At 43.6% G+C, this 72,089-nt stretch overlaps 1 protein-coding gene, 1 long non-coding RNA gene and 1 pseudogene across 4 annotated transcripts; all 3 read right to left on the minus strand.

The window, feature by feature from the left end:
• Positions 1–18,183: 18,183 nt before the first annotated feature.
• LOC147359535 (uncharacterized) lies at positions 18,184–20,731 on the minus strand. The gene is made up of 2 exons (XR_015140874.1): positions 20,519–20,731; positions 18,184–18,880 (listed from the first exon to the last, which is right to left on the minus strand). It is a non-coding gene; the product is annotated as an uncharacterized LOC147359535 (long non-coding RNA).
• A 2,407-nt stretch (positions 20,732–23,138) lies between these two features.
• Positions 23,139–43,020, minus strand: UBE2V2 (ubiquitin conjugating enzyme E2 V2). Of its 3 annotated transcripts, none has more exons than XM_086337005.1 (4): positions 42,978–43,020; positions 29,603–29,751; positions 25,176–25,301; positions 23,139–24,020 (listed from the first exon to the last, which is right to left on the minus strand). In XM_086337005.1, exons 1-4 carry the CDS (start codon positions 42,991–42,993, stop codon positions 23,874–23,876), a joined length of 438 nt encoding a protein of 145 aa, XP_086193131.1. In that variant the 5' UTR covers positions 42,994–43,020; the 3' UTR covers positions 23,139–23,873. The 3 variants fall into 3 exon arrangements, with proteins under 3 accessions (XP_086193131.1, XP_086193132.1, XP_086193130.1); XM_086337006.1 differs by having other exon boundaries at positions 42,881–43,020; XM_086337004.1 differs by lacking the exon at positions 42,978–43,020 and adding an exon at positions 31,626–33,806.
• A 16,066-nt stretch (positions 43,021–59,086) lies between these two features.
• Positions 59,087–67,586, minus strand: LOC147359537 (nucleolar RNA helicase 2 pseudogene; annotated as a pseudogene).
• Positions 67,587–72,089: the final 4,503 nt, after the last annotated feature.

Genomic DNA, 72,089 nt, shown 5'->3' on the forward strand with positions numbered 1-72,089 from the left:
ACATCTGTACTTGACTACTGAAAAAAACTGCAGCTTTAACTGTATGGAACATTGTTGGCAAAGTGATGTCTCTGCTTTTTAATATGCTGTCTAGGTTTGTCATAGCTTTACTTCCAAAGAGAAAGCGTCTCCTAATTTCATGGCTGCAGTCACCATCTACAGTGATTTTGGAGCCCCCCAAAATAAAATTTCTCACTGCTTCTACTTTTTCCCCATATATTTGTCATGAAGTAATTGAAGGCAGGAGGAGAAGGGAATGACAGAGGATGAAATGGTTGGATGGCATCACCGACTCAATAGACATGAGTTTGAGCAAGCTCCAGGAGTTGGTGAAGGATAGAGAAGCCTGGCGTGCTGCAGTCCATGAGGTTGCAAAAAGTCAGACACGACTGAGTGACTGAACTGAACTGAATGGGACCAGATGCCACAATCTTAGTTTTTGAATGCTGATGATGACAGAGCACAAATGATCAACCCGTGTAACATCACAAAGGGTGGAAGCCCCTGACAGGAGCCTCAAACTCCCTGGGATGAGGGGTGCCCTACGAACTTCAGGGGTTATTCAGCTTTAGTGGAGGGAGCAGGGAGTGCAGACACACAGCCTATTAAGTCATGGGCCCCCCAGGCAGGCAAACTGCAGGGAGTGGCGGGCCCCCTCAAGCCCACCTGGGGTCCTTCCCTCTCCTCGCCCCTCCCCCACATCAGCACATCCCACCCGCCACCTCCTCTCACCTCCTGACACCAACCTAGGGGTTCCCTCAGAACTGCAGCCCCTCCCTGCAGCAGTAAGAGTCCAACCATCCCTTCAGGCCTCCAAAGGCTCCCCCGCAGGCACCAAGACACTGACGCCCGTGGGCAGCTGGCCTGGTCCTGCCACACCGGGAGCCCCCAGCTCCAGCCCCTACCCCAGCCCGGGCCCATGGGACTGCACACTCAGTCCCCAGCACTGTGACCATGGAGGACTTGCCTGTTCACAGCCCTAGGGGCCCCACAGTCAAGGTCAGAGCCACATTCAGACCTGCTGTTGGCTCCCCATAGTGGTGTGCGGATGGGAGAGGGAGCCAGGGTCTCACTCACGAGAACACTGATCAGGAACTTGGTCCACTACTTGCAGCATGGGGATGAGAGTTGTCACCTAGCAACTGTTCCACAAGCATCTTTGGAGGAACGAACATGGCCTGAGAGCATGGCCTGTCCAGAAGCCACGGTGTTTGTGTGAGCGGGAGGAGTAACAAGCAACAGAGAGCACAGGGGGATGAAAGGTAGAAGCCCAGTGGGGTGACACGTGTTTTTCATTCTGAAACCAGTAAAAAGCTACCAATAGAGCTTCATCCACTGCTGCAAATGGCAACAAATGGTTCCCAAGACACCAGAGTAAAGGCAGAGGAAGGGTTAGAAGACTGTTCCACCATCCAGGCCAAGAACGTGGCCCAAACCAAGAGGGTGGCTTTGGGATTGGACAGCACAGACTAGGGTGGTTTGTGAGCCATTAGTGATGAAAACTCGGCTAGGGTTCATCTTCCACTGGATGCCACGTGCAGAAGGGACAAGCCCAGGATGAATTAAAGGTTTCTGAACGGACAGAGGGGCAGGGAGCTGAGAAGGAAATCCTGGTCCAGGTTTGGGGAAAATGAGTCTGATTCTGAAAATGCTGAATCTGACATCACACACCCACGTGACGGCGGCTGGTCGCAGTTGGAGGCCCAGGCTTGGCGCTCGGAACAGTTTGAGCTGGAAGCACGGCACGTAGGTTGGATTTAAGCCACGAGAGTGGATGGGCTCGTGCAGGACAGCTGTAGAGAACACGGAAAGTAAGGGAAGTCTGAACACAAATCCTAATGAAAACTACACCGAGGGTGCAGGTAGGGAGCCACAGGAACAGGAAAGCGGCGGAGAGAGAAAGACTAGGGTGTGGGGTCTCATGGGCATCTGGAGAAGGGTTCCAGGGGACAGAGGCAGACGGCAGTCCAGGGACTTGGAAGTCACAGTCCAGTGACTGGGCAGTCGTCTAGAATCCTAGCAACATGACTTCAGGGGATGGTGGAAGCGGGGGAAGGAGGGTGGAAGAGGAGAGGAGACTGCACAGCATCCTTGAGCCAGCCTTCCAGCCTCCAAGTGTGTTCCCATCCACCAGTATAGGAAGTACTGCTGATTGGAGAGTGCTGGCACCACTGCCCTAAAAGCCACCAGAAAGGTGACTTAACCTTGCCACATTGACACAGCCATCTTTACTATGAAGTCACTTCATTTGGGAGGATGCAACTTTTTAAATTTCTAAACTTTTTTATTTATATTTCTGGTCATACCACAAGGGGATCTTAGTTCCCCAACCAGGGACTGAACATGGGCCCTGGCAGTGAAAGTGCCGAGTCCTAATCTCTGGACTGCCAGGGAATTCCCAGGACACAACTTTAAAAAAAGACTGATCACGATATAAAAATAGGAACCACAGAAGTGCGTGTGTGAGGTGTCAGTGGAGAATATGCCATGGAGAACTTTTTGTGTTTGTGTCTATATTTTGCAAAGCCCCACAATATTTCATAAGCTACATACTTGCGCTAGAAAACGCTCACTGTTCTCTAACAGACATGAAGGTGGATTCCAGGATTCGCTATGCAGCACTGCAGGGGATATTTAATTTTTATTCATCTTGTGTCCATATGCAAGTATTCATGCAAGTTGTATGCCAAATATGGAATGGCTGGGTCAAAAATGTGCATTTAAAATTTTTTTGGATTCTGCCAAATTGTGACGGGTATTGCCAAAAGCCATCACGATGACCACAACAATATGCACCTCAGGACCTGACCCCACCAACCCCAGGACAATTTCTATCTACTTAGCTTCCACAGGGCTAACCAGTGAAATATGGCATCATGCTGAGTTTTTAATTTGCAGTCCCCTAATTATTAGGGACATCAAGCAGAAAGGAGAAAGGGGGCATTTCAAGAGAACAGCTCCTCCTTCCAGGGACTGCCAGGGAAGGTAGAAGACTAGCCAAATCCTGGTGCTCTGGGGGTGATGCGGCTTCCATTACTTCTTCAAAGGAAAAGATACACTTTATCCTGAATACTGCTTTCATATACCTCACCAGTGTGTGTGGCTCACCTCTGGTGACCGTTCCAAGGCAACTGCCACTCAGCCCAATTCCCACTTATGGCCAGCAGCCCAGACGTGCGTCCACATCTCACGGACACAGTGACACAGTCACACTTCTGATTGTTTTCACTGTAATTTTTAATTCCTCACAGGCCTGGGCCATGTGTGAGGCCTGTGTGTGTGTACCAGACCGTCTTCCAAGGACCTGCCACCAATCAGACAACAGACACGAATCCGAACAAACGACCCCCCTCCTCCAGACCTCTGACACAGTGCAGCTTCCAAAACAGCCACAGGCACGGACAGCTCAGATCTCTGTTGAGCCGGAAGAGGTAGGGACACTGAGTTTCAGAGTCCAACACTGCCCCCCCACCCCCCGCCAGCCTGAGAAACTCTCTGCAGGAGGGTCGTCAGTCTCCTCACTTCGGGGTCCACTGAGCCACGTACCAGCAGAGTGCATGGGTGAGGCCTGTCACAGGCACAGGTTCGGGGAGCAGGTGGATGCTGGGGCCAGGCCAGGCAGGTCAGGGATTCTGCCCCCATGGCTGCAGACACTGCCCTCACGCGGGCACGCTAGGTGGCCTCTGGTATGTCATTACCTTCCCAAATGGGCAGTTTCCTTTCCTGAGAATTTGGGATAATGACCGTTTTGGGAGACTCAGAACACCATGGGAATGATTGCAAATTCCAGGCAAATATTACTTGTGACTATTTCATTGCTGCAGTGAACATCCGCAGAGGTATAATCTACACACAGAGATGATGCTGTCAATGCTGCAGCCCTGCCCTGAAAGGGGTGATGCCCTGAATGTCCGTCCCAGGAGTGAGGGTGGCCAGGTCTTGCTCCCATGACTCCACCTGCCCCAAGGGTATGAGTAAGGGCTCAGGGATGAAGGGACAGCTTTGTGAAGAGACGAAGTGAAGAAAATGAGAAGTTGTGACCAGACACATAACAGCAATAGGCCATTTCCTTGGGGTCTGGAGCCAAGGGGAGGGCGCAGTGACCAGGTCACCAGGGTCTTAGGGAGAGTGACACAGGCATCTTTAGGCTTGGCCAGCCAGCAGGGAGCAGGGATACACACCCTGAGCTTGCACCTCTGCTCTCCAACATCCCACTGGTCCTCCCATCGACTGAACCCCCAGAGATGAGAAGGAAGCAAACCTGGGGCCTGCAGTCGACAGCAATCAGGAGTCCATTCCCAGAGCGTGGCAGGAACACTAAAAACACAGTGACCTGGACACTCAGAAAAAAGGAGATGTCATTCATAAATAGACATCAGTCAGTTCAGTTCAGTTCAGTCGCTCAGTCATGTCCAACTCTTTGCAACCCCATGAATCACAGCACGCCAGGCCTCCCTGTCCATCACCAAATTCTGGAGTTCACTCAGACTCACGTCCAGCAAGTCAGTGATGCCATCCAGCCATCTCATCCTCTGTCGTCCCCTTCTCCTCCTGCCCCCAATCCCTCCCAGCATCAGAGTCTTTTCCAATGAGTCAACTCTGCATGAGGTGGCCAAAGGACTGGAGTTTCAGCTTTAGCATCATTCCTTCCAAGGAAATCCCAGGGCTGATCTCCTTCAGAATGGACTGGTTGGATCTCCTTGCAGTCCAAGGGACTCTCAAGAGTCTTCTCCAACACCACAGTTCAAAAGCATCAATTCTTCGGCACTCAGCCTTCTTCACAGTCCAACTCTCACATCCATACATGACCACTGGAAAAACCATAGCCTTGACTAGATGAACCTTTGTTGGCAAAGTAATGTCTCTGCTTTTCAATATGCTATCTAGGTTGGACATAACTTTCCTTCCAAAGAGTCAGCATCTTTTAATTTCATGGCTGCAGTCACCATCTGCAGTGATTTTGGAGCCCCCCAAAATAAAGTCTGAAACTGCTTCCACTGTTTCCCCATCTATTTCCCATAAAGTGATGGGACCTGATGCCATGATCTTTGTTTTCCGAATGTTGAGCTTTAAGCCAACTTTTTCACTCTCCACTTTCACTTTCATCAAGAGGCTTTTTGGTTCCTCTTCACTTTCTGCCATAAGGGTGGTGTCATCTGCATATCTGAGGTTATTGATACTTCTCCCAGCAATCTTGATTCCAGCTTGTGCTTCTTCCAGTCCAGTGTTTCTCATGATGTACTCTGGATATGTTAAATAAGCAGGGTGACAATATACAGCCTTGACGTACTCCTTTTCCTATTTGGAACCAGTCTGTTGTTCCATGTCCAGTTCTAACTGTTGCTTCCTGACCTGCATACAGATTTATCAAGAGGCAGGTCAGGTGGTCTGGTATTCCCATCTCTTGAAGAATTTTCCACAGTTTATTGTGATCCACACAAAGGCTTTGGCATAGTCAATAAAGCAGAAATAGATGTTTTTCTGGAACTCTCTTGCTTTTTCCAAGATCCAGCAGATGTTGGCAATTTGATCTCTGGTTCCTCTGCCTTTTCTAAAACCAGCTTGAACATCAGGAAGTTCACGGTTCACATATTGCTGAAGCCTGGCTTGGAAAATTTACAGCTCCAAATCCCAGGGGCTTTTGGTAATGGCCATGCATCTGTCTAGGGATGAACCAGTGCAGGGTCCTCCACACCATCATCCCTGAGGCCAGCAGACCCTGATCACCAGTAGGGCCCAGGTGGAGGCAGTCGGGTGGCCCTGGGTCATGGCCTATCAGAGTCACCCTGTAGTTTCTGAAGTCGAGAAGACAGGACACTTAACTTAGCAGACACGCACACTGCTGAGATCCCTCTGTGCTTCCTTCATGGTTATATTCAGATTAACAGCGACGCCTCCACCCCTGCAGAGCTGAGGTCACATTCAGCGAGGAGACGCCCACACTGCAGGGGAGACAGCAGCACCTGCCTGCATCCGAGGCATCTGGGTCCCTGTGGACAGGGATCCTTCCCTGGGGAACAGCGTCCTCCGTTCTTTATGAGGGTGGGTACTGCCCCCTGCTGATGACTCAGAGTTGGGGGAGGACAACTGCCTGGTGCAGGCAGAGCAGGCATCTCCCTCACACCCTCCCTCATCTGTCCCCTCCCTGCTGGTGGGGGAAGGGGACAGGCAGGCAGACCCCCACAGCCATGTCCAGCCCGATGCCACCCACTCATCACTGAGGCCGCGCCCATCACAGATTGGACCTTGGTCCCCGAAGAGCTCAGGATCACCAGGGAGACCCCTGAGCACAGACGTGTCAGGGACCTAGGCTCCTCAAAGGGGACAGGAGGCCAGGGGAAACCCTCCTAGAAGTCACGGCCACATACAGGGCCCCTCTGCTTGGTGCCGATGCTAGGAGTGAAGACTGCCCCTCACAGAGAAGCTGGTCACCGGGGACAGAGTGCCCTCCCTAACATGGCCGTGCGAATGCACGTGTGTCGACCTCATGAGGCTCAGAGCGATGCCACCCATGGCCCCTTCCAGAACAGGGTGCCCCCTTACAGACTGACACAGAAAGTCGAATAACACACATTAGGTTTTCAAATACACGTGTGGTGTTTAAAAGTAGGAAACATAGTAAGAAAGGATCTTCTCCAAGTCTCTAAGGAGCCTATGCTGCTTTCGTCTAAGTATAGAGAAACCATGTCCTAATATTTAATGGGGCTTCCCAGGTGGTTCAGTTGGTAAAGAACCCACCTGCTAATGCGGGACACTCAAGAGACGGGGGTTCAGTCCCTTGGTTGGGAAGACTCCTTGGAGGAAGAAATGGCAACCTGCTCCAGTGTCCTTGCCTGGAGAATCCCATGGACAGAGGAGCCTGGTGGGCTACAGTCCATGGGGTCGCAGAGTCGGACACAACTGAAAGAATAGAAGTGGATTTGTTAAAATGAGTCTGATTTTTGGGTTAAAATTAAGATTTCAGAATATGATTTAAATCACTACAAATTCTTTCCTTGGGAGAATACTTAAAAAAAAACTTATTTCTTGAGATCCCCTTAGGCCATGAAATTAATACATTCAACAATGCTTGTTCTGCATTTAATTATCCACATCCTCCTTATTCCCACACCCAGAAGTATTCTCTTCACTTCATCCCTATTGGGAAGAAACTTCTTGGCAGGCAACCTGAACGAATAGCATCTAGGGAAGCAGCTCAGACCCGTGGGTCACAGGAGCCTCAAGAACACCCTGCAGAGGCGGCGGCCTGAGTCATGACACGGCACTTCCTCTGGGTCCTGGGCTCAGCTGCTTGGGCTCAGTCAAACCTCCGGTCACGTACTAGGCAGGGGGCCACTGTCACCGCCACTCTTCCGGAGCATCAGCTGGGCCTGGACCCAACTCAGGCCTCCCTCCCACCTGGGGCCGCACCGACGCACAACCCCCAAGCTGGAGACATGGCAGGAAATGCCCAGGGGCCTCGGCCCACCCCTCACTCAGGCGCCACAGCACCGTCTGCATACACAGCAGCCCCAGGAACACCTGTTGAATGCCTGTGCCTCAGGGGCTCGGCATGGTACTGGCGACTCCTCCGCCTCAGTCTCCCAAGCCCTGCAGTGACCGCTCAGGTGATTTTCAACAACAGGTAACACTAGTCTCATAGAATGAGTGCGAAGTGTTCTCTCCTCTTTTTTTGGAAGTGTGTCTGAATTCTCCTTAAATGTTGGGTGCAATCCATCAGTGAAACCTTCTGAGCCTGGGCTTTCCTTCATGGGAAGTTGTTTTTATTACTAATTCAGTCTCTCTCTTGTTCTAAGCCTGTTCAGACTTTCTCTTGGTCTGTAACTGATAGTTCACAGCTTTCTAGGAATTGGTCTCAGTTAGCTAATGCATCCCCTGGATCCCCTCTCAGCCCTTTTACTGGGGGCAGCGGGGGGTCTGAGAAGATTCCCCCAGGAGTATGGACACAGCGTCCCCATACAACATGGAGAAAGACCCCAGCCTGGAAAGGTTCTCTATGCAGCCGATCAGCTGCGGGAAACGGCCAGGCCTGCGGGATAGGCCCCGGAGGGCCGGACCAAGCTCTGAGCCCGGCTGGGCAGGCGCCCCTGGCTGAGGGGCGGGAGGAGCCAGGCGCAATCCCTCCATTCTGACCCTCTCAGTTGCAGGGCCCCCTCGCCCAGGCAGCTGCACCTGTTTGTTGCCCAGCTAGGTCCCACCCCTTACCTGGAGCTCTTCTTACCTGAGGGCCTGGGCTCTGGGGACACAGTGCGCCTCCATTGGCTCGGGCCGTTGGGAGTTCCCCTGGACATGCGCACACACACCTGTGCGCTCCATACGTCCCAGCACCCACGTCCAGGATGCTAAGGCCACGACGGGCACGGCAGGGACAGTCAGTGGCTCTGGGAACATTCAGCCTCCAGCTCTGCCACAAGGCTCAGACCCAGAGAAGCCCCCGGTGCACTGAAGGGCCAGAGGACAGAAGGAGCCAGGCACCCCACAACGAAGCCCCTCAGAACCAGGCCTGTCCTATTTGCAACTTATTCTTCACCCGTATTTCTCCTCCAGTAAATTTAGATTTCAAATTAGATTGTAAACATTTGGAGAGAAGCAGAGGCCACACTTCCACCCACACTGCAACTAGCAGACTGAAATACTCACCTGGTGGTGGGACTTAAGTAAATTCTTAATTGCGTGAAGTCGTTGGAGGCTTTCTCAAAAAGCCTTTTCTACTGCGAAACATCACAAACACAGCCAGCATCACAGCTGAGCGAATTATCCCCTCAGTTCTCAGGACCCTCTTGACAAAACAACAGGATCCATGCTCTAGTTTTACCACAAAAGTCTAAACAGTATAGCTCAGGTTCAGTTACACACACACACTTTCCCATTATAGGTTATTAAAAGATACTGAATAGTGGGGCTGAGTCCCTTAGCTGTTCACCTCCAACTACCACAACATTGTTAATTGGCTCTCCTCCAATACAAAATATAAAGTTTAACATTTGAAAGATAACTGAATATATTTCCCTGGGCTATACAGTAAATCCTTTTAATCTATTGTATATATTGTACTGTGTATGCATTAATCTCAAACTAATTTATCCCTCTCCCGCCTTCCCTTTTGGTAACCAATATGTTTTCTGCATGAGTCTGTTTGGTAAATAAATTCATTTGTATTTTTTTTTTTTAGATTCCACATAGAAGTGGTATCATGCCTTCTCTTATTGCACTTAGTACGATAATCTCTAGGTTCCTCCATGTTGCTGCAAATGGCAATAATTATTTTTTTAAGACTCAGTTATATTCTATTTATATGGCACATCTTCTTCATCCATTCATCTGTCAACAGACACATTGCTTCCATGTCTTGGCTAAAGAGTGCTGCTATGAACATTGGCCATTTTTGTCTTTTCCAGAATGTATGCCCAGGAGTGAGACTGCTGGATCAGATGGTCATTCTATTTTTGGCTTAAGGAAACTTCATGAAGTTTTCCATAGTGGCTGTACAACTTACATTCCCACAAACAGTGCAGGAAGGTTCCCTTTTCTCCACATCCAGCCTTTATTATTTCTAGACTTTTTGATGGTGGCCAGTTTTTTCCTTTTCTTAATGGTATCTTGGTTCTATCATACATTTCTTATTTATTGATCTTTAGTATTATCTTTATTTCCTCCTACTTTCCTTAAGTTTAATTTTGCTTTCTCTGACCTCTTGAGAGGAATGTTTAGATAATCAACTTTTAGCCTTTCACAATTTTAAATATGTATGTTTTGTGTTTATACACTGTCTTCTACACAATATTTTTGCTTCACCTCACAGGTTTTAGCATGTAGATTTTTGTCATCACTCAATTTAAGACATTTCCAGTTTCCACTGTGACTTTTCCACTGACCCACTGGTTACCGACACAACAGAATCCCTAGTGTCTCATCTCATCACTTTCTGGTCTTCATTTTAATTTCCTCAATGCTCGGAGAGCACACTCAGTGGCAAAGATGTGCTTCCAAGGAGTGTTCACTCTGCAGTTGGCGGGTTTATTTTTCTACACTCGCCCTTTAGTTCAAGTCTGCTAATCACATTCAGGTCTTCCGTAAACTTAATGGTCTGTGCTGTATCTTACACAGAGAGACATATGTTAGTGTGCAAGTGTGGTTTTCTTAAAGATGTCTGATTTCCTATCAATTTTTCCCGTGCCTATTTCAAGACTATGTTTCGTGGGTATGAACATAGGATGCAGATGTTTCCTAGTGACCAGGCTGCTTTATCTTCAGCAAGTTGTCTTTGTCTAGTGTTTGTATTGTTACCTTCCTCCATCCTTTTATTTTCAATCTTTCTGTATCCTTATTTTTTAACAGCTTTGAGGTAGAATACAATTAAACAGCAAGTTTAAACTGCACAATTTGATAAATTTCGTGTTTATGTAAATAAAACCACCCCCACAATCAAGACAATATTATCCATTATCCCCAAGTTCTTTCACACTCATTTATGACTTCTCCCCTCCCAACGTCCTGTTACGAGGCAACCATCAAGCTGTAGACGTGATGGATTAGTACATTTTCTAGAACCTCATAAAATAAAGTCACATAGTACGAACTCTTTGTCATCTTTCACTTAATTATTTTGAAATTTCATTTTATTGCTGAATAGCATTCCATTTATGGATATATCACACAGTTTATCCATTCACTTGATGATAGACATTTGATTATTACATGATAGGTTCTGACTACTGCAAATATTCTGAGTATTCATTTCTTTGCATGGACATATGCTTGTCACTGTCTTTTGAGGGCATACCTGGGGATGGAAATGCTATGTCAGATAGTAGATGTTACTTTCAGAAGTCATACCATTTTACAGACCCATCAGCAACATATGAGAACTCATTTACCTACACCTGCCCCAACATTTGGTATGGTCAAACCTTTTTAATTCAGACATTCATAGGTGTGTAATGTTATCTCATTATAGCTTCTATTTGCATTTCCCTAATGATGAATGATATTAACCATCTTCTTATGTGCTTGCCACCTGTATACTTTTGTTACTCAAGTGTCTGTTCAGTTTGTGCCCATTTTTTTATTGGGTTGTTTTCTATTGGGGAGTTTTGAGAGTTCTATATGTTTTCTTATACCAGTGTATCAGTTTTCAATTTGTCATCAAAACAACCAACCACAAACTTAAGTGCTTTAAACAAATGTATTACCTTTTAGTTCTGCAGGTTAGAAGGCTGAAATGTCTCACTGTTTGGCTAAGATGAAGTTGTGGTTCCCTGCAGGCTTGAAGTGTGTGTCCTCTTCCTTTCTCCAACTTCTAGAGGCTGCTCGCCCTCCTTGCCTTGGGGCCCAGCTCCATACTCACAGCCAGCTTTGCCTGTCACACCACCCTGACCCTGACCCTCGTCCACAGTCAAATGTCCCTGTGATCACCCCGGACTCACATAGACAGCCTCTTCTCAAGGTCAGCTGATGAGCAACCTTGATCCTGTCTGCAACCTGACCCCCTTCTGCCTTGTGATGTAACATTTTCACAGATTTGCAGGATGGGGACATAGATGTCTTCGGGAGACAATTACATGTGTGAGTCACAATATTTTCTTCCAGTCATGGCTGGTAGTTTTCTTCTCTAACAGAGTCTTTCAAAGAACACAAGTTACTCATTTTAGTGAAGTTCAGGTTCTGAACTTTTGTTCTGCAAATCCTGCTTGCTGTGGTTTGTTATCTAAGAAATCTTTGCCGAGTTGCCCCCAAAGTTAACATTTTTCTATTTTTTTCCTCTAGAAGTTTGAGGAAAATGTAAACACTTTACATTTCTATGATCCATTCTGAATTAACTTTTTTATGTGGTGTGAGGTATGGCTTTAGTTTTGCATAGTGATCCCAATGGTTCCAGAATCATTTGTGGAAAAAGATTATGGGAAGTGACAAAGGGTTCCGCTGGTCAGCAATGAGCGTGGCAGGAGCGCAGCTGGGAGGTCACAGACACAGGGGTCGGAGAGGCAAGCAGATGGTCCTCTGGGAGTTGGCACATAGCATGAAGACCACTGATCACATGTCAATGCCCATTAAGAACATCACCTGAACATCCAAGCAGACAGAACAGTCAGCTGGCCTGCTATCACGACCTTGGTGTGGGCAATGGGTACGTGAAAAGAGTGTCCGTGGTGGTGGGTGGGGGCCACAGGTGGGCTTCTGCTCAGCAAGGCCTGTCTCCAGCTGCAACACCACCTAGATGGTCAGTCAGACACTTTGGGGCAAGGATGAGTCCACGGGACCTGGTCCACCTTGCGGAAGGTTGGCTTCCTCCTCCACGATCCCCATGCTCCCCTGCCAAAGCCACCTGAGATGTCCCACCAGCCAACTCAGAGCTGGAGGGGAGGGGAGCAGCTCCTGGTGCCCGACTAGTACTAGTGCTCCTTCAGACTCAAAACAGAAGCACACCTGAGCACTCTCAGGACCCGGAGCTGGCCTCTCACTAGTCTTTCAGGAGCAACCTGTTTCTCACACATACTCGCTTCACCCAGTTGGGCTCCCTTCACTGATTCCTACCACGCAACATGACAATCGCAGTTCAACGTGTCTGCACATTGTCACATCTGCCAAGTTCTCGATACCAAACAAGTCTGCTGCCTGCACATTTTCAGCATTTATTTAACTAAACCCACAGCATAACAAATAAACAAATGCCCTATTTCGCTGAGAAACCTGCCTCCTCTGGTCAAGTACACGAATTTTTGCTCCCAGACGGCCTAGATGGCCTCCATGCGTGTGAAGAGCAGAGCGGCATTCCTGAAAAGTGACGCATGAGGATGGGTTGTGTCAAGCTGCTTTCTCACTGCGGGCCTTGCATCTTCTCCAGTCAGCGTGGTCCTGCCAGCCACTGTAATCTCCACCAGGACAGAGGAAACAAGATTTCTGTAAGTAGTCCTTCATCCTGAGCGCTGCCAGTTCACACCACTGCCCACTGAGGTTATAGTTTTTCTGGAAACCATCCAGGCTGTCACCCAACGCAAAGGAATATAAAGCACTGTCTTCTTCAGGCTTTCTCGCTGTCTGGCCACTTCCAATGCCAGAACCCTATTAGCTCTGGTTTCAGTGACAACCTCACACAGTCCTCTGCATCCTGCTATCCAAGTGGCCGCCTCTTCTGGGCCTCCTGACTTGGGCACAAGGGGACACACAGATGGGGCTGTGGAGGACCGCTCACCAGTGCCTGGTTGCAGCCTCAGACTGTGCAAACCTGACTGCCTCCCTGCTGAGGAACTGCTGGGGTGGCCAAGGACGCAGATCCGCTCCTCTCTGTGATTTGGGAAAACCCACACCTTCACACAATACTAACAGACCCACAAAGAACATTTATCCCTACCACTGCTGATGTCACCTGCCAAGTTTCAGCCCTCCTGGACTTCAATCTCACTTGTACGACAAGGATCTCAAAAAAATTGCTTCCTTAAAGTTATTGCTTACTCTAATAAACTCTTTTTTTCCTCTCCTCTAATTTTAGGACATTTTTATGTACAGAGAATATCTGTGTACTCCCGCCCCCTGCTGCTTCTCCTATTACTAGCATCAAGCCTTAGTTACTGTGGTACCTTTGCCACAACTGACGAAACAACCCTAATTATTACTAACTCAAGTTCATAATTACTATGAGGGCTCACTCTCCATGCTGTACACTCTATGGGCTGGGACATGTCTCCACCATTACGAACAGTGTCACTGTCCTAAGATCTCCACCAGTCATCCCTCTTCCTCCCCATCCCTCCCCGAAACCTGGGCAACCACATTATCTTTTCATTGTTTGTCTTTACCAGAAAGTCACATAATTGGGATCATACAAAATACAGCCTTTTCAGATTGACTGGACTTCTAGAACAACTTGTTCTCCACAGTTTATTAGCTCCAAGTTCATGCAAAGTTAGCACACACTGCTCGGAGAAGGCAATGGCACCCCACTCCAGTACTCTTGCCTGGAAAATCCCATGGACAGAGGAGCCTGGTAGGCTGCAGTCCATAGGGTCGCTAGGAGTCGGGCACGACTGAGCGACTTCACTTTCACTTTTCACTTTCATGCATTGGAGAAGGAAATGGCAACCCACTCCAGTGTTCTTGCCTGGAGAATCCCAGGGACAGGGGAGCCTAGTGGGCTGCCGTCTATGGGGTCGCACAGAGTCAGACACGACTGAAGCGACTTAGCAGCAGCAGCACACACTGCTGGAAAGCACAGTGACTGAAGAAACACAATCCCATGGACCAGTTGTACAACACAGAGCATTTCAAGACTATACTCTCTTGGATTAAAACATAAACACAAACTAAGCCTTTTATCCAATTCATAATGAATGTTACTGCTAGAAATATCTAGATCTCCAAAACAAAAAAAGTTCTTAATTAAGGAAAGGACGAAAAAATGAGCTAGGAAATGAATTAGAAATTATGACTGCAAAAGATAGCAGAAAAGCAATTAGGTTAAAAAAAAGAAGAAACGAAAGACATTCAGAGTGGAAAATAAGGATGACTATCTTTATTTGCAGATGATACAAACCTACATACAGAAAACCATTAAAAATTTACACCAAAAGCCTACCCACACTAGTAAGTTCAGTAAGATGGCAAACACAGGACCCCAGGCAAAGTGGGTACAAAGAGGATATACCTCAGCTGGTGAAGGCCACAAAGTGCAAGCCCACAGCTAACACCTCACTCCGCGGTGAAAAGCTGAATCATCTCCTCCAGGACAGTAAGACAAGGCTGTCTACTTCTACCACTTTGATTCAACATAGCACTGACAGTTCTAGCCAAAACAATAAGGCAAGAAAAAGAAGGGGAAGGGATGCAAGTGAGAAAGGAGGACGCACAACCGTACCTGTGGACAACGTGCTATTACGCTCAGGAAACCTTAAAGATCCCACCAAAAACACGTGTGAACTCATCAACAAATTCAGTAAAGTTGCAGGATGCAAAATCAATATATAGAAATCAGCTTCATTTCTATACACAAATAATTAACTCTCAAAAAAATTAAGATAATTTTCATTGAAAATTACATCAAAAACTAAAATACCTAGGAATAAATTTAAACAACATGAAAGAATTGTACATTTGAAAATGTACAGGACCCAGAATAACCAAAACAATCTTGAAAAAGAACATAATTGGAGGACTCCTAGTTCTTGATCCCAAAACTAACTATAAAACTATACTAACTACCTGTGCTTCTGGCATTAAGGCTAGATACATAAATCAATGGAACAGAATTGAGAGTCCAAAAATAAACCCATACAGACATATGGTCAAATGATTTTCAACAAAGGTGAACCATTCAATAAATGGTGCTAAAAATGAATGGGTATGTACATGCAAAAGAATGAATTTAGACCCCTCTCTCACACCATATGCAAAAATTAACTCAAAACAGACCAAAAGCCTAAATGTAAAAGCTACAAGTATAAATTCTTAGAAAACATAGATGTAAATTTCTGTTACTGTATCGGTTAGAACACAACATTACAGATAAATGGTAGACAGGTAAAGAAGAGAGAGACAGACAGGCATAGAGATAGATTTATTTTAAGGAACTGGCCTAAGTGACTGTGGGGACAGGCTGGCAATTCAGGCAGCACTCGACACTACAATCCTGAAGCAGAACTTCTCCTGCAGGAAAACTGTTTTTGCTTGAGGCCTTCAGGAGACCAGAGGTGGGGTTCATCACGTTGTTAAGGACAACATGCTCTACAAAACATCTCCAAAGGACCCAGATTAGTGTTTGATTTAGTCACTGGTTACTACAACTTAGCAAAGTTGACACAAAACTAACCATCACAATGACTTTGGACTAGGCAATAATTTCTTAGACACAGTATTAAAATGACAAATGACCAAAGGAAAAATAGAAAAATTATACTGCATGAAAATTTCAGAATCTGCACATCAAAGAAATAGTATCAAAAACAGTGAAAAGATAGCCTAGAGAACAGGAAAAATATCTGCAAACCATGGATCTAATTAGCTCTAATATCCAGACTATCTAAGATATCCTGCGTGCATGCTAGTTTGCTTCAGTCGTGTCCAACTCTTTGTGACCCCATGGACTGTAGCCCACCAGGCTGCTCTTCCACAGGAGTCTCCAGGCAAGAATACTGGAGTGGGCTGCCATGTCCTCCTCCGGGGGATCTTCCTGACCCAGGGATCAAACCTGTGTCTGTCTTCCTGCATTGGCAGGTGGGTTCTTTACCACTAGCACCACCTGGGTATCCAGAATATCAAAGACCTCTTACAGTTCAACAATAAAATAACAAATAAGCCAGTTTTTCGTATAGACAAAGGACATGAGTAGACATTCTCTAAGGAAAATATGCAAAAAAAAAAAAAAAAAAGAAAATATGCAAATAGCCAGTGATCTTGTACAAAGACATTCAGCATCATTAGTGACTAGGAAAACCTGCAACGAAAACTACTTTACACCTACTAGGATGGTGAGAATCAAAGACAGTAACAGTGTCGGTGCGGAAGTGGAGATGTATGGCTTAGCCGCTTTAGAAGACAGCCAAGCAGTTCCCCAAATGCCTGAACATGGGGTTACCTTATGACTCAGCAATTCCACCTCTAGGTATCCACCCAAGAGAAATGAAAACAGGTCCTCACAAACATTTGTACACACGTCTGTAACAGCGTAACTTATCACAGCCAAAATACATAAATAGCCCAATATCCATCATTTTGGAGTGTTCTACAATTAGACAGTGGTGATGTTTGCAGTCTTGTGGATATGGTAAGTCACTGAGCTGAACAGTTTAAAAAGTGAATTTTATGATATGTAATTTACATCTCGACTTTGCAAGAAACAGGAATAATAAATATGACCCAACCTCCTCTCCCGGCTCTCCTGGCCTTGGGCCTGCACTTCCAGGTGGGGTGGAGCCCCGTGCAGTGGGGCTTCAGCTCCAGGGAGCCCCCTCCCCAGATGGGGGATCCTGGATCCCCCTGAGGATCCGACTGAGATGTCGGTCACTAACCCTCCAGTAAGGAGCCTACTAGGCAGCATTTTACACCAAGTTAGCTCAAATGGCTTAGTCCCTTTTGTCCAGGGCTTCCTCTATACGCCCTGAGCAAAAAGGATGGTCCAGCCTCTGCAGGCCTGCTCTAAGTTCCAGGTCAGGGTCTGTGCTTCTGGTGGGCCAGAGAGGTGTGTGTCCCCACGGCGTGAGATGAATGCATGGATGAACCACACCAACTCCCCTCCAGGTCCACTTGTAACTTGTATTGGTCAGAACAATAATGACAACAATCATAAATGCACTAATAATGGACATGACATGGGAGGGCAGGAGTGGTGTGCCCCCAGGGGTGGACCCACCAGGGTGACTATACCCAGGGGGTTGAGGGAGGGGTGCCAGGCATGCCAGGTCTCCCTGGCACCCAGAACACCATCTGTCAGTCTTCAACCATGAGCAGAAATTAACTTCAGAAAGCATGAGTGGTTTAATGAAGCCTATAGAACCTCATATAACCTCTTGGAAAGTCAGCCTACCCCTTACACACGAGGACAGACCTGATGTAAATGCATATCTTAACATGATTTAAGTGAACGTTCTTAGATTAAGTAACATTTTTTAATACTACCATTTATTGATAAATCATTCTGCATCTGATTGTGATTAAGAGCATTTCTACTATTTCATGAAACCATAACTCTACAGGGTAAGCATAACCTCCTCTCAGGAGAAACTGAAGGACACAGGGCTAACTGGCCCAAAGCCATGGGGAAAACTGCCCTAGGACTTGCACCAGCTCAGCTTAGAACCTCATGGTTGACAGCGCTAGGGCTAGGGTTAGGGCTAGGGCTAGCCTAGGGCTGTCAGTGAGGAGCTCCAGGGGAGGCCCACAGGCCTCATCACTCACTCCATCACCAGGGCTGACTATAACTGGCAGAGGCCTGTAACATCCATAGCACCGTCTACCTTTATGTCTTCACCAGGACTCAACACAGGGAGGGCTGGAAAACACACCCCAGCCTGTCTGCTGAACAAAACTCAGTAAAATCTGCATCACATAAAAAGTAACCTAGTTTCTGGCAGATATGTCAATAATTTTTAATCTAAATAAATAATTCCAACATTTCTTTGTAGCCAAGTACATTGGTTTCAAAAATGTATTTCTAATAATCTTAAATATCTCAAATAAGAAAACACATTTTGATTTATAGTTTCAAAAAATATACGTTGGAGATTTTTTAATTCAAATAATATTAAATTATTGGAATACATTTATAAATATTATTAAAATCTTATTACTATGATGGGCGACTTAGAACTCTCAGAAGCAAATAAAGCAAAAACATCACACACAAGGATTCAGCTCAGGGGAGGGCCTGTGCTTCTGGTGGGCCAGTGAGGTGTGTGCCCCCACGTAAGAGACGAATACATGCCCTCCCATGTTGTGTGTCAAACAGGACAAGAGTGACAGGGAGAAGACCTGCAGACCAAGGTGGCAGCGAAGGTGCGAGAGGACCCAGGTAATGAGGGGAAGGGGTAAACAAAGGGCACAGGCAAGAAGGAGCCACGCACAGCAGATGGTGTGAGCTGCCGCTCACAGTGTTAGTCGCTCAGTCGTGTCTGACTCTTTGGGACCCCATGGACAGCCTGCCAGGCTCCTCCGTCCATGGGATCTCCCAGGCAAAAATACTGGAGTGGGTTGCCATTTCCTTCTCCAGGGATCAAACCCCGGTCTCCTGCATTGCAGGTGGATTCTTTACCATCGGAGCCACCAAGGAAGCCCCATCACGAGTCTTCTTTAAGTCTGTGCTGAGAGATGACGTGCAGAGAGCACATCCAGGATGATCCGAGGAGCAGCTGAGAGAACGGATCCACCTTACATGACGGAGCACAGGAACGGGCTGACGAGAGGGAGACACAGAGACCACAGGTGAGGGGGACTACCAGAGAGCCACTGATGACAGACTCACAGAGGGAGGGGCCATGTTCACCTGCAGTTTGCTTTCTAAACCAATAAACGCATTCAGCACCTCGCAGCACTAAGCATGGGGAATCGCAGCACTTAGCTCTAATATACAAGGGATTAAACCGTTATCACCCAGATTTAAAACAATGTTACTAATAGATCAACTTATCGACCATCACCAATCACAGATTATGTTTATGTCTACAGAGGGCCATGAACACAGCAGAGTGAGTGTCACGGTCATTCTTGAGAACCAGGGTTTAAAACAACTATGGTCTCAAAGTGGAAGCCAAAAAGTCAGGAGTTCTAGTTCTCTGGTAAAGAACAGCACAGAGGGGGACTTAATGCAGAAGTGTGTGTGTATCAAATGAAGGTCAGACAACAGAAAAAAGGTTTTTTTGTACCAGTATGGCAAGAGAAAAAAAGATAAAGAGAAACAAAAAAAAACTAAGGTCTAGCAGCACATAGTATAGACATGACAACAACAGAAAGCCAAGGAGAGACAACAATATTTACATTTCAAGTAGAGATTAATTCAATAAAACATTTTCAGTATTAAAGTCTTTTACATTTTAATTACTCTGTAACTTTTATCATTTTATTGGGCTTTATAATTTTATAGGACTAAGAAGTATATACATTTGCATTAACACAGTTTTATGCATTAAACAATATTTTAACAAAAATAATTCAAGACAATATTGAGTCCAAAAGAATTATTTTTTTCCTTAAGGAAGTCCACACGTTACTCAAGGTAAAGAAACCCAGGCAATTAGATACTGCACTTTTCTTGTGAACTCAATTTTTTCACTTGGGTATTCAGATGATTTTTTCAATTATAGCAGTAAAAAGATAATCTATGTTAGTGGATATAATCTGAACGTCTGTCAATCACTACTTATCTGGGCAACCTGGCTTAAGAAGCAGTCAGACATTTCTCTTTATCAATTATCAACTGTGGAGAGAATCTACTCTTCTCTCATGTTAAGGACAAACTACACAGGCCATAAGACTCCGCCCTGTGTAATACAGCGTTCACAATGACCAGGTTTGTTGACTGAAAGACAGTGAGTCTTCAGACCCAAAAACATGACCGTAAGTACTGTACCAACTTTACATTCTAATGCAGGTGTCATGTCAAAACCTCACTTTACGTTAGATGGTTAATCTTCAGATTACTTGGTAAAGTTATCTACTGTTAAGTGCCTGTTAAAAAAAAAAAAACTATTAGATACAGGAAAACTATCCACTTAGTAGTTAGCAGTGTTTCCCCATAACTTCTGAACAATATTTAATTACTCAAGTGCAGTGAACAAACAACGCAAAGTTTCACTCTCAACGTATCCAACAGTCAGCTTCTTTACTGCCCACAGGTTTCTGACTTCAGCTGGCTCCTCAGTGTCAATAATTAGCCCTCCTTTGAAGGTGGAATATTAACTTCACTTTATAATGTTTTGGCTGCCAAAATCTCAGACGTCAGCAGCTGTTCTTATGGAACAAAGACAAGATGAAGGGATTCACAGGAAGTCTACATCTGGAGCAGAGGGGTCAGTGCCCAGTCCTGACACACTACCTGGTCAGTCACCACTGGAGGGAGGACAATTCCTGGACTCTAAGAAGTGAAATCCATCTGGCTTTAATCACCGACTTCACAAATGAACTTGAAGATAAAATCTTGTACAGATCTTCAGACTGCATGTGAAAATGAGATGGAGCAGATCTTTAGGGAATCTTTAGTGAGACTGTCCTATTAAAGATGTAAACTCCAAAAAAAAAAAAAAAAAGATGTAAACTCCATGGGCAATCTCTTCAGATCCAGTGATTTTTTTTTTTTTAATGACATACTCACTCCATGAGTTCCTCAAACTCCCTTACTTCACAGGATGATGATTTTGACTTGTCATTTATTTTCTGTCATCAAATACCTTCAATACTTTTGTCTTCAGAAAATACTTGTAGTGTACCTTTTCTTTTCTGTTCTCTTACTATACTTATAAAATAACCAACATTTTCAGTATGACCCATAACAACATTTCCATCTATAGTTTAATAACCTCAGAGGCATATTAATTTAGCATAAAAGACATTCTATTTCCATATACTTCCTGCTTTTCAATAAAAACAGTACTGGAAAGGAATTAACTGCTAATGCTACCAATCCTGTAACATACTGTATCCACTGCTTTTCATGTTTCTATTTTTATATACAAAATATATACACTTCCCAAAATCTCAGGAGCTGGACTCTTTTTGTGACTATAACCAAAAGCCAACCAAGTTGTTACTGGAAAATCATACTGGTACTTCATAGTTTTCTGGTAGAAAAGTGAAATCAGTACCTTTTAGATCCTTCCCAGCAATTAATTATACTATAATGCTACACATATGCATCTAAAAAATATAAAAGGAAATCTGGGGGGAAAAAACCTGTTAAGTAACTCGCCAATCCTGTAACTCATGACACCAGACTGTAGCACACATACTTCTGATATGAGAGCATGGCCGTGTGCCCATCAGAAAGAACACAACTTTGACCAAAGCCAACAATTCACAAGGCTCCTTCCAGAGCCGCCCGCTCCACCACGCCCACGTCACCACACACCACATCTAGAATGGAAAACACATTGATATTTTCCAACTGTGTCCTCTAAAATTTCAAAACAACTGAATTTCATGTGTATTTATCAATAACAATATATACTTAGTGGAAACTATTTAAGTCAATGAATCAGTATTAAGTAATCCAGACTATAAACTATATGCAAGTCAAACCAATTCTCCACACACTTACTCAAATTTGAAGTGTAAATTCCTTTAAAGAGATTTAAAATAATTTTTTTCTATTTTATACTCAAAAGATCAAACACCACTGACTACCTGTAACAAAAGTTTATGTTCCAAAATCCTGAAAAGTCACACATAAACCTGCAACAACAAATGCCTTTAAAGTACTAGAAAAAATATTTTTTAAATAAGGGATTCTGAAAATTAGTAATTAAAACCATTCAAGAATAACACTGACCTAACAGGACAAACACTTTACTTTTGCAATTTTTATTAATATATGATCATCCCCGAGGGTCTTACCTGCTAGCCTTTCAAAGGCAATGCACACCTTGGGGGGGAAGAGGAGGGGAGGCCTTCACAACACTGGATGTGGGGAAATGAGAGAAGACAAGAGGTCAAGGTGCCCAGGTGATCAGCCCACTTATGTGGAAACAACAAACAGCATTCAGGTGGTTATTGGCGACCACGTGGGATAGGACACACTCTCCCTATGAAAGGGGCCACTACACACCAATCCAGACCATCAGGAACCACCACTCTCACACAGGATGTCAGTGGGATTCCACTTAATCGCAACCAGTTAAAATTTTTAAAGAATGTATGCCAAGGTAACAGTCCATTTCAAACCCATTTTAACAAAGTACACACGCACTAGTACGTATGTATACATTCTCTACGTGTCACTTTAAACATCTTTGCTATTTCAAGTCATACTGAGATTAGTAAATTTAGATACAGTGCTGCTAACTTTAATGTATTCTGGCCAAGAAAAGGTAGCTCAGAGTTTTAACTCTGAATGCACTTGATAAAAACACGCCAGTGGTTGTTTGAGAAATAAGTTCTTATTACACGACCACCTGTCTATTTTCTTCAGAAAACACAACTCTTAAGAAGGAAGGATTTTCAACAAAGTAGTACACCCAAGTGCTAGGAGATGAAAAACAGCGACCCAAAGCCTCAAGTCACTGTGGTCAAAGCAGAGCAAAAGCGAACTTTCAATTCAGAATTACACAGCTGCCAGAGTTAAGGGTAAGTGGACAAAATTAATCCCAGTCAGTACTAAGAGCACTGGGAGCAGATACTATGAAGAAAACGAGAATGTATATTTGGATAATCTGTAATCTAAATTTTATAAAAACTGCTAGAACTCAGACATCTCTTTTAATAATATTTCTAGTGAAATCAAGTTGAAAACATAATACCTGGGATTATTCTTCCTAACAAGAAATTAAAGCCTAATAGGAAATCTGTACTCTGAAATACTCTGCAAATTCCAATTTGCAAGAAGTATACCATACGGGATAAATAATGAGAGATGTGTATAGATGAACAGCTACAAGAATTCCAATTTTTGCAATCTCAGCAAGTTACTGTACACACACATCAATATAACAGAAATGGCACCGTTTCTGAAGACACATTCCACATTTTATTTACAATTTAAGACTAACTTTAATCTCCAAATCACATATCCATACACCTAATTCCTTTTTGATTTCATTTAAACGTAAATGCATGGTCTGTCCAACAAAGACTGTAAACAAATATTTACCACATCTGTTACATGGAACACACAGGAACAGCTTGTAACAGAAATTCATCCACCTCCCCCACAACATTTTTTATTATAAATACAGGTATCAAAACAATCCTGAACATATTTTTGATACTACTAGTAGTCAGCACCCATACCGCTTCAAAAATGAACACACTTTGTGACAATATTCATTGTACCTGCTACTTTAGACAATTTCAACTGAAGCTCTTTCTCTAAGCAAGATGATGGAGCACACCACTCGAGTTTCCTTCTCGGCTTTCTCGTCAGAAACACACCTGCCTGCACAGCCAGCCGACACTTCTTGCTGTGCTCTCACCTGCAAACCTGAGCTCCAGTGAGGACTCCAGGTGCGTGCTTAAGTGGTGGTGCCTTAACAAGAAAAGACTGCTGAATTTTCTTCCTGTTACCTGAAAACATAATGGGTGTACATATATTAAATATATTCTTACAAACGTCCAGGTCATGTTTACCAGCTGGAATTATCTTACTTTAATGTGTGGGTATTTTGCATTGTGATATTTAATCAAGACATTAACATGAGTAGAAGGTTGCTGATTTAAGACAAGTTTGAGATCCACTAAAATTAATTGTTGTATGTTTGTCCTTCTGGTGGCTGTGGAAGCTTCATATTTTCTTTGGACATCATTAGACGTCTTAGCTCTTGAAGTACAACTTTAATGCTATATGAATTTTGCCATTTTGCTAACACTGGTATGCTTCGTGCATCCACCTGAAAGGAGGGGAAAAAGTACAATTAACTGCGAAGTTTAAAGTACTTGGGCACCAATTTACTAGATGTAGTTTAATAAGAAGGGCTTTCAAAATCCAGTCGGCACTATTTTCACAAAAGCAAACATTATAAAACCACAGGTCCACACAATACTTAGGGCCACAATCCAAGGCCTGAGCAGTTACTCACACCAGGGATCAGCAGACAGCGGTAACCCTGACTTCTGCTTTCAGATCCCACTCCAGCGTGCTCTTTGCACTGTGCTGAACTCATCTTCCACTGGGGGAGATGGACAGGCTGGGGCTACAGCCCCTTCGAAGCCTCAGCCACAGGTACCTGCCGTCGCCTGGCCTATCTGGCAGCTCCCTGGAAACTTGCCCACTGAGGACCACCTATTCCCTGACCACCTCCTCTCCACCCTGGTACCTGTCAAAAATAACCAGTGTCCAATGTGTAACACCAGAGACACAGACTACTATGTAGGAAATAGAGGCACCACGGATGTGTGGTACAGCACAGGGAAAGATAATCATGATTTTGCAATAACTTTAAATGGAGTATAACTTATAAAACTACTGAATCACTATATTGTACATATGAAATAAATATAATATTGTAAATCAACTATACTTCAATAAAAAATACAATTTTTTAAAAATTAAAGAAAAAACTGTTTTAATAGTTCTACTGCCTGAAGCGGCAAGAGGGCAAGCAGGAAGGGGACCAAAGATGCCACAGGAAATGCTGGGAAAGGAGATGTCCAGTGAGGCTACAAAGTCCCATACACACCCGAGGGTCCAGGAGACACACACGTGTGCAAGGCTGCACACAGGCTTCAAAGCCTGAGAAAGCAATAAACTCTCACCTATGGCTGACCCTGATCAACATACAGACATTTTGATTATGCACCATAACCAAGCAGAATTTATCCAGGAAGTGCAAGGTTGGCTCAACATACAAAAATCAATGTAACACCCCATATTAACAGACACAAAACAGCTTCTGACAAAATCCAACACCTTTCATAATAAAAATACTCAACTAATTAGGATTATCAACCCAATAAACAGCTTCCACTTGCTTCTCTGTTTTTTAATGTTCTCCTGACTATAAACTTATAAGTTGTGTAAAAATAAAATAACTACTTTAACTTACCATTCCACTGGAATTATTTATTCCATTCATATTAATTTTGGTTACAAATCTAACTGATGGAGGAGCTTCTGGGTATTTAGGTCCACATTCTACTTTCAGGCTATATATTCTGTTTTCATAATTTGTCTGGAAGGCAGAAATAATAACAACAATTTTCAAGTGCTAATAAATCGGAAAAGCACAAGATAAATGTACTTAATATTGCCACGTGTGTGACTAAGAATTTACTTTTCAACAAATTTATTTGATCTATATGCTTAGCAAAAATACAGTTAGTATGCAATTAAAACAAGAAAATAAAACAAATGAAAGTGACAAATTTAATACCTGTTGATTCTTGTATAAATCTGTAAAAAAAGAAGCTGACCATCTATGGATCTCAGTCACCCCAACGGATCCACCGCTTTCTCTCTCATAGTAAGAGATCTCCCAGTGGAGGTGGATCTCGGGTGTTAATAACCATGGTTTAAAAGGTATACAACAATCTTGTACATATATTAATAAATGTTTCATTATTTTTAAAAAGTAAACAGCTATATAAAACTCATCTAAGTTTAACAGCAAGCATATATTAACAGTATGCCCAGGACCCAGAAAGGCTTAAAAAGAACTAAAAAGGTCAAGGAGACACCTGTCTGTTGCTCTCCACTCACACGCATACCAGCCTCTCTAGAACTTGCAGTAAAAGTATAATAATTAGATAACCAACAAGGACCCCACTGTACAGCACAGCGAACTATACTCAGTATTTTGTGATAATCTTTAAGGGAAAATAATCTGAAATAAAAATAGACACATATGTAGATAAAACTGAATCACTCTGCTGTACACCTGAAACTAAGACAACACTGTAAATCAACTACAAGAAAAAGAAAACAAAAAAAGGCCCTGAAAAATCTCATACTCTTAAAAATACTCAAAGTACATGGAAACAATCAGAATTCTCATACTTTGCTAGGAATAGGGAATGGTATAACTACTGTGGAAAAAATACGGCATTTTTTCCTATGCATTTCACTAGACACATTCAACTCTCCTTCCCTAACTCCCCTGCTGCTGCTGCTGCTAAGTCGCTTCAGTCGTGTCCGACTCTGTGCAACCCCACAGACAGCAGCCCACCAGGCTCCCCCGTCCCTGGGATTCTCCAGGCAAGAACACTGGAGTGGGTTGCCATTTCCTTCTCTGATGCATCAAAGTAAAAAGTGAAAGTGAAGCTCAGTCGTGTCCAACTCTTAGCGACCCCACGAACTGCAGCCTACCAGGCTCCTCTGTCCATGGGATTTTCCAGGCAAGAGTACTGGAGTGGGGTACCATTGCCTTCTCCTCCTAACTCCCCTACTACGCAGCAATTCCAACCCTAGGCATTTTTGATCCAAGAGAAATGGAAACAAACCTATGTTCACAAGATGACGTATAATCACAGCAGCTTTATTTGCAATAACCAGAGAGAACCATGATCAGGGGAAGTGACAAGCACACTGTGGCATATCCCCACCATAATAAAAAGAAACAAACCACTACGCAGCGCACGGATGAAACAACGTAGGTGAACCTGAGGCGCACCCAGTCAAAAGGAGCAGGCCTCTCGGTACATACGCTACACGATTCCACTTACACCAAGTTCTCTGACGGGCAAAATACTCTAGGGCGTCAGAAGTAGTGACCGGGTCAGCTCTGGGGTGGAGGAGGGGCAAGGGACTCTCTAGGGTGATAGAAACAGTCTGTATCTCGACACAGGTGCAGGTAACAAGATACACCTTTTGAAAGTCATGGTAAGACCTATGCAAATTATAAAAGTTTTTCAGTTAAAAACAAACAAACAAACTCTAAACTAGCCTACAATGCTTAAAATTAAATATCCTAACTTTTGATACCCTGGATTAATTTCATCATCACTGGATTTTAAATTAAGAGCCAAGCCTTTCTGTTACCTAACAAAAGAGTAAAGAAGAGAATAGTAAGTAAAAGGAACTACTATTCAAGAACTATATACTAGAGTCAGATACTCTCCTATTGCCTAATTATTAATTCATTTAATTCTCAAAACTTCTAAAGTGATATGGTACTTCACTTACATAAAAGTAAACTTTGAAAAATTACTAAATCTCTAATGCTAAAAATTTAACAAACATGGAAAAACAAAACTGCTAATTATATAAATCCAAATAAATACTGGAATAATATAAAGCAACCAGGGATCTTAATAACATAAAAAAACAAGCAACAACTAACCAAGTAATAGAATGTTAAGGTAGCAATTTTCACATTACCCTAAAGCTGGGACAAAACTGTTCTAAATCTGGTACCCTACAAAGAAAAAACAACCAAGATGAGATGCCAACTCCTGCAAATTTAATTAAAAGGCAGCTGAACGAATGCTGGAACCACAAGCCCTCATCCAGCCCCCCAGCTCAGCAAGGGGGCTGAAGCCTGGCTGGAGGACAGGGTCCACTCAGGCTGCGCCCTCCTGCACCACAAGAGGGGGAGGAGCTCCAAGTCGACCACCACAGAAAGCGGCAGGAGGCACACCTGTCTCTGAAACCCTGCCAGCTGGCCCACCCCCATGTTACCCTACAACAGCCAGGCCCCCAGTGGGCACAGCCGGACACAGGGGCTTCCTGTGGCTCAATGACACCAGGGAACAGCCAGTGTGGGGGTCCTGTGGATGACCGGAACTGGGAGAGAGATATCTGCAAACTAGGTTATGGGGCTGAGGGTCTTACTTTACATAAACTCCAACACTCTTCAAGTTCCCTCAGAGGAACAAATGGGATAAAACTCAAATCTAAGTAATTTCAGGACTTCCTGGTGGCTCAGTGGTAAAGAATCTGCCTGCCAATGCAGAAGACGTGGGTTTGAGCCCTGATACGGGAAGATCCCACATGCCGCGGAGCAATTAAGTTCGCGTGCCGCAACTATTGAGCCTACGCGCTGCAACCACTGAGTCCTAGAGCTGTGCTCCACAAGAGAAGCCACTGCAATGGGAAGCCCGAGCACCAGAGCTAGAAAGTAGCCACCACTCACCACAACCAGAAAAGCCGATGCAGCTGTGAAGATGCAGCACAGCCAAAAATAAATAATTAAAAAAGAAAAAATCTAAGTAATTCTGAAAGCATACTCCACTCAGTTCAGACTGTCCAATCTTCAAGTCATTCATTAAGTAAGAATGCTCAAAAGTTATAAGCACTTACTTTTACCAAACAGACCATGGTGATACTGTTCACAGGTAGTGAAAAAATCAAGGTTTTCATTACAAAAACTGAGTTACAAAACGACAAGAATTTTAACCATCAGCATTTTATTTCCTTCCTTACATGTCTAATGGAAAAATCAGAGCAGTGGAGGAAGAGAGAACTTGTTAGTTTAGGAGAGTGCATGAATTCTACAAAGGAATACTAGAAAACGGTAAACAAACATTTGTCTGAAGTTATCAACGCTAATTACCTGACCATTTTTCTTTTATAAAAATAAAAAAATCTAAATTCTACCCAACAGCAAAATAGTTGAAATAGTCCCATTACAGGTAGCAAACAGTACACAAAACCAAAGACTAAAAAGAAACTTAAAATTTGTGTTCTTTCTAACAAAGTCAAAGGTCATACAAAACCTATTTAAAAGACTTGCTGCAGGGGCATGCAGCAAATGCGGCCTTTGAGTGAGGAATGCAAGGTACAAAAAAATTTCCCAATCTAAAATAGATTTTGAGTAAAAATAAAAAGTCACGAACTTGAGAAAGACCTAAAATTAAAACAATAGGTCTGTGGCCAACACTAGGAAACATGCAAGAATCAGCCTTTCTGACATACTTTATAGGTGAAGACATTGAAGCCAGAACATTTCCAAGGCCAATCAACCGTCACTGGCCAACAGCAATGTGCAGTCAACACAAACCAGTTTGGGAACCCTGTTGATACACACTGGCGGTTAGCAGCATGTTACCTCACGGCACGCTGTTCGCTCTTCCCAAATACCCCTCCGCTCCACGCCTCACCTTTTCCACTCTCTACCTGGAATGCTGTCCATCCCCATCTCACCTTCTGAAATCCTACCAGCCAGTCCTTTAGGCACTCCAAAGGCAACTTCCTCCACTGTCCAGCCTTCCTCAATTATTCCAGCTAGAAGAGACATATTCCACAGTCCCACAGTGGGCTCGCTCTGCCACATTCAGTCTGTCGTCTGCATTCATGCCTTCTCCTCTACTGAATCGCAAACACTTTGACAGCAATGATCACACCAGTCTTCCCGCCCTCCAACTCCTCCAGAAAATCCAGCATCAACAAATGTACAAAAAATAAGTAAAAAGTCACGAACTGTTTCACTTAAAGTTATCTTAACTATTTACTTTAATATTAATAACATAAAATAAAATGCATACTTGAAAGTTACAGTAAATATTCATAGGAAATAAATGTAATGTATGCACTGACCCGTGGTGGCCCAATGATCATGCCTGTCCACCTTGTGAGTGTCATGTCTTCATCATCTTCCAGGCCCCAGCTGACCGTACCGTCGCCCACTCCTTTCTGTCCTTCTTCAAGTTCTTCCAACAAACGAAAATTACGAGGAACTTTAACACCTATACAAAAGGAAGCCAATGTAAGTAGCTCATAATTATAAGGGCTACACACAATCAAATTCAGCTTTTCCCAAATTAACCGTTAAAAATTATTTACCAAAAAGACAAAATTCTCTAAAAAGTCTTCTGCCCCAGGAAATGCTCAATCTAATAATAATAACTCTTCAAAATGAAAAAGCTACAGACAGCATTGTTCCAAACATAACAGCAGCACAGAACATGTATAACAACACCTAACCAGTTTTACAGTGATGTACATCAATCATAGGGGAATCATTACAAGTGATTATTTTCCCATAATTGAGATTTCTGCCAAGAACAATGTATCAGGTAAACAGGCATGACCAGAAAGTCCATAAAAGTGTCACTGCATTAGCACATATTCTCCAGTGATCTGTAAAAAAGAGAACTACGTTCCATTTGTAAAAATGCACTAAAAGGCACTACTTTCTAGAATGCTGACCCCACCCTTGGTCCTCAACCAGTCTGCTGGCTGCCTAATAACCACAGCATCCTGCCTCCACTGTGAGCAGGTCCGCTGCTGGAGAGCCAGTCTCCTGGTGGGTAATTCCCTATGACATATCCGTCCCACCCTGGCCCAACCCAGCAACACTTTCATAGCCCTTCTCACACGTCCACTTCTGAACCCTTTAGACCTCATCACTCTATTTCTCAAATCTTAATAAAAAATCTTCCCCTCTGCCCAGAACCCCAGCCTTTCACAGTCCCCACCCCCTCATTCTCACTGAACCTAGTTTTGCCACCATCACCATCCTGACCTCCAACCCCTGGAACCAGCAGGGCTGGTGATACAGCATGTGACTTGATCACAGCCTCTCTCAGGATCACTGGCCTGGCCTCTCCAGAGGATGGACCCTGTGGTCTTGCGAGCTCTCAACAGCATCCAGCCTGAAAACTCCCCAGCCCCACTGTGCAAGTTCTGAGAAAAACCAAGACCCCTCCGCTGGCTCTGGAGCACTGCCTCCCTCCCTCCCTTCCCACTCTCAGAAGCAAGCACACACAATTACGAGACAGGAAAAAAACAGTGACATCTCTTTTAAGGCAACTGTCATTCTGCATAACTTATCTCTCCTGCCGAAACTAAAACATCTCTTTCAGGGTTTCCCTCGTTGCTCAGTGGTAAAGAATCCTCCTGCCAATGCAAGAGACACGGGTTCAATCCCTGGTCCAGGAAGATCCCACATGCCGCAGAGCAACTAAAACATCTCTTTCAGTTACTGATTCATAGTAGTCCTTCTGGACAAATAATGAAAAGCCAATAAATATTGTAACTTAGAAATAGTAGCCACTTTATGTACTGTGCTTCATAAAAAGTGCTTTAAAATTCTGGGCCACAGAAACATGGATATGTCAGAAACCACAAAACAAGAGTAAGCATTATTACAACTATAATAACTATTAATAACCATTTGCTTAGTGTACCCTCTGCACTAAATAAACTATCCCATTGGATCCTAAAAGCACCCATTTTACAGTTGTGGAAACTGCAGTTTGAAGGAGTTAAATGACCTACTCAAGGTCACATAGTTTTAAGTGGCAACTGTTGCTGCTGTTGTACTAAGTTATGTCAGCCCCAGTATTAACGCCCAGTTTCCAGACCGAAGTCACTCTCAAGCGTTAGGTTCTCCAGGCAGCACCGTGGGCGCAGACCCGACCTCCAACCGGCCCAGCCGGCTCCCAGTGCTGCTGCCTCTCGGGCAGGGCCTCTTGCAGGTTCCTCATCTGTGAAAGGGAAGCCACCGTGGTTTCCACTTCACAGAGCCTCTATAAGGTGATCGGTCTCAAACAGGATAAACTGACTCTCATCATTTTAGTGTTCATATTAAGAAAAATTACATAAATCTTCCACTCACCTTGACCTATGTTTTGTGAGAATTCAAGCTCTCTGCAGTCCAAAAGAATGACCCAGAAGGGGTCCCTGAGCCGAGAGTGTCTATAAACACACATTGTGCTCGCACCCTGAAACAACAGCCACTCTGTCAGAATCTCCACCATCCGTCGCTCCTGAGCTGCTCTTTAAAGGAATATGAAAGGAGCCTGATCACCCTCACCATCTAAGAAATCATTACCCAAGAAAAATTCTAAATTTGTGTGTAATTTCCTTTCCTCCCTTTCAAAAACAATTCAGTCAGGAGAGCTTTATAAGCATCCAAAACTACAAAGTAAAAAATGTAAAAATGTTTCTTTATGTAAGTGCCATAAAAGCAATAAACCGAGTGACTGCTAAACTTCTCACCATTTCTCAAAGCAGCATTTTGAGAAAATAATTCTAAGATTACCGGCAATGGTAACATTTAAAGGGTTACAGCAGCTAAGGTTGTTCTGTTTTTTTTTTTTTTTTAAAGTATAAGACTCAAACAAATATCAGTAAGCTCTATTTTCAAACTGAGGCCTGGTGTACTCTGGCTTCGTTTCTCCCCACCACTAATGTCTGTAAAGAGAACGCACCACAAGGTGGGGCTGTGCGGCTGTGAATGCTGCAGGATGTGCGTCAGCTGCCCTCTGATGGCTGGCCATCTCGGAGCCCTTTCCTGACTTCCACTTGCCTTTATCCTGTGTGTGTCTATGTGTGCGTGGTGGTGGTACTATCCTTATTTAATAGTTTTAAATATTTTAAGTCCTTAGTCTGAGATCTTCATTAAAGGAAAAAACAAAACGGCCCATATACATGATATGAGTTCCAAAGGCCAACCTCTTAGCCACAACTCTCACTGCCTGGGAAAACAAGAATTAAACCCTAAAGACCATCCGCCAGACTGACAAACAAATGTTAACTCTGGCAACACCTGGTTTGACAAAGATATGGAGATGAAGGCTCTTCCACTGCTGAAGGTGGAATAAACTGGCACAACTACTTCAAGAGGAAACTGGTAACATTTACAGAGATGCTGGCACCAGGCTAGAGAAAGGCAGGAACGCTCATGTACTGTGATTTCTAACCGTGAAAATTTAGAAACAATCCAGACATAACATAGCATAACCCATGACACAATGATATTGCAATTAAAATGAAAGAATCAGAGCTACAAGTATCAATTAATGCTAAAATTTTAAAACATTGTTTAATGAGTGCACAGTTTCAGTTTTATGGCTGCACAACAAAGTGAATATGCAATATTGCTGAACTGTACAGAGGAAGTTAGGACAGTACACTGTATATTACATACACTTCACCATAATCACAAAGAGAAATAAACAGAAAAGCCATATAACAACAGACCTTTATACTGTTCTGAGTACATACATATCTAGCAAGAGTATAAAAATACTTGTGAAACAGACTCCAAAGTCAGAATACTGATCACCTCTGGGCAAAGAAGAAGTGGCCTAGTACTTGGAAGGATGCAGGTTACGTCTTAGTTTCTCAAAAAAAAACAAAACAATCTGAAGCAAGAAAAACTTAGCACCATTTGGGAGAGCTGGGCGAGGGTGGGAGGGGGTGTAACATGTGTACTTACCCATTTTCTTGTGTTTTAAATCTTTTGTCTCAACAGAAAAGGAAAAACAGTATCCAAAAAAGGAGAGAGGGAACTGCAGGCAATGTTTGGGGACAGCAGCTGAGGATAAATGAGCAAAGAGCCAGAAACTGTCAGGAGGGACAGGTGTGCTTGCAAATTCAGACTTAACCTTTGGTGACAAGGACCCAGGGCGGGATTGAAACCCAGACTTTAAGGATGGGGAGGCAGGGTACAGTATCAGCTGTGATGAAAGAGGAATCAGGGAAAAAACACCACATGCCTCCACTAAGGAAAACGTGGTACATTTTATTGTAATTCTGTGATTTTGTCATCTGACAACCAAAGCTAAACATCGAGTACGAGCTAGGGACTGTGCGAGGCCGCCCTGCCCTCATGGAGCACACAGCATACCACGGCAGCAAGACAAGGAAAACCAGGCACAGGAGAAGCACCGAGACAACCAAGGCAACGGGCATGTTCCATAAGGCAGGGGATCTGCTCTACCACAAAAGCAGAGAGCTGCATACTCTGACGTCAAATATGGAGCTAAAACTCACAGGCGATGACGTCCAAGCTTTGCCCGCTCCACCCCAGCTCAATGACCAATATGTGCAAGCCTCCTTCTGGAGGGAGTCCACTGGACTGGGCAGAAAGGAGAACTCCTGTCCCCAGTCTCTGCCCCTCACCTCTATCCCCAGGTTCAGAATCCCTGCAGAACCACAGTATTCCCAAAGCTCCTCCCAGGTTTAGGACCCTGGAATTCTATCTGAAGGAGTTTCAGAACAAGAGACATGACTCGAAGAAGTTTAAAAAACACAAATGCAAAGGGGAAAAAGTAACAAAAATAAGGTGAAAGTCGCTCAGTTGTGTCCAACTCTTTGCGACCCCATGGACTATACAGTTCATGGAATTCTCTAGGCCAGAATACTGGAGTGGGTGGCCTTTCTATTCTACAGGGGATCTTTCCAACCCAGGGATCAAACGAACCCAGGCCTCAACCCAGGGATCAAACGAACCCAGGCCTCTTGCATTGCAGATGGACTTTTTTACCAGCTGAGCCATAAGGGAAGGCCAAGAATACTGGAGTGGGTAGCCTACCCCTTCTCCAGCGGATCATCCAGACCCAGGAAGTGAACCGGGGTCTCTGTATTGCGGATTCCTTACAAACTGAGCTATAAGGGAAAATTTTTAAGTTGATTTTTAAACAACTAAAACCCTATGTCAATAACCAGCTGCACTTAAGTAGTAATTGGATAATATATTTCACAGGTGTGAAATACAAATGATAATTGAACAACAAAAATATGCAGATAAAAAAATCATATTATTATTAGACCCCCATCAAAAAATAAAATTAACACCATGGTAAACACAATGCCGGCAAGACAGTGGAAAAACTCATTTATCCACCTCAACACATCACTGAAAACTGAATACACCTTGCTGAAGGGGTAAACTGACAAACCATCGCAAGAATTCTTAAATATTCATGCACACTGACTTAAAATCCCACTGAGTGAAATTCGCCCCCAAGAACAAAGCACGAGGAGGCAGGCAGCCTCCAGCACAGAGTCAGCTGCGAACAGCTTCTGCAGGCTCCAGGCTGGGCCCCTCCCGGCCCCCCGGAATCTGGGCTGGCCTTGCCACTTGTTCTGGTAGAACGCGACGCTAGTGCGGTTCTGGGACCAGCCTTGTTAGAGCCCTGGTACCCTCTGTTTGGTCTTTCAAAAGCCAACTACCATTTAAGTTCTGACTCCCAGACACTACTGGGATGCAAGTAAGTCCAAACACGACGCCTAGACTGCCCACATGGACAAGAAACAAGGCCCTGGGCAAAGGCCAAGCCCGTCGTCAGGCGAAGGGAGACAACCAGGCCCAGCCAGTCAACCCCCAAATCATAAGAAGAAACCCCTGTCTGAAGCCATATATCCATTTAAGATATTAAAATCTGTCTTAGAATTGATGAACTATAGTAAATAAAAATAAATCTGAAAAAATTTCAACTCAACAGTGTACCTGTGAAGCATCTGAATTTACCTTCAATCACCAGGAAGACAGACCTCTGCATTACAGGGTTTGTGAAGAACCTGGAACCAAGGTGTGGAGGCTGCACTACATACAGCAGAGGGTGAATCACGCTACTGGTACAGGTTACAGCCAAAACCACTCTGCCCCCAGCCACTGCCCAAATTCTGGAACTCTTCTCACATCCCACATGCGATATACTAACCCAGGGAAGGAAGAAAACAAGCAGCTTCATGTGTTTATTTAATGAATGCACCCAAACACAAAATATCCTTAGTACTGTTTCATTTCAGAAAAGTAAGCTCAAAACAAAATTTATGAGTAAAACATTATAATACACTAAGGAGGAAAGCTGGATTTTACTTGTGCCATTTGTCTTTTCATCATTAAAATCACTTACACAGAAACTGGACCGTAAGTAATGCCGAGTGCCAGAGGCGCTCAATAAACCCGGGGTGCGTTTCCGGCAGATGCTTACTGTCCACCTCTCTGTCCACACTTAAGGGCCTGTCCTGTAAGAAGTGCTGCTGGTGGAGGACACAGACTCCTTTGCCTAGCATCTTGGCAGAGATGGCAAGCGAGGACAACCACGGAAGCAGACGCATTCAAATGCAGTAAGCTGTCCCAAAAGATTTGCTTGAACACACTATTGGTATCTCCGTGGAACAGACAAGCCAGTGAGAACAGAGTGACTCAATGTTCTCCAGGAGAGCTGCCAGCACTGTTTACTTCAGAGCTAAGGAGGAATGCCTCCCTCAGAAGACACGGGGGTGGAGGGTGGTCAGGCCGCCTCTGGTCCCTCCCTAGCAGAGGCTTCTAAGGGGATCGAGGGCTGGCACACTCTCCCCTGACAGAGACCACTTCCAGGAACACAACTGCTCGCCTGGGACTCCCGGGAGCTGCAGCTAGAAACAAAGGAGCGATCCTGCCAAGTCGCTGCCGGTAGGTAAACACTTCAGAAAATTAAAAACTTCTCAATAACTTAAGTATATCCTCTCAGGAAACAACCACTTCTATCAATACTGGTTAGTCAACCATAACTGATAACTGAGGGAGCAGGTGACACTACCATGAAAAACAAACAGTAAACCAAGCTATGCGCTCTTGGTCCTTTTCAACAGCATTCCAGACACTAGGCTGAAAAAATCTTTGCATGACTATATACCTACAAAGAATAAACTGCTTGGAGCATTGCCTGTTACCTGGCTGTATTTCTCTTTGCTGCTGCTGCTAAGTCGCTTCAGTCGTGTCCGACTCTGTGCGACCCCATAGACGGCAGCCCATCAGGCTCTCCCGTCCCTGGGATTCTCCAGGCAAGAACACTGGAGTGGGTTGCCATTTCCTTCTCCAATGCATGAAAGTGAAAAGTGAAAGTGAAGTCGCTCAGTCGTGTCCGACTCCCAGTGACCCCATGGACTGCAGCCTACCAGGCTCCTCTGTCCATGGGATTTGCCAAGAAAGAGTACTGGAGTGGGGTGCCATTGCCTTCTCTCTCTAATGTAACCTTAAACCTCACACCTGGCAAGGCAGGGTTTAGACTCCTGCCCTCTGTCAGATGGTAATCATGTGCAGTAATCACAACCAGACCATCACTGAGAACTCACATATACCAACATGATGTTTTTAAAACAGAGTCAAACAATGAAGCACATATCAAAAGCCAGACTTCCCATCTTAATAAAGTAGAAAAAATAAATTGGACTTTATAAAAATTTACAACTCTGAGGTTTCAAAGGACGCCATCAAGAAGGTAAAAGAAAATACAAACACATAGCTAACGAACTTGTATCCAGAATATAGAAAGAACTCTTACTACTCAACAATAAAAAGACAGTCAACACAATTTTTTAAACATGGATAAGCCTATGAGAAGGCAATGGCACCCCCACTCCAGTACTCTTGCCTGGAAAATCCCATGGATGGAGGAGCCTGGTAGGCTGCAGTCCATGGGGTCGCTAAGAGTCGGACACGACTGAGCGACTTCACTTTCACTTTTCACTTTCATACATTGGAGAAGGAAATGGCAACCCACTCCAGTGTTCTTGCCTGGAGAATCCCAGGGATGGGGGAGCCTGGTGGACTGCCGTCTATGGGGTTGCACAGAGTCGGACACGACTGAAGCGACTTAGCAGCTTAGCAAGCCAGAAATGAGCCCACACTTACATGAGCAGTTAATCTACAACGGAGACAAGAATATACAAAGGAGCAAAGACAGTGACTTCAATAAATGGTGCTGAAGAACTGGACAGCAATATGGCCTTGAATCATACTAGACTACTCCCTTATACCATCTAAAGAAATACACTCAAAACTGATCAGACTTAAATGTAAGACCTGATGCCTTAAAACTCCTAGAAGACACAGGGAGCACGCTCTCTGACATCAGTTTTAGCAATAATTTTCTGGATCTGTCTACTCAGGCAAGGGGGAAAAAAAGCAAAAATAAACAAAATGAGACTACATCAACTAAAAGCTTCAGCACAGCAAAGGAAATTATCAACAAAAGAAAAAGGAAGCTTATGGAATGGAAGAAGACATTTGCAAACACTGAATCTGACAAGCAGTTAATACCCAAAATATACAAAGAACTCATACAATTCAACATTAAAAACAAACAAACAAGAAAACTGGATTTTAAAAAGTGGGCAGAGGATTTGAACAGGACATTTTCCCAAAGAAGACACACAGATGGCCAACAAGCGCATGAAAAGATGATGCTCAACGTCACTAATCATCTGGGAAATGCAAATGAAAACCACAATGAGATACCACCTCACACCCGTCAGAATGGCTGTCATCACAAAGACAACAAATAACAAGTCAGCAAGAATGTGAAGAAAAGGGAACCCTTGTGCACTGCTCATGGGAATGTAAATTGGTGCAGCCACCATGTAAAACAGTATACAGCTTCCTCAAAAAGTTAAAAATAGAACTACCATACAATTTAGCAATTCTACTCCTGGGTATTTAATGGAAGAGAACAAAAACGCTATTTTAAAAAGATACACACGCCCTCATGTTTATTGCAGCATCATGTACAATAGCCAAGATGTGGAAGCAACCTAGGTTCCCATCAATACATGAATGACTGAAGAAAATGTGGCAGGCATGCACACACACCGCAACACTACTCAGCCATAAAAAAGAGTGAAATGAAATGTTGCCATTGCAACATGGATGGACCTAGATAGTATTATGCCATGTGAAATCAGCTTCTCCAAGCGAGGCTTCAACAGTATAATTAGAACCGGACATGGAACAACACACTGGTTCCAAATTGGGAAAGGAGTATGTTAAGGCTGTATGTTGTCACCCTGCTTATTTAACTTAAATGCAGAGTACATAATGCAAAATGCCGGGCTGGATGGAGCACAAGCTGGAATCAAGATTGCCAGGAGAAATATCAATAACCTCAGATATGCAGATGATACCACCCTTATGGCAGAAAGTGAAGAAGAACTAAAGAGCCTCTTGATGAAAGTGAAAGAGGAGTGTGAAAAGTTGGCTTAAAATTCAACATTCAGAAAACGAAGATCATGGCGTCTGGTCCCATCGTTTCATGGCAAATAGATGGGGAAACAGTGGAAAACAGTGACAGACTTTATTTTGGGGGCTCCAAAATCATTGCAGATGGTGACTGCAGCCATGAAATTAAGACACTCGCTCCTTGGAAGAAAACTATGACCAACCTAGACAGCATACTAAAATGCAGAGATATTACGTTGCCAACAAAGGTCCATCTAGTCAAAGCTATGGTTTTTCCAGTGGTCATGTGTGGATGTGAGAGTTGGACTACAAAGAAAGCTGAGTGCAGAAGAATTGATGCTTTTGAACTGTGGTGTTGGAGAAAACTCTTGAGAGTCCCTTGGACTGCAAGGAGATCAAATGAGTCAATCCTATAGGAAATCAGTCCTGAATATTCATTGGAAGGACTGATTCTGAAGCTGAAGCTCCAATCTTTGGCCACCTGATGTGAAGAACTAACTCACTGGAAAAGACCCTGATCCTGGGAAAGACTGAAGGCAGGACAGGGGACAACAGAAGATGAGATGGTTGGATGGCATCACCAACTTGATGGACAGGAGTTTGAGCAAGCTCTGGGAGTTGGTGATGGACAGGGAAGCCTGGTGTGCTGCAGTCCACGGGGTCGCAAAGAGTCAGACATGACTGAGCAACTGAACTGACTGACGTGAAATAAGCCACACAGAAAAAGACAGATGCTGTATGATTTCATTTATAGGCAGCAACCAAGTTTACAGAATACAGTGTGATACAGAAGAGGCACCAAAGAAGCTGAAATCAAGAAACTAGTTTGGAATCAACATCGAGCTAAATAATCTTGGGAAACTCACTTTATATCTATATATTCACTGTTCATCTATAAAATGAACTTGGCTAGAGCCTAGATGATTCATAATGTACTTTCTATGAGAACTATTATTCCAGTGTATGTAAGCACCTATACAAAGCCCTAAGAATTTCTTCCCTTCTGTGGTCTGAAATTTTGCTGAGTTACAACTTAAACTGAAAATAACATCCACTTTAACACAAGTCAGCAGAGACCTTGTAAACAAGAACACACTCCTGAATCCAGTCTTGCAGTGCCATCTCATAGTATCTCAAAGATCTTATAAATATATTGGCTCTTTACAAACAGTCAACTACTTTTAAAACAAACTTTTAAATGCCGGGTTTCATTTCATTTATTCTGTTATATCAATTTTGAAGCTTGGTGTCAAAAAGCTCCCTAAATACTTGCTAAGTAGATGTCTCCACATATGGGCAATCTCTGCTTTTCATGGTTTCCATGTGTGACTTTCAGTTACCATGATTTAAACGTCAATCCCCCAACAAGAGGGTTTAGACTCTAGTCTCCAGGGCACACACACTAGGAATAAGCGCAGAGTACACATGGCTGCTACTCTTCTGTCCACAAGACCAACAAGAGAACTCGGACTCCAGTCTCCAGGGCACACACACTATGAGTAAACGCAGAGAGTCCACAAGTCACTATGTGAGTAACTGCCGAGCAATCCCAACCAGCGGCCACATGCCACATCTCTCAGTCTGCAGGTGATGGTTCACCACACAGCTTACTCAATTCACAGACAACAAAGCCTGTAGTAGAGCTTCCTCCTTGCGATTAAATTTTTGAATCACACATACTAAATATACTAACAAATTTCTATTCTGTAGAGTCGTGCCCTATGAAATTATCTTGATTCCCAGAGATGACTGTCTCTTGGGAAAGGGAAACCTAGCCAGTGGAGTCTCCACCACAGTCCTACTTCCATCCATGAGAAACACTTGACAGTCTGAGACAAGGAACCTGCAGAGAGAAGAGAAGTATGAAAGCCACTCTCAAGTCTCAAAGGAAGTAAGAGTCTTCATTTCAGGACTACTCCAAATTCACAATTCCAGACTAAGCAAGACACCTGAATTCTGATCTGGACTCTAGTGCTAACCAACTATGTAAAAGCTTATACTTCCTTAGGCCTCAGTCTTCTCAACTGCAAAACAAGAGAACCAAGTGGTATGGCTAAGTATTTTCCAGCTTAGAGGTCTCAGTCTAATTAGTACTAAGTCGCTTCAGTCATGTCTGACTGTGTGTGATCCTATGAATTGTAGCCTGCCAGGCTCCTTTGTCCATGGGATTCTCCAGGCAAGAATACCAGAATGGGTTGCCATGCCCTCCTCCACGGATTCTTCCAGACCCAGGGATCGAACTGAGTCTCTTATGTCTCCTGCATTGACAGGCAGAGTCTCTACCACTAGCGGCCCCCTAGGAAGTCCCAAGTCTAATTAAAATTCTTCCCAATTCTTCTTCTTAGTAACAGCAAGTGTAAAAGTATATGACTTAAATAATACATGTTAAAATAAAATGCTTTAAATAAGATTTTAAAAAATCTGTCGGTGTTTTTTCTTTTTGGATGGTCAAACAGTTATTCTTACATTAATTTGGCTTAAATAAAAAACACATACAGTTTTTTTCCATCTAGTTCATCTATTTTAAATTTCAAACTTTATCATATTTATTTCACAAACAGGTACTGTTTCCCTCCCTTGCTACCAAGAAGCAAGCAATACTAAAGTATAACTAAGCGAAAATGTAATTTAAAAATAGTTATTTACAAAACATAGTCTAAAACTGCTTCTGCACTCCTCTCTCCCCATGCTGGATGATACTGTCAAGGTTACAAAACACAGAAGAGGAATAATCTGATATTGACCAAGGCAATCTTCAGCAACAGTGTCAAAACAAGTTTCAGGGTCTAAGAAAACATCAATTAATAGTCTAACAGTTATTCTTCCTAATTATGCTAAGATTTCAAAACTCATAAACATAAAATTAGTGTAAATGTAACAACTGGAATGCTGAAATATAAACTATAAAACTCAAGCTTCAGATGTACAACAAAATATACTAATAATCTCTCAGCAACTTCTTTATAATTCCTTCCAAAAATGACTTAAATGTTACCAAGAAGTTTCTGTCATTAATATAACCTAATCATTGGTTTTTTCAAAATATTTCCACACTCTTTCATATGTAAAATGGTACAGGGGAGAAAAACTGTATTTAAAAAATGAAATCTACAAAATGAAAACTATCAAGTTAAAATACACCATTTTATTACTAATTTTTCAAGAACCTAAAGATAGGATGCACAAGTCTTAAAAAAGACATGGCCCCATTCATGAGCACACTCGATTTCAAATAGCAAGGACAACAGCAGAGTCTCAACTCTAAAACGTCACTTTTTAAATCACCTATGTTTTACCTCTTAGCTCTGACCCTAAGCTTGAAATAGTTCCGCAATGCTAAAATCGTTAAACAGCTTATCCTGACACCTGCACGGAACAGAGACACAAAAGACGCAATTTTCCATTAAAAGGTAGCTAGAAAGGTACTACCTTGAAAGTACCAATCGCAACACACAATAAAGTATTCCACTTAACGAAAATTCGTGCAATGATGGCAAGAAATACAAAACCACACTGTTCTCTAGTCTGGTTTCAATAACGATCAGAAAAACGAAAGACCACACGTACTAAGATTTTAGATTAATACAGCTTTCAACATTTTTAACATTTTTAAATAGTCAGATTTCTAAAACCTCAGTGTTAACATTTAATTTCAAAATCTGTGCTTACAGGAAACCAAAATTGTATTCAGTAGGAGAGAGGAGTTGCAAAGCTAATATAAGAAGTCGTTTTTTCTTCAATGAGCGTTCACCTCGCTCGTTGCTTTTACTTAGTCGGCACCGCAGTTATGCATTCACGGGAAAGACAGACAACACGCATTCAGTCAGGTAAGAATGGGCCCTCCGCCCACGTTAGGGCGAGCCGGAGGATCCGACTCGCTCCATCCACGACCCCCACACGAGCCATCGCGCGCCGAGGTGGACAGCGGGCCGCCCCAGACTCCTCTCCTCGCTCCCGCATCACCCGCGAGACCCCGCCAGCCGAATCCTGCACCGTCTGCCGGACCCCCAGCGAGCCCGGCCCAGCCCAGCCCCCCGGCGCGCAGCCGACGCGGGGCACGACCGCCGCCCCGACGGTCGCCAGGACCCTCCCTGCTCCGCCTGCGCTACGCAGGAAGTCCGGCGGTCGAGGGGCCGTACTGTGGCTTCTCTCACACAACCAGGCCGGTCGCCAGATGCAAGATGAGACGCCGCGCGGGTCGGGGTGGAAAAGCAGGTAGCCGGGCAAGGAACCGACCTGTGGAGACCGCCATCTTCTCCTGCAGCCCGACGCACCGCTCAGACGCACGCGACGTCCGCGCCACTTCCGGGAGCGCCACCGCCCGCCCCGCGGCTTCCGGCTCCCGGCTCCCTCTCCTCGGCTTCCGGTGTGTCACCGCGGGCCGGCCCCCGGCTTCCGACTTCCTGAGACGCAGCCGCTAACTCTGAGGGAAAGGTTGAAGGCTAAGATCATGGAACAGACTTGAGTCAGTCAACAAGAAAAAGCAAGAGCGTGAGGCGAGAATGCTCTGTGAGGGGCTAGTGCTCCGGGAGCTCCCGCCGGCGCCAACATCACAGGCGTGCCTCGAAGTAGGCGCGCGGGCGCCCCCCAGAGGGCTGTCCTCTGTCTGGGAGAGGGTGGCGTCTGTGTTGAGGTACACCAAGTGTTTGTGGAAATGAGGCCCTGACCGGGGCGTTGACGGTTCTGCAGAAAATGATTCAAGGAGTGACAGAATGGTTAAAGAGACCTTAGAATTAAGCCGCCGTATTCATATTTTCTTTTGAGATAGGCCTCCTGGAGAAACATGATTAAAGTCTCTGTGACTCTAGAAAGTTCTTTCCGTTTCTGAGTGATTAGGGAGCATGACTCCGTCCGGCGGGCTGAGGTGCCCACGGGGCTTGGGCGGCCACTGGCACGGGGCGGTTCCCGGCCGTGACAGCCAGGACGACCCCCGAGGATACGACTTTCCTGGGGCACGCCGATCTCTCCCTCCCCGCGGCCCGAGCTCCAGCCCCAGTGGAACTTGTTCTGCGCAGGGCGGTGGTCCCTGCTGGGTGGACCTCTTCTTTCCATCCTGTGCACTCATTTACCCATGCCTTAGCACGACCGAGGCTTGGGGAGAAGACAGGCTCTAGTCTTAGTTCTGAACGTTTAGTGTCAGCTGCTGCTTCTTCCCAATTGGTCCCAGCTACCCCCCTAATGTGAAGTGACACTGCTGGGCGCTCTGTTACTTTTCACTCTGGTGGAAAACTATCGTGGCTCCCCGCTTGGCTTTCCTGTCTTGTTCTTTATAATCCTCTCGCCTTGTGTGTGCGCTGTTTACTGACCAGCTTCCATCGAATAAAATAACAGAAGCGTGGGGAGGTGGGGTGGCGGAGGTAATCACTTCGGAGATTTTGTTTTAGAAGACTAGATGGCCGGGAATTCCCTGCAGTCCAGTGGTTAGTACTCAGCTCTTTCACTGCCAGGGGCCCTTGGTTGGAACCTTGGTAAGGGAACTAAGAGAACTAAGATCCCACAGCCCTGGTCTGGGCCAAAAAAAATTAGATTGCATGCATTGCTGTCCCTTGCTCCAGTCCTCCCTTTGAGGGAAGCCAGCTGTCAGTTACGACAGCTGCCTTATAGAGAAGCCCGCATGGCAAGGAATTGAGATCAGCCTCTGGTCAATAAACTTGACAATGTGAGGAGCTCAGTTCAACAGCCTGAGGAGCTGAATCTTGTCAACAAACACGGCTTGAGCTTTAAAGCAGATCCTTCCCAGTCAGGTCTTCAGCCTGCCCCAACATCTTGATGGCTACTCTGCTAGAGACCTTGAGACAGAGGAACCCATCTGGTCACCCCATTCCTGACCCTTAAAAATTGAGATAACAAATGTTTAGTGTTTTGAGCAAGGACATTTTGGGATAATATGCAGCAATAGGAAACTAATACACTCTTAATAGTAGCCAAGATATGGAAGCAACCTAAGTGTCCATCAACAGATGAATGGATAAAAATGCAGAATATGTGTGCAATGGAATATTACTCACCCTTTTAAAAGAATGACATTATGGGACTTTCCTGGTGGGCCAGTGGTTAAGAATCCACCTTCTAATTCAGGAGATGCAGTTCAATCTCTGGTGAGGGAACTAAGATCTTACATGTCGACGGGCAACTAAGCCTTGAGCTGCAAGTACTGAGCTCACGTGCTCTAGAGCCCCTGTGCCACAACTAAGACCTGCTGCTGCTGCTGAGTCAGGTCAGTCATGTCCGACTCTGTGCAACCCCATAGACGACAGCCCACCAGACTCCCATCCCTGGGATTCTCCAGGCAAGAACACTGGAGTGGGTTGCCATTTCCTTCTCCGATGCATGAAAGTGAAAAGTGAAAGTGAAGTTGCTTAGTTGTGTTGGACCCTCAGTGACCCGATGGACTGGAGCCTACCAGGCTCCTCCGTCCATAGGATTTTCCAGGCGGGAGTACTGGAGTGGGGCTTCTCTCTGGATCCTGACAAATCCACCTCTTATCGCTTTGTCTCTCAATGAATTTTTACAATGAGACATCAGAGCCTGAGTTTCATTAGTTTTGGCCGGGCTTGAGTCCCGGGAGAGAGCTGAAGGACAGGAGGAAAAAGCAGTGGGGAAAACGTGCCAAGGAATCCCCTTCATTGCCTGCTGGAAAATTTGCTAAATATCTGACCGGTGCTCACAGTTTCATTGGTCTGATCCTTGGCACAGAGAATAGAAAGGACAGAAGAACCCCCACAATTGTGCGGTAGTTTGAGCATTCTTTGGCATTGCCTTTCTTTGGGATTGGAATGAAAACTGACCTTTTCCAGTCCTGTGGCCACTGCTGAGTTTTCCAAATTTGCTGGCATACTGAGTGCAGCACTTTCACACCATCATCTTTCAGGATTTGAAATAGCTCCACTGGAATTCCATCACCTCCACTAGCTTTGTTCGTAGTGATGCTTTCTAAGGTCCGCTTGATCTCACATTCCAGGATGTCTGGCTCTAGGTGAGTGATCACACCATCATGATTATCTTAGTCATGAAGATCTTTTTTGTACAGTTTTTCTGTGTATCCCTGCCACCTCTTCTTAATATCTTCTGCTTCTGTTAGGTCCATACCATTTCTGTCCTTTATCGAGCCCAGCTTTGCATGAAATGTTCCCTTAGTATCTCTAATTTTCTTGAAGAGATCTCTAGTCTTTCCCATTCTGTTGTTTTCCTCTATTTCTTTGCATTGGTCGCTGAGGAAGGCTTTCTTATCTCTTCTTGCTATTCTTTGGAACTCTGCATTCAGATGCTTATATCTTTCCTTTTCTCCTTTGCTTTTCGCTTCTCTTCTTTTCACAGCTATTTGTAAGGCCTCCGGTGGAATCTAAAAAATGAAACAAGGAAATAGATATAACAAAACAGAAACAAACTCCCAGATGTAGAGAATAAGCTAGTAGTTACCAGTGGTGAGAAGGAAGGAGGAGGGGCAAGGTAGGGGGAATGGATTAAGAGGTACAAACTACTATGTAGAAAATAAACTACAAGGACAGGACAGGAAATATAGCCAATGTTTTATAATAACTCTAAATGGAGTATAACATAAAAATTTAGAATCACAATGTTGTACACCTGAAACTAGTAAATCAACTCTGCCTGAATTTAAAATAAATTTGTAAATTTCTCTTGAGATTTTTTTATCTTTGCCTCTGCTGTTATTTAGAAGTGTGCTATTCTGTCTCCATGTATTTTGGGAGTCAGTGAACTTTTTTGATGTATGGTAATGGTTACTCAGTATTATAAGATAAGCTAATGTACAATAACAATAAGCAGTTATATTCTTGCCTTCTCTGTTGTAGATTAATTGACCCTAAGTTCATGGGTTTATTACTGGCTCTTCATTCTGTCCCTTTGATCTATGTGCCTGTGTTTGTGCCCATTTCATACTGTTTATGGGTTTTTTTTTGGGGGGGTGGTGGCTGGGATGCTTGTCAAAAAGTTTATTTGAACTAACTGTTTTGGCAGAAGCATCTGTACATCAGCCTCCTGGTAAGCCAGTGGTGTTTGTTAGTGCTTTTACCCTGTGCACCCTAGGTTGGGGCAGAGGAGGAAGCAGACAGTCCAGGAGAAAGGGAATGCACTGGTGTGTCCCACACAGCTCATCTAATGGGAGTTGTTAGACCTGTTCTAGCTCTGTCTTCAGCATTATCTGACCATTCGGGCCTCTGTAGATCTCAGCTGCCTCATCAGCAGCTGAGGGGTGAGGACTGATTGATGCTATCATACTGTTTTGATTAATGTAGTTCTGTAGTGTAGTCTGAAGGCTGGAAGCATGCTGCCTCCAGCTCTGTTCTTCTTTCTCAAGATTGCTTTAACTATTCAGGGTCTTTATTGTTTCTCTACAAATTTTAGAATTATTCTAGTTCTGTGAAAAACACCATTGGTGTTTTGATAGGGATTGTGAGAAAGCGTTTTTTTTTTTTTTTTTTTTCTTTGCCACACTGTGAGGCTTGTGGGATCATAGTTCCCCAACTAGGAATTGAATCCAGACCCTGGCAATGAAAGCGCTGAATCTTGACCACTGAACTGCCAGGGAATTCTTGGGATTGCTGTAAAGCTTTTTAAATAAATGAAAACACAACTTACCAAAATTTGTGAGATACAGTGAAAGCCATACTTAAAGGGAAATTTAACACCAGGCTCCTCTGTCCATGGAATTCTCCAGGCAAGAATACTGGAGTGGGTAGCCATTGCCTTCTCCAGGGGATCTTCCCAACCCAGGGGTTGAACTTGGGTCTCCTGTATTTCAGGCAGATTCTTTACCATCTCAGCCACCAGGGAAACCCTAATAAAAGAATAGTATGAACAAATCTATGCCCCACTTTTGACAACCCAGATGAAATGGATTAATTCCTTGAAAGGTATAGTCTGCCAAAGCTTACAGACAGAACAGATTGTATGAATAGGTCTGTGTATATTGAAGAAGATAATTAATCACCTTTCAGAACAAAGCACCAGCCGCAGATGTGTTCACTGGTAAATTCTGTCAAACATTTAAGGGAAAAATTACACCAATTCTCTACAGTCTGTTTCAGAGAAAACAAACTGAATATGTTCTACCTCATTTTATGAGGTCAACATTACCCTACTACCAAAATCAAAGACATAAGAAAACTGTGACCTGTCTCTTCAACATAGATAGAAAATCTTCAACAAAATATTTGTAAATAGATTCAGTAATATATAAAAAGAATTACACATTGCAACCAAGTAGGATTTATCTCACGGATACAAAGCTATTTCAACATTCAAAATCAATTAATATAGTTCATGATATCAGCGGGTTAAAACAAAAAACACATGATCATATCAATAGATACAGAAAAGCATATGATGAAATTCAAGATTCATTCATGACAAAAACTGTCAGTAAACTAGGAATAGAGGAAGGGCCTTCCCTGGTGATCCAGTGGTTAAGAACCTGCCTTGCAGTGCAAGGGACACCATTTCAATCCTTGATCCTTTTCAACATGGTACTGGAAACCAAAGAAATAAACTATTTGTTTGCCAATGACATGATTTTCTGTGTAAAAAAATCTGAAAAAAATCAAAAAATTTCTGGAACTATAATCAATTATAGCCAGGTTGCAGGATACAAAGTTATCATACAAAAGTCTATCAGTTTCTCATATATCAGCAATGATCAACTGCTGCTAAGTCACTTCAGTTGTGTCCGACTCTGTGCGACCCCACAAACGGCAGCCCACCAGGCTCTGCCGTCCCTTGGATTCTCCAGGCAAGAACACTGAAGTGGGTTGCCATTTCCTTCTCCAATGCATGAAAGTGAAAAGTGAAAGTGAAGTCGCTCAGTTTGTCCGACTCTTAGCAACCCCATGGACTGCAGTCTACCAGGCTCCTCCATCCATGGGATTTTCCAGGCAAGAGTACTGGAGTGGGTTGCCATTGCCTTCTCCGATCAACTGCAACTTGAAGTTAAAAACATAATAACATAAGTACCCCCCAAATTAAACACTTAGGTACAAACGTAACAAATAACATATAATATCTGAGTAAAGTTGCAAAAACTGATAAACAAAATCAAAGAAGAACTAAATAAGTGGAGAGATATCTCATGTTCATGGATTAGAAGTCAGTATTGTCAAGACGTCAGTTCTTTCCAAATTAATCTGTAGTTTCAATGTGATCCCCATCAAAATCCTGGTAAGTTAGTTTGTGAATGTGGACAAGCTGATTCTAAAGTTTAGAGAGGCAAAGATCCAGGGCAGCCAACACAATATTAGGGAAGAACAAAATTGGTGGACTGATACTGCTCAAATTCAAGATTTACTATGAAGATGCAGTATTCAAGATAAAATCATTTTGGTGAAAGAACTGATCATTGGAACAGAATAGCGATCCCATAAATGCTGCTGCTGCTGCTAAGTCACTTCAGTCGTGTCCGACTCTGTGTGACCGCATAGACGGCAGCCCACCAGGCTCCCCAATCCCTGGGATTCTCCAGGCAAGAACACTAGAGTGGGTTGCCATTTCCTTCTCCAAAGCATGAAAGTGAAAAGTGAAGGTGAAGTCGATCAATCGTGTCCGACTCTTGGTGACCCCATGGACTTCAGCCTACCAGGCCCCTCCATCCATGGTATTTTCCAGGCAAAAGTACTGGAGTGGGGTGCCATTGCCTTCTCTGGATCCCATAAATAGACCTCTATAAATAGAGTCAGCTGATCTTTGACAGACAACAGAGGCAGTACAATGGAGGAAAGAGTCTTTTCAACAAATGGTACTTGGACAACTGAACATTCAGATGCAAAAAAAAAAAAAATCTAGACACAGACCTTATGTCCTTCACAAAAATGAACTTGAAATGGATCACAGACTGAAGTATATAATGCAATACTATAAAATTCCTGAAATTAACATGGGAAAAGCTTAGATGGCAATGGGTTTGGCAATGACTTTTTAGATAGGACCCTGAGGGCACCATCCATAAAAGAACTGATAAGCTGGACTTAAGTAAAATTAAAATTTTTCTTCTTTGCAAAAAACACTGTCAAAAGAATGTAAAAACAAGCCACAGGCAGGAGAAATATTTAAAGAAGACCCATGTGATAAAGAACTATTATCCAAAATATAAGAACTTTTAAAATTCAACAAGAAAACAAACAACCTAGTTAAAAAAAAATGAGCTGGAGATCCTAGAAGACCCCTCAACAAAGAAGAAATACTAATAGCAAGTAAGCACATGAGAAGATGCTCCACGTCATGTGTCATCAGGGAGAGGCAAACTAAAAGAGCAGTGAGATGTTGCTACACACCTTTTAGAATGGCCAGAACCCAGAGCCCTGACAGCACCAAATGCCACTGAGGATGTAGAGCAATGGGACTTCTCATTCTTTGCTGGTGGCAATAAAAAAAGGTGCAGCCACTTTGGAAGAAGTTTGGCAGTTTCTTACAAAACTGAACATATTCTTCATATATAATCCAGCAGTTTTGCTTCTTGATACTTACCCTGCTGCTGCTAAGTCACTTCAGTCGTGTCCAACTCTGTGCGACCCCATAGACGGCAGCCCACCGGGCTCCTCCGTCCCTGGGATTCTCCAGGCAGGAACAATGGAGTGGGTTGCCGTTTCCTTCTCCAGTGCGTGAAAGTGAAAAATGAAAGTGAAGTCGCTCAGTCGTGTCCGACTCTTAGCGACCCCATGGACTGCAGCCTACCAGGCTCCTCCATCTGTGTGATTTTCCAGGCAAGAGTACTGGAGTGGGGTGCCATTGCCTACTCTGTGATACTTACCCAAAGGAGCTGAAAACTTACGTTCACTTGAAACCTACATGTTAATATAGTAGCTTTCTTCATGATTGCCAAAACTTGGAAGCAACCAATGTTACTAGGTGCATGGATACATAAACTGTGATGTTTGTAGACAATGGAATACTATTCAGTGCTTTAAAAAAATGAGCTATGAAATCTTGGAAGAAACTTAAATGCATATTACTGCATATTAGGTGAAAGAAGGTACTCTGAAAAAGGTTACATACGGTTTGACTTTATGAAAGTCAAAACTGTGGAGTCCATAAAAAGATGGGTGGTTGCTCAAAGTAATGGGAGAGGTAGGGATAAATAAACAGAGGACTTTAGAGCAGTGAGATTACTCTATGATTCTGTAGTGGTGGATTTGTGTCATACACTCATCCAACCTATGGAGTAACAACACCAAGAGTGAACCCTAATATAAACTGTGGACTTGGGTGATTATGATGTTTCAGTGTACATTTATTAATTATGACAAGTTTACCATCTTGTCAAGGGTGTTGATAATGGAGGCAGGCGGTGGGACTATGCAGGGTTGGGGCAGGGAGGTATATGGAAAATCACTCAGTTGTATTACAAACCTAGACTGTGCTTTAAAAAAAAAAAAGAAAGATTTTGTAAAAACCTTACCAGTGGCTTTCCTTGTCCTCAGCTAAGGTTCCTGCAGTTGACTAGAAGGTTCCACATGGTCTGTTCCCATGCCTGCTTCCTTATCTCCCATGCTCGCCTCTAGGTCTCCTCTCCTCTGTGCTCTTTCACGTATGGTCCATGTGCTTACCCACTGTCTGTTCAACAGTGTAGATTCAGAGTCAGTTCTGGGTCTGTGCCCTGGCCATTGCTCCTACATGGACCCCTTTCCTCCCAGTACATTGCAGCTGAGCGTCCTCCCTGCTGGCTCCTTGCAGTGTGTTGCCAGTGCATCCTGATGCTCACCTGTCCTCAGTCAGGCTGATGAGAGCCCATCACCTGTGATTTGGATTACCGCTGGCTGTGCTCTGCTGAGAGCAGCCCCCCAGGGGGAGGTCTGCATGTTTCTGCTGCCCATTCCAACCAGCCCTGGGTTAGAGCATCCTTTCTGGAGTGTCCAAGCAGGCAGAGCTGTGGGGTGAGAGTAGATTCATCCTTCACCATCTACTGTGAGCTGACTGTTCAGGCCCCAAGCTCCACAAGTAAGCACTTGCACCCTAGTGGTGGGCACTCTCAGGTCACCTCTGGTTTTGTGATTGGTGATTGGTGTCATGGTGTTAAGTTCAAATTCACTGGGTCCATTCTCCCTCCTCTCATTCAGCAACTGGAGTATTCTTAAATCTAAATAAATAGGAGATAATGAAAACTTAAGATAATACAGATGGAATTTGTTCTTACTCCAGTGTGTTATTTTCTCACTATGAAGGAGATTCTTAGGAACATTGATAACATTTGAAGTTTCATGTCCATAACTGGAAAGAATGGACAACAACTGAAATAACATGAACTATGCATGCTAAAAGTGGAGAGAGGACTCAGGGTTACAAAGAACTCTGAAAGAGAGGATCTGACATAAAGTCATAAACTTCTTAGATATCTAAATTCCTTCTTTTTAAAAAAGATAAAATATTTTGTTAATAATAATTCTACTATAATTTACTCATGACTATTACTTTGAAAGTGAAAGTGCTAATCACTCAATCATGTCTGACTCTTTGGGACCCCACAGGCTGTAGCCCGCCAGGCTTCTCTGTCAAAGGGATTCTCCAGGCAGGAATACTGGAATGGGTTGCCATTCCCTTCTTCAGGGGATCTTCCTGACCCAGGGATCAAACTTGGGTCTCCTGCATTGCAGGCAAATTCTTTACTATCTGAGACACCAGGGAAGCTAACACATCTATTTTTAGTTTCTTATACACCTTTCACATAAACATACTTTTTAATCACTGCCCTTCCATCCTACATATTATTTACTACTTTCAGTAAAACATTTTTTTCCAGTTTTCAGAAGTACAATTTTAAAGGCTTTAAAATATTAATATTTATCATATTATCAAGACATTTTCTTCTCTGGTCATTTATCACTGCTTCCAAGACTCTTCTAGCATAAGATCTTCTGTCCACATCCTTAAGCAGTTAGGGGAAAGGTCAGAGGTTCTTCCTGAGTCTTTGGGGCCTTAAACATAATCAGCCTAAATTAATCCTCATGCTGCCAAGCCAAACTCAGGTTTGCTCACCTGATGAGCGCCAAAGCCAGTCTACCTGGTTGTGGTGAAGAAAAGTACAGAGTTTAGTCATAGGCGCCAAGCAAGGAGAACAAGCAGCTGGTGCTGGAAAGACTTGAACACCCCAAGGACTTTCAGGGAAGTTTTTAAGGCAACAACTGGTGTGAGGGTCTCAGGGTGTGGGACCAGCTCAGGTACATTCTTCTGACTGGTGGTGAGGTCACAGGGTGATGTTTCAGGAATATTAATCATCAGTCTTCTGGTTCCAACTGAAACCACACAGCTGTCTCACTCAGCTTAATGAAGCTTAGGTTCTTTATGTCTCAACACAGTAGGAATTCGGTCAGAGACAGAGTGAGAGGTAAGAAGTGGATTTGTTAGTATAGGATTCTTGTGAAGGATATGAGCAGGCAGGCAGAAGAGCTCCACCCCAAGAACTTACTGGGCTACACTTTTATAACCAGAGGAAAAGTGGGGCAGAAGAGAAGGCCAGCTTCCCCCTCATTCTTTGAATAAACTCCAAGCTTACATCACTAGCTCCTCCTTCGAGTCTTAAAAGCAGAAATAAGCAGTTCTGCATAACAGTTGGAGTCTTTGGCACCCCACTTCTGATAATGGAGACAACCATGAAGCAGAAGATTGGGAAAGAAATTGAGGACCAAGCCATAATATGGACAACTTGGACTCAGCAACAGTATCACCCACGGTTTTCTCAAGTGCAATGGAACAGTCTCCAGGATGAGCATCTGTCACAAAACAAGTTTTAAAATAAATTTTAAAAGATAAGAACCAAAAAAAGTATCTTTTCTTATCACAAATGAAACTTAAATCATTAACAGAAAAAAATCTGGATAATTCACAAGCATGTAGAAGTTAATCAATACACTCTTAACTAGTGAGTGTGTCAAAAGAGAAATCACAAGGGAAGTTTTCTAATTTCCCAAGAATACAATTTACCGAAACTTATGGGATGCAGTGACAGCAGTGTAAACAGGGAAATGTATAGCTGTAAATATATACATTAAAAAAGAAAAAGATCTCAAATTAATTACCTAATCTTATAGCATAAGGAACGAGGCAAGGAAGCACAAACTAAACCCAAAGCTAGTAGAAAGAAACAATGAAGATTAGAGTGGAGAAAAACAGAGAATAAGAAAACAATCAAGAAAATCAATGTAATCAAATGATGGTTCTTTGAGAGGATCAATGAAACTGACAAACCCTTAGCTACATTGACTAAGAAAAAGACTACTTTTTTTTTTCATGATTAAAATCAGAAATAAAAGTGGGTATGTAACGAACTACACAGAAATAAGTATTATAAGAGACTGTCATGAACAATTGTATACTAAAAAAGTGATATAACCTAGATGAAAGGGACAGATTCCTAGAAACACAATCTTCTGAAACTGAATTATGAAGAAATAGAAAATCTGAATAGACCTATAACCAGTAAGATTGAATCAGTAATTTAAAAAAAAAATCTCCCAACAAAGAAAAGCCCCAGATCTAGATGGCTTCACTGGTGAATTTTACCAAGGATTTAGGGAAGAATTAATGCCAGTCCTCTCAAATTTTCCCCAAAAATTAAAGATGAGGGAACACTTTCTAATGGATGTTATGAAGTCGGCATTACACGATATCAAAGCCTGACAAAGACCATGCAAGAAGAGGAAACTGCAGACCAACATCCCTCATGAATATTGAAGCAAAAAATCTCAACAAAATACCAGAAAGCTAAAATCAGCTGCATAGTGAGAGGATTGTACACCATGACCAAGTGGGACATATTCCAGGAATGCAAAGTATGGTCACATGATACCCACATTAATAGGATGAAGAAAACATTACATTGTAATCTCAATTGGTGCAGTAAAAGCCTTAGACAAATTCACCACCCTTTCATGATTAAAAAACACTCAAAAAAACTAGGAATAAAAGGAAACTTCCTCAATATCATAAAGTCCACGTCTGAAAACCCTACATCTAACATCATTCTCAGTAGTGAAAGACTGAAAGCTTTTCCCATAAGATCAGCAGTAAGATAAGGATGCCCACTTTGTCACTTCCATTTAATGCATTATTGGAAGTTTTAGAAGAATTAGGCAAGATAAGGGGATCAAAGTTACCCAAATTGGAAAGGAAGAAATAAAATGTATCTCTGTTCACTGGTGACCTGACCTTATATGTAGAAAATCCTAAAAAATGCCAAAAAACAACTTTTAGAACTAAGAACCTAATGCAGCAAAGGGGCAGGATACAATCATCACACAAAAGTCAGAAGCATTTCTATACACTAACAATGAAGAATTTTTAATGGAAATTATGAAAACCATTTCATTTGCAATAGCATAAAAATAAAAGACTGAACAATATTGAAAACATCGCTGAAAGAAACTAAAAAAGACATACCTAAATGGAAAGACAGCCCATATTCACAGATTGGAAGACCTAACCTTGTTAAGATGAGAGTATACTGACGTGGCTGCAGATAAGCACGCAGGCAACAACGTAAGCAGATGGGCCAGGATCTGAAGGCAAGGAGGTGCCTCTGCCGCAGAGCTGTGCTCACATCTGCTCCCAAAGGAGATACCTGCCTCCTCCCCACAGGTGAGCCAGCACTCTGCACCTGGGAAGGGGTGCAGCTGCAGACGGAGTGGCTGCTCCTTTACTGCCCCTGGGTCTCCGGCTGACCACTCCTGTGGCCAGCCCAGCCCAGACAGCCCAGGGAAGGAACTGCACAAAACATAGCTTCAGGGCTTCCCTGGTGGCTCAGTGGTCAAGAATCTGTCTGCCACTGCAGGAGACAGGGGTTTGATCCCTAATCTGGGAATATCCTACATCCCACTAAGCCGATGCACCACAACTTTTGAGCCTGTGTTCTAGAGCCTGGGAACGGCAGCTACTGAGCCTGCACCACAGCTGCTGAAGCCAACATGCCCTAGAGCCTGTGCTCCACAACAAGAGAAGTCGACGAGCTGAGAAGCCCAGGCACCGCAACTAGAGAGTAGCCCCCGCTCTCTGCAACTAGAGAAAGCCTGCAAGGAAGACCCAGCACAGCCAAAAATAATAAATAAAATTATATTAAAAAAAATAGTTCCAGCTTAACCAAGTTGACAGGGAACACAGCCACCACACACATGGAATATTTATAACCCAAGAAAGAAAGTCTGTTGACAAGTGAGGAGGCTGCAAATGCTTCATGTAAAGCCACTGGACTGTGTTCTAGCTTTGATTGTAACTGACATCTCCTTCCAGTTGTCTAAGAAATTCAACATGCAGAGTTGAGGACACTCATCATGTTGGTTTGCACAGAGCTTCTTTTTACCCATTCAAACTGTAATTTTATGCTTGAAGAGACATCAGAAAGATTTATGAAATATATTTTAGATTACTTCCAAATTCATAAAATTTTTTGATAGTGCTAACTTGTATGCATATGTATCTGATTATTTTAGATACATCTGAACTTACAGTGAATTCACTTTTTCCTTTTTTTTTCCCACCTTAATCTAGAATAGCTTTTTTCACATACTGCTTTCAAAACTAAATGTATCAGGCTTCCCTGATGATCCAGGGGTTAAAAATCTACCTGCCAATGTAGGGGACATGGGTTTAATCCCTGGTACAGGACCCGCATGCCAAGGGGCACGTAGGCCGGCGCACCACAACTATCGAGCCTGTACACCCTAGAGCCCGTGCTTTGCAATGAGAGAAGCCACCGCAGTGAGAAACCACAACGGCTACACAGTAGCGCCTGCTCACCGCAACTAGACAAAGTCTGTGCACAACAAGAGGGCTTAGCACAGCCAAAATAAACATAAATAAGTAAAATTGTAAAAAAAAAAATGCATCTTCTGATGGTTGAAATAGGTGTTTCAATTGCCATCTCCCTGCTGTTGCCATTTATAAAACACTTGAAAGTTTTTTTTGACATTTTTGACAGTTTCAAACTTAAAGCAGTAAAAGGAAAAATTGTAAACAAAAACAAAAACAAAAAACTATGAAATGGACTGAGAAGCTCACTGGGTATATGCGATGGAAACATGTCTGGGTAACCTGATTCTGCAGGTTCTCTGCTCCTTTTGCTGTCTTTATGCTATTTTACAACTCATTAATTTGTAAAAAAACAAAAAACTGGTAATGATCCATGATTTTTGTCCACAGAAATACAAATCAATTGTGTCCAGTAGTTTGCTATGGATTATTCCCTGTGGTGGGATTCCCAGGTGACTCAGTGGTAGAGAATCTGCCTGCGCAGGCAGGAGACACAGGAGACATGGGTTCAATCCCTGGGTAGGGAAGATTCCCTGGAGAAGGAAATGGTAACCCACTCCAGTATTCTTGCCTGGGAAATCCCATGGATGGAGGAGCATCTACAGTCCACGGGGTCTCAAATAGTTGTATATGACTGAGCACACACATGTGCATTCCCTGGGTGTAGTTCCATTTTGCTTCAATTTATAAATTAATGCCAATATTCTTCCAGTTTTCATTTGAGCCAACTGTAATTTCTTTTTGATTCTTTGATTAATAAGTTAAAATCTTTGACAATCATTGTATCTTTCTCCATGTGTTGATTGTATCTTTTTTAAAAGTCACCTTTTACCAACAGAGAGAGTGAACCAAGAACTTCCAGATGTCCAAGCTGGGTTTAGAAAAGAAAGAGGAACTAGAGATCAAATTGCCAACACTTGCTGGATTATAGAGAAAGCAAGGGAGTTTCAAAAAATCATCTATCTCTGTTTCATTGACTACACTAAAGCCTTAGACTGTGTGGATCATGAGATGGGAATACCAGGCCATCTTACTTGTCTCCTGAGAAACCTGTATGCAGGTCAAGAAGCAACAGTTAGAACCCTGTGTGGAACAATTGATTGGTTCAAGAGGGGGAAAGGAGTACAACAGGGCTGTCTGCTGTCACCCTGTTTGTTTAACCTATGTGCTGAGCACATCATGAAAAATGCTGGTCTAGATGAGTTACAAGCTGGAATCAAGATAGGTGAGAGAAGCAACAAGCACCTCAGATATGCGGATGATACCACTCTAATGGCAGAAAATGAAGAGGAACTAAAGAGCCTTGATGAGGGTGAAGGAGGAGAGTGAAAGAGCCGACTTAAGACTAAATATTAAAAAAACTAAGATCATGGCATCCAGCCCCCATACTTCATGGCAAATAGAAGGGGAAAAGGTGGAAGTAGTGACAGATTTTCTCTTCTTGGGCTCCAAAATCACTGCAGATGGTGACTGCAGCCATGAAATCAGATGATTGCTTCTTGGCAGGAAAGTGATGACAAACAGACAGTGTGTTGAAAAGTGGAGATATCACTCTGCTGACAAAGGTCCACATAGTCAAGGCTGTGGTCTTCCCAGTGAGAGCTGGACTGTAAAGAAGCCAGAACACCAAAGAATTGATGCCTTTGAACTGTGGTGCTGGAGAAGACTCCTGAAAGTCCCTTGGACAGCAAGGAGATCAAACTAGTCAATCTTAAGGGAGATCAACCCTGAATATTCACTGGAAAGACTGATGCTGAAGCTGAAGCTCCAGTATTTTGGTCATCTGATGTGCACAGATGACTTATTGGAAAAGTCCCTGATGCTGGGAAAGGTCAAGGGCAGAAGGAGAAGAGGGCGTAAGAGGATGAGACGGCTGGATGGCATCACCGATTCAATGGACATGAACTTGGGCAAACTCCAGTAGATGGTGAGGTACAGGGAGACCTGGCCTGCTGCAGTCCATGAAGTTGCAAATTGGTGGACATGACTGGGCAAACTGAGCAACAGCAAAGAGTGAGTGATAGTCACTCAGTCGCGTCCAGCTGTTTGTGACCCCATGGACTCTAGGCTGCCAGGCTCCTCCCTATGTGCATGGAATTCTGCAGGCAAGAATACTGAATTGGGTTGGCATTTCTTTCTCCAGGGGATCTTCCCAACCCAGGGATTGACACACAGGTCTGCATTGCAGGCAGATTCTTTACCATCTGAGCCACCAGGAAGCCTACTAAGAGACATTCTAAGTATAAAAGACAGATCAACTAAAAAAGTATCAGCAGATACATGCTTGACTTTATCTTATAATCTATAGACAATATATTAGAATATGTAATGAATCCATACACTTTTTCCAAAGGAATACCCAAGATAGAAGTAGCAATAAAGTTATAACTGACAGTCACCACAGATTAAATAATTTAGATGAAGCTTACCTCTCTCGAAGAGATGGACTCTGGGCAAGTGGTTAGGAAGGAAATAACAGTGTGCTTTTAACTTTGTATGAAAAACAATGTTCAGTCCCATGTTGCCGAACACAGTTGTTTTTGCCAAATAAATCCTTTTCTTCAAATTTCTGTCGGAATGCTTTATTAAAACTTTGCTTCTGGCCTTTGTTTTGGAATCTGTTACTTTTGTTGCCACCTCCTGATTGCTGTCCTCTGAAGCTTTTACTTCTTTCCCACTGTCCCCTGACACCTCGGCTGTTCTCGCGCTGTCCCCTGAAGCCTCAATTGCCTTCCCCCTGTTGTGACATCGCTCTCATGGTCCTTCTAGCTCTGGTTGCTCTGTGGCCACAGAAAGGTTCCAATCGCCATGAATCATTCCACTTTTCCTGTTCTTCTGTTACTGATACAGTAGGGATATCAAAGCAAACACCCTGCTTTCCTTTGAGAAAGACCATTCCCTTCACTTTGGAATCAATATCCTCACCCAGTTGCTCTTTAAGTTCTTTCCAAGCATAACTAATGTTTGGCGTTTCAGTTGAGCATCACAGATCATGGTCACAAAGCCCGCATTTGAGTTGATCAAGGAGCGCTGATCTATTGATGTGGCACTGGAGAATTGGGCCAGGGCTGTTGCCAAAGCTTCCACAGCTCCCTTCTCCTCAATCAGCTTCTCAGCTGACTGCTTGAAGTGACCAATTGCAGTGGGAGGCACAGAGTCCAAGAGCCTGATGGCACCTTTGCTAGAAGCTTTTTTATTATCTCTGCTGCAGAAGGAATACCTATTCGCTTAAATTTAACTCTCACTTTTTGCTCCACTTGGGCTAACTCCATTTCTTCTGAGGGATTCCTGCCCGCAGTAGTAGATATAATGGTCATCTGAGTTAAATTCACCCATTCCAGTCCAATTTAGTTCACTGATTCCTAGAATGTCGACATTCACTCTTGCCATCTCTTGTTTGACTACTTCCAGTTTGCCTTGATTCATGGACCTGACATTCCAGGTTCCTATGCAATATTGCTCTTTACAGCATCGGACCTTGCTTCAATCACCAGTCACATCCACAGCTGGGTATTGTTTTTGCTTTGGCTCCATCCCTTCATTCTTTCTGGAGTTATTTCTCCACTGATCTCCAGTAGCATATTGGGCACCTACTGACCTAGGGAGTTCCTCTTTCAGTATCCTATCATTTTGCCTTTTCATACTGTTCATGGGGTTCTCAAGGCAAGAATACTGAATTGGTTTGCCATTCCCTTCTCCAGTGGACCACATTCTGTCAGATCTCTCCACCATGACCCGCCCGAATCCCTCAGAAGAAATGGAGTAGCCATGATGGTCAACAAAAGAGTCCGAAATGCAATACTTGGATGCAATCTCAAAAACAACAGAATGATCTCTGTTCGTATCCAAGGCAAACCATTCAATATCACAGTAATCCAAGTCTATGCCCCAACCAGTAATGCTGAAGAAGCTGAAGTTGAACGGTTCTGTGAAGACCTACAAGACCTTTTAGAACTAACACCCAAAAAAAGATGTCCTTTTCATTATAGGGGACTGGAATGCAAAAGTAGGAAGTCAAGAAACACCTGGAGTAACAGGCAAATTTGGCCTTGGAATATGCAACGAAGCAGGGCAAAGACTAATAGAGTTTTGCCAAGAAAATGCAGTGGTCGTAACAAACACCCTCTTCCAACAACACAAGAGAAGACTCTATACATGGACATCACCAGATGGTCAACACCGAGATCAGATTGATTATATTCTTTGCATCCAAAGATGGAGATGCTCTATACAGTCAGCAAAAACAAGACCAGGAGCTGACTGTGGCTCAGACCATGAACTCCTTATTGCCAAATTCAGACTGAAATTGAAGAAAGTAGGGAAAACCACTAGACCATTCAGGTATGACCTAAATCAAATCCCTTATGATTATACAGTGGAAGTGAGAAATAGATTTAAGGGCCTAGATCTGATAGATAGAGTGCCTGATGAACTATGGACTGAGGTTCGTGACATTGTACAGGAGACAGGGATCAAGACCATCCCCATGGAAAAGAAATGCAAAAAAGCAAAATGGCTGTCTGGGGAGGCCTTACAAATAGCTGTGAAAAGAAGAGAAGCGAAAAGCAAAGGAGAAAAGGAAAGATATAAGCATCTGAATGCAGAGTTCCAAAGAATAGCAAGAAGAGATAAGAAAGCCTTCTTCAGCGATCAATGCAAAGAAATAGAGGAAAACAACAGAATGCGAAAGACTAGAGATCTCTTCCAGAAAATTAGAGATACCAAGGGAACATTTCATGCAAAGCTGGGCTCGATAAAGGACAGAAATGGTATGGACCTAACAGAAGCAGAAGATATTAAGAAGAGATGGCAAGAATACACAGAAGAACTGTACAAAAAAGATCTTCATGACCCAGATAATCACGATGGTGTGATCACTGACCTAGAGCCAGACATCCTGGAATGTGAAGTCAAGTGGGCCTTAGAAAGCATCACTATGAACAAAGCCAGTGGAGGTGATGGAATTCCAGTTGAGCTATTTCAAATCCTGAAAGATGATGGTGTGAAAATGCTGCACTCAATATGCCAGCAAATTTGGAAAACTCAGCAGTGGCCACAGGACTGGAAAAGGTCAGTTTTCATTCCAATCCCAAAGAAAGGCAATGCCAAAGAATGTTCAAACTACCACACAATTGCACTCATCTCACACCCTAGTAAAGTAATGCTCAAAATTCTCCAAGCCAGGCTTCAGCAATATGTGAACCGTGAACTTCCTGATGTTCAAGCTGGTTTTAGAAAAGGCAGAGGAACCAGAGATCAAATTGCCAACATCCGCTGGATCATGGAGAAAGCAAGAGAGTTCTAGAAAAACATCTATTTCTGCTTTATTGACTGTGCCAAAGCCTTTGACTGTGTGGATCACAATAAACTGTGGAAAATTCTGAAAGAGATGGGAATATCAGACCACCTGATCTGCCTCTTGAGAAATTTGTATGCAGGCCAGGAAGCAACAGTTAGAACTGGACATGGAACAACAGACTGGTTCCAAATAGGAAAAGGAGTATGTCAAGGCTGTATATTGTCACCCTGATTAACTTATATGCAGAGTATATCATGAGAAACGCTGGGCTGGAAGAAGCACAAGCTGGAATCAAGATTGCCGGGAGAAATATCAATAACCTCAGATATGCAGATGACACCACCCTTATGGCAGAAAGTGAAGAGGAACTCAAAAGCCTCTTGATGAAAGTGAAAGTAGAGAGTGAAAAAGTTGGCTTAAAGCTCAACATTCAGAAAACGAAGATCATGGCATCCGGTCCCATCACTTCATGGCAAATAGATGGGGAAACAGTGGAAACAGTGTCAGACTTTATTTTTGGGGGCTCCAAAATCACTACAGATGGTGACTGCAGCCATGAAATTAAAAGACGCTTACTCCTTGGAAGGAAAGTTATGACCAACCTAGATAGCATATTCAAAAGCAGAGACATTACTTTGCCAACAAAGGTTCGTCTAGTCAAGGCTATGGTTTTTCCTGTGGTCATGTATGGATGTGAGAGTTGGACTGTGAAGAAGGCTGAGTGCCGAAGAATCGATGCTTTTGAACTGTGGTGTTGGAGAAGACTCTTGAGAGTCCCTTGGACTGCAAGGAGATCCAACCAGTCCATTCTGAAGGAGATCAGCCCTGGGATTTCTTTGGAAGGAATGATGCTAAAGCTGAAACTCCAGTCCTTTGGTCACCTCATGAGAAGAGTTGACTCATTGGAAAAGACTCCAATGCTGGGACAGATTGGGGGCAGGAGGAGAAGGGGACAACAGAGGATGAGATGGCTGGATGGCATCACTGACTTGATGGGCGTGAGTCTGAGTGAACTCCGGGAGTTGGTGATGGACAGGGAGGCCTGGCGTGCTGTGATTCATGGGGTCGCAAAGAGTCGGACACGACTGAGCGACTAAACTGAACTGAACTGAACTGGGCTAACTGGTATTCTTCCTTGTGCTGATAAAAGCAGATGCAAACTCTGGTCTTTCCAGCTCTGTTCACCCAGAATGGTGAATGTAGGACTCCACGTCCTTTGGTGGAGAACTTGGAACAACCAGATCAACCTCAGGGATGTCTAACCTATGTGCAGCAATATTGGTTGCAACCAGAACTCCAACATCATCGTTTCTAAAACCTTTCAGGGTGATTTCGCCTTCCTTCTATGGAATGTCTCCATGTAAAGACTGGGCATCCTGCTTTATGGCCACATTCTGTGACAACTGGGTTTCTTCCTTCGTTTCACAAAATGTGATAGTGCACCCTTAATAACCACTGTACACTCAGCTCACGTCCCCAGTAACTGCTGCCCTCTCAGTCCAGTGGCACTTGATAGCCAGAGGCTCTACAGTTATTGCTCTTTTCTGTGTCTTTTTACCAATCGGGACTGCCTATTCATTTGTAGGTTTCATGTATTTCTTAGCAACATTATACACCCAATGAGGACAAGTTGCAGAAAAGACCAATGTTTGGGGATTTCTTCTGAATCTTTCTTGTATGCTACATATAAAATCTCTTCCACTTGATCAGCAAAGCCCATGTCCAACATCTGGTCAACTTCAGGACATCATGCCTAAGTGTGTTGAGAAGCTTTGCTTATATTCCAAATGGTGAATTTCAGCAAGAGCTCGTGGGACTACAAGTGCACCCCAGTTGTACTTATGTATTTCTTCCACTCCCACAGAGCACTCAGGCCCTGCGCTGGGCCCTGAGGAGGAGGGAGGAGACCCACGACAGTAGGTACAGAAAGCACTGCACTGCAGAACAGAGATCCCAGAGAGGTGGGTGCAGGGCAGCGGGAGGACCTGGGGACATCACAGATCTTGGAGAACAGGTAGGACTTGGTCAGAGAAAGCATTTGTGTAGAAGCACCAAGTGGGGGAGCATAACACATCCAGGGGTGAATGCGGGGCAGTGGAAGGAAGGTTGGTGTCTTCCCCTCATGGGCTGCTGTAAAAAAAAGGAAATACCAGAGACTGGGTGGCAACAAAAATGTATTTCTCACATTTTTAAGGCCTGGGAAGTCCAGGGTCATGGCACCAGCAGATTCAGGGTCTGGTGGGGGCCCTTTGCCGGGTTGCAGAAGGCCTATTGTGTGCTCACGGCATGGTCTCTGGGGCCTCTGTTACAAAACAGTGCTGCTTTTATCGCAAGGCTCTGCAGTCACCCTGCAAATGCTACCCACTAATACTATCACCTCGGGTATGAGGTTTCAACACAGGAATTTTAGGGGGACTGGACATTCAGCCCACAACAGTTGGGGATCTGGATAGGCCCCCCTGCCAGCCTGAATGAAGTCCTCGTTGAAGGACGGCACATGGCAGGTCCTGCCAACAGGAGGCTGTTTTTCTTCAGGAAGATGCTGCCCTGTCCTTAGGGGTGGGGTAGGAGAGTGCCTCACTGCCCGCATGGCTCAGCTGCTGCCTCTGTGTACACTGTGTTACCCAGAATCCAGGGACAAAGGGCTCTGCCTCTCAGGGCCAGTGGAGCTGGACAAAGTGGAAAAAAATTCTCATTTGCTCCTTCTTGATGCATCATCTTCAGTTTATCTGGGACATTTTTCCAAAGAAGACACACAGATGGCCAACAGGCACATGAAAAGAGGCCCAGTATTTCTAATCATGAGGGAAATGCAAATCAAAACCACAATGAGATACCACCTCACACCTGTCAGAATGGTTGTCATTAAAAAAATAATAATAACGAATGCCAAGTGTTGGTGAGGATGTGGAGAAAAGAGAACCCTTGTGCACCGGTGGTAGGAATGTAAACCCATGCGGCCACTATGGAAAACAATATGGAGGATCCTCAAAAAGCTAAACAGAGCTACTGTTTGGTCTAGCAATTCCACTCCTGGGCATGTATCCCAAAAGGAACCAAAACAGTAATTGGGAAAAAAAAAACACACACCCCAGTATTCATTGTAGCACTGCTTATAATAGCTCAGACATGGAAGCAACCTAAGTGTCCATCAGCAGATGAATGGATAAGGACAATGTGGTGTGTATATACGATTGATATTGCTGCTGCTGCTGCTAAGTCACTTCAGTCGTGTCTGACTCTATGTGACCCCGTAGACGGCAGCCCACCAGGCTCCCCTGTCCCTAGGATTCTCCAGGCAAGAACACTGGAGTGGGTTGCCATTTCCTTCTCCAATACATGAAAGTGAAAAGTGAAAGTGAAGTCACTCAGTTGTGTCCGACTCTTAGCGACCCCATGGACTGCAGCCTACCAGGCTCCTCCATCCATGGGATTTTCCAGGCAAGAGTACTGGAGTGGAGTGCCATTGCCTTCTCCAACCACTGATATTACTCAGCTATAAAAGAATTGAATTTTGCCATTTGCAATAACATGGATGGACTTGGAGGGTATTATGCTAAGTGAAATAAGTCAGAGAAAGACATTTAAATGACGCTAAAAAATAAAACAAACTAGTGAATATAACAAGAAACAGACTCACAGATATAGAGAACAAAACTGTGGTTACCAGTGGGAACCGGAGTGATGGAGGGGCAACGTAGGGAGAATGGAGGAGTACGAGGCGTGAACTACTAGGTATACAATAAACCAGCTAAAAGTTCCCTGACCCAGGAATATAGCCAGTACTTTATAGTAACTATGAATAGAGCATAACCTCGTAACAACTGTGAATCACTATGCTATATGCCTGAAACTGATATAATATGGTAAATCAACTGTGCCTTCCCCAAAAGTTGATATACCTACGGCACCTTCATATCTAGTTATTAATATGTAGAGGGCACAAGATGTAAAAGTAAAATATTATTACTAAACAGGCTTATCAACAACATGAATTAATCTTTCCTTGGTGGATAAATGTCTAATTTCTTTAATAACAGCTACTAATTAAGCAACCCAATAGTTTGATGTGACATTAACTTTGTTCTGGTCTTCCCTCATTGCTCAGTTGGTAAAGAATCCACCTGCAATGCAGGAGACTCCAGTTCAATTCCTGGGTCGGGAAGATCTGCTGGAGAAAGGATAGGCTACCCACTCCAGTATTCTTGGGCTTCCCTTGTGGCTCAGCTGGTAAAGAATCTGCCTGCAATGCGGGAGACCTGGGTTCAATCCCTGGGTTGGCAAGATCCCTTGGAGAAGGGAAAGGCCACCTACTCCAGTATTCTGGCCTGGAGAATTCCATAGACTGTATAGTCCATGGGGTCGCAAAGAGTCGGACTTTCACTTTTTTTCTAACCTTGTTCTAAAAGAATCATTAAGGTGTAAAGTTAATAGTTTAGAAAGCACCTGGACCCCACAGTCAAAGCCTGTTTCATGGAACTGTCTGTCCTTTATCCATAAGAAGTTGAGTTTATGTAGGATCATCCACAGCCTGGAAATCTGACGTTGAGAACAAGTGAGCAGAGTGTTTCTTGAAAATTCTCCAATCTGGCATTTTTTCTTCTCACTGACAAATTCATTCTGAGCAAAAATTCACATTTGGCAGTGTTTTGATGTGGAAATCCTTCCAGATATTTTGCATTTTGACAGCAAGCTCCAGAGTTGAACTGCGGCTAGGCTGATTGGGCAAATTTAGGTCCTGAGACGGAGCTGCCGAAAGGGTCTGCTCAGGTCCCACAGAGCCATTGTTATAAATGTGCAGAGACAGTTACTCAGTGAGTCACCGAGGACAGGCTGTACCTGGTTCTGAAGCTTTCTTCTCTGTGACTGTCTGTAATTTTTACTTCTTTGCCTGCCTTTACTGTATCCTTTTTTAATTTTCAGGAGTCTTGTAAGAAACAGTCATTGAACTTTATTCCTGAGTCAAATGTGGCTTTGCTGTAATGATGCCAAAAGTCTTAAGGAGCAACATGAAGTCAACTGAATCATTATTCCCCAGTGCTTCAGCCCTTTTCAAGGTTCAGAGGGAAGAGACTTCATCCATTTAACATACATGTTGCTGAGCTTGAGTTTGGCCCTCTTGTTGTGCAAAAATTCAGAATGTATCTGATACAGTAGAAATAGGTTTCAGGGATCTTTTACTGTAAGCCCTTTTTGAAATAATCACAGCAGATAGCTTATAGAAATTGTTAGCACAGATGCTATATGTTCCATAATATTACAATATAATCTTCCAACTAAGGGAAGACTGTTTTCATTTTTGTGAGATTATGTGTTCAGGGTTCACAGCAATTCAGGCCAGCAGATCACACTCTGCCTGTGAAATCCCACTGAAGACACAGTGGCCGTGCCAGAAGCACAGCCCTCGGAGGAACAGACAGGAAGTTGGAGACTCTGAATTTTATGAGCCGGAAATGTCACTGAATTGTATGTTTCCAGTAAAGACTGATATTCTGTTGGGTAGAGCAGGGCCCCTGCTTAGCTGCTCCCAAGTGGTTCTGGAGCAAACACTGCGGAAGGCTGTCCATTCCTCAAAGACAGCTCTCCACCCTTGCAGGAATAGGCCCTGCATTTCAGCCCCCATGCCAGGAGACCCCACAAAGGTAAGGCAGCTGGATCAGCTGCTTGTCTTTCATGAGGGAAGGAGCTGGACCAGTGTCCTTCTCCAGCCCTCCCATGTCCGGGGCTGCAGAGACGTGCCTGTGAAACGGGACCAGCACTGCCTTGCGGAGCTCCTGAGAGGGGAGAACACTGCACATGGGCCGAGTGGTGTGTGTTTGTGAAATAAAACATGGAATTCATTGCTTGGTCTCGGCAGAGCCTGATAAAGCCTTGGGAAACAGAAAACAGTGAAAGTGTTATTTGCTCAGTTGTGTCCAACTCTTTGCAACCACCTGGACAGTAGCCTTCTAGGCTCCTCTGTCCATGGATTTCTCCAGGCAAACATACTGGAGTGGGTTGCCATTCTCTTCTCCAGATCTTCCCTACCCAGAGATCGAACCCAGGTCTCCCACATCATGGGCACATTCTTTACCCTCTGAGCCACCAGGGAAGCTTGAAAAACATAGAAGCAGATCTTAAATCCAACTTTCCATTTACAAAAGTAGACAGAGAGCAGTGAGAGAAAAGAATCCAAAGAATAAACACCTCTGAGGTTTTACGTTGTTTTGTTTTAGACTCCACGTAAAAGAGATTGTACAGTATTTTTGTCTTTCTCTGACTTATTTCCCTTGGCATAATGCCCTCTAGTCCATCCATGTTGTCACAAAGGGCAGGATTTCCTTCTTTTTTTTAAGGATGAATGATATTCCATTGTGTGTATATGTACATACGTGTATGTACAATTACATATATATATTTATATAGAATTTCACATCTTGTTTATCCACTCATCCACCAACGGACACAGGTCGTTTCCATGTGTTGGCTGTTGTGAATAATGCTGCAATGATCATGAGGCCCATGAGGTTTTATAAATTGCTCTTTTAATCTGGAAAATTTATAGTTGCCTTGGAAAAAGTCCCTGCCTTCATGGAGCTTACGTGCTAATGGAAGTAGACAAATAGCAGACTTAAACAATACATACATGAGACACTTTCCCATCATGATAAGTACTGAAAAGCAAACGGGGCAACAGAAGAAGAGCAACAGAGTTGGCCCCGTTCTTTAGGGCGGGCAGTGAGGGAAGGGCCCTTTCAGAGGAGGGTTGCAGCTCAGACCATGGGGCAGAGGTCCTGTGAAGCCTGGAGAGAGCCCAGGCAGAGGCCGGGGGCTGAAAGAGGAGGGACTGGGGCCTGGGGAATGGGCCTCTGAGAGGGAAGCCCTGGTATCTGTCACTGGCCTTAGTAATGGGCTTATTTGGCCACCAGAGGAAATCCAGTGTGACTGAAAGTGTTGTTTTAGTGTTGTGTCCCTGAGGTCCCAGAGACAGCTAGAGCCAGATCCTGCAGTGTTTTACTTACGAATGACAAGGAGTTTCTGTTTTAATTAGAATAGGCAAACTTGGAAAGGTTTTTAAGAACAGGATATGTAGTGTGAAATCGTGTGGCATTGCCAGATTGCAGTAATGTGATTTGTTTTAAAATGATCAGTGCTGATATTTAAGGGTTGTTGTTATCAGTCGCTAAGTCCTGTCCAATTCTTTGCTACCCCATCAATGCACGCCAGGCTCCTCTGTCCTCCACAGGACAAATTCATGTCCATTGAGTCAGTGATGCTATCTAATTATCTCATCCTGTTACCCCCGTCTCCTTCCTGCCCTCAATCTTTCCCAGTATCAGGGACTTTTCCAGTGAGTTGGCTCTTTGCATCAGGTGGCCAAAGTATTGGAGCTTCAGCATCAGTCCTTCCAATGAATATTCAGGACTGATTTCCTTTCAGATTGACTAGTTTGATCTCCTTAGTCCTAGGGACTCTCACGAGTCTTCTCTAGCACCACAGTTCGAATGCATCAATTCTTTGGTGCTCAGACTTCCTTACGGTCCAGCTCTTACATCCATACATGATTACTGGAAAAACCATAGCTTTGACTACATAGACTTTTGTCAGCAAAGTGATGTCTCTTTTAATACATTGTCTAGGTTTGTCATAGCTTTTCTTCCAGGAAGCAAGCGTCTGTTAATTTCATGGCTGTAGTCACCGTACTGTCAGAAGTGGTTTTGGAGCCCAAGAAAATAAAATCTGTCATTGTTTCCACTTTTCCCCCATCTGTTTGCCATGAAGTGATGGGACCAGAGGCCATGATCTTAGTTTTTTAAAGTTGAGTTTCAAGCCAGCTTTCCCTGTCCTCTTTCATCCTCATCAAGAGGCTTTTTAGTTCCTCTTCACTTTCTGCCATTAGAGTGGTATCACCTGCACATCTGAGGTAATTTGTCCTGGAAATCTTGATTCCAGCTTGTGATTCATTCAGCCCTCCTTATCACATTATGCACTCTGCATATAAGTTTAAATAAGCAGGGTGACAAATATACAGCCTTAATGAACTCCTTTCCCAATTCTGAACCAGTCAGTTGTTCCATGTAAGGTTCTGTTGCTTCTTGAACTGCACACAGATTTCTCAGAAGATAGGTAAGGGGATGTGGTATTTCCATCTTTTTAAGAATTTTCCAGTTTGTTGTGATCCACAGTCAAAGGCTTTAGTGTAGTCAATGAAGCAGATGTTTTTCTGAAATTCCTTTCCTTTTTCTGTGATCAGATGTTGGCAATTTGATCTCTGGTTCCTCTGTCTTTTCTATCCAGCTTGAATATCTGAAAGTTCTCGGTTCATAGACTGTCGAAGCCTGGCTTGGAGAATTTTGAGCATTACTTTACTAGTGTGTGAGATGTATGCAATTGTGCAGTAGTTTGAACATTCTTTGGCATTGCCTTTCTTTGGGAGTGGAATGAAAACTGACCTTTTCCAGTCCCGTGGCCACTGCTGAGTTTTCCAAATTTGCTGGCATATTGAGTGCAGCACTTTCACAGCATCATCTTTTAGGATTTGAAATAGCTCAGTTGGAATTCCATCACCTCCACTAACTTTGTTCACAGTAATGCTTCCTAAGACCCACTTGACTTCACACTTCAGGATGTCTAGCTCTAGGTTAAGTCACCACACCACTGTAGTTATCCAGATCAATAAAATCTTCGGGGTTCAAACATACTCTCAAAATCTGACAAGAAACAGAATATTTACATCACCCCAGATTGTCTTCTCAAAAGATACTTCTAATTTAAAAAGAAAAAAAACCCAAACAATTTACAATGAAGAAATGAGGAGAACACCACCTTACTCAGGTGATAAAGTTCAACCTCAGCAGTAAAGGTCAGGTTCATGACCCCCTGGTGTGATGCGCTGAGGACACAGCCTCACCTGTGCTGCTGCTGCCAAAGAGTACCCAGAATCCAACCACAAAGATGTCAGACAGACACAAGTTGAGAGACATCTCCAAAAGCAGTGGCCTGCACTCCTTAAAAATGTCAGTCACAAAAAGATGAGAAAAGACTGAGGAATGCTCAAGACTGAAGAGGAGAGACATGAAAACTAAATGCAACTTGTGATCCTAAAGCAGAAACATGAATTTCTTAGTTTTACTATGAGCATTATTGAGACAGAATGTCTGTAGATTAGGTAATGAATAACTTAAAAAAAAAAATTAATTTTGGCGGTGCTACTGCATGGCAGTGAGATCTTAACTCCCCAACTAGGGACTGAACCCATGCCCCCTGCAGGGGAAGCACTCATTAACCGCTGGACCACCAGGAAAGTCCCTGAATTTTTATGAGTAATTCTCTGGTTTTATATGAAAGCTACTGGATTTAGGACATAAATGGTATTAAGGACATACTTATAAGTAAAGGGGCATCCTAAGTGTCTTAAATAATTAAAATTTTATAGAGAATGTTAAAAGCAGATTTGAGAAAGCCTAACAAAGGAATTTGAGTGAAGGGTCAATGAGAATTATACTAATCTAACAACTTTTTTGGGAGAAGGCAATGGCACCCCACTCCAGTACTCTTGCCTGGAAAATCCCATGGATGGAGGAGCCTGGTAGGCTGCAGTCCATGGGGTCGCTAAGAGTCAGACACAACTGAGCGACTTCACTCTCACTTTCCACTTTCATGTATTGGAGAAGGAAATGGCAACCCACTCCAGTGTTCTTGCCTGGAGAATCCCATGGACAGAGAAGCCTGGTGGGCTGCAGTCCATGGGATGGCACAGAGTCGGACACGACTGAAGCGACTTAGCAGCAGCAGCAGCAACAACTTTTTTTAAGTCTGAAACTTCAAAGTTTTAAAAGTTGAGTTGCAGAGTTATTTAAGAAATTACCTCAGACTTAATAATTAACAGCACTTTCTTAAACTAAACATTTCCTAACTTCATTCTAAGAGAGTTACATTTTGAGCATCTTCAGTCTTGCTGATCTTTGATTCCTTGGGTGGAGGTGGTTATATTTATAACAGATGCTAGGAGTATCTGTGTCTGTGTCTAAATCCAGTAAGGATGCTCCAACTAGTAAGTCTGGGTGAAAATTAGAGGGAAAAATTCAAATTCAATTACATTATTTTATAGCATTTGAAACATGTACTTGTAGGAATTAAGCTGAATTGTACCGTCCTAACAAGAAAAATTCTTCGTTTGCAGGGACACTTGGGCAGGGACCACGTGCCAGCCCGGTGCATGGGTCAGGAAGAAGAGGAACCAGGACCCTGGCCTGGGCCGCCCATACCTATGCTCAACAAACCACATTCCACAGCTGGGAAGGTGCCATCCTTCCTGCCCC

This window comes from Bos grunniens, chromosome 14 (genome assembly GCF_055505025.1).
Source record: "Bos grunniens cultivar Pamir isolate PY7600 chromosome 14, Bosgru_T2T1.0, whole genome shotgun sequence".
Lineage (NCBI taxonomy): Eukaryota > Metazoa > Chordata > Mammalia > Artiodactyla > Bovidae > Bos > Bos grunniens.

Coding starts and splice junctions, on each gene's coding strand:
- UBE2V2 (XM_086337004.1), bottom strand. CDS start 31,767: ATGGTGGAGATTCTGACAGAGTGGCTGTTGTTTCAGGGTGCGAGCACA. Junction 25,302..29,602: donor TGATCATTGGGCCACCACGG/GTCAGTGCATAC, acceptor TCTGCCTTCCAG/ACAAATTATGAAAACAGAAT. Junction 24,021..25,175: donor TAAATAATTCCAGTGGAATG/GTAAGTTAAAGT, acceptor CCCTCCTTTCAG/GTGGATGCACGAAGCATACC.